Consider the following 72,089-nt stretch of genomic DNA (forward strand, 5'->3'; position numbering starts at 1 on the left):
TGCATTATTTAGATGAGGAAACTAAGTCTCAGGGTCTAGGTAATGATACCAAGCCATACAGCTAGTACGAGTCAGAACAGATTGGAGCACAAGTTCATCTGACTAAAACCTGTGCAGCCAGCACCATGTTCTAATGTCTGTATTGCTTTAGTTTATGGACAGTGGAGTATTACTAGAGGACGGGTAGGCCCATGTTTCTTCCATGGGGGGAGCTGTTGACATTTTGGGTGAGAGAACTTTTCTTCATTGTGCTGAGCTGTGGCAAGTCGGTGTCCTAAGATCATTGCCCAAAAATGCCCATGGCACCCGTCAGTCTACCCCAAACAGCCTATACATTTCCAGATGTCTTCTAAGGGTATGGTAGCATACCTAGTTGAGAACCACTGGGTAGAACAAGAACAAATGTAGCTCAACTTCATATTATCTAGTGTCAATCAACCCCTTCTTTCTGCTAAGCAATCCTTTAACATCAATTCACCCCTTATCAAAAGGTATAAACTAGTGCCTTCATTGAATATTTTTATTTTCTCTTAACTGGTAGTATGTTGGAATGTATTCTGTTTAGTTCTACAACACACTGCATGTGTTGGGAGTTTCACTCCCTGAGTTTCACCCAGGTCTATCAGATCTCCTGTTTTCTTCTCTACTCTTCAACACTTTATTGCCGATAACTTATTGGACATTTCCCTATAGATGTCACGTTTAATTTCAAACTGGTTTAATCTCTCTAAAATTTAGTGTGATGATTTAAGTGTTTGGGTTTTGGAAGCAGACAATCCTGGAATCCAATTCTGGCTCTCTATCCTTTTAAGAATTGTGTGACTTAGGGCAGGGTTACTTAACTCCTCTGAACTGTAGTTATACCCTTTGTAAAAGATACAACATTGCCTGACTCATAGAGTTGTTTTAAATATTAAATGAGATAACATAGGTAAAGCACTTCGCATAGGGCCCAGCACATAGTAAAGGCTGAATGTCTCTCCAGTACTGCCCAACAGAACTTTCTGCAGCGATGGAAATGCAGTGTATCATCTGCACTATTCAGCACATCGGCACTAGCCCCATCTAGGTGGGCATGGAGCGCTTTAAATATGGCGAGTGCAACCGAGGAACTTAATTTTTAATTTTATTTAATTTTCATTAATTACAATGTCAATTTAAATACCCACGTATGGTCAGTAACTGCTGATTTGGACAGCACAGGATGCTAACCTCATGTTTTCCAAAATCAAGTTTCTTATTTTGATTCCAAACCTACTCCTCTTGTGGTATTGTTCATCTCAATCCATGGGAATGTTATTTTTCTAGTTCTCTAGCTAAATGCTTTGGAGTCATCTTTAATTCCTTTCTTTCTTTCCCATTGTATAGCTAATCCATTAGCAAATGATTTCAGCTTTACTTTCAGAAAGTATCTAGAATTCAAGTACTTCTCACCTCTTCCACAGATACCACTGTGATTCAGACTCCACCATTGTCTCTCCCCTGATCTCCCTGTTTGCATTTTTATTCTTCCAGAGATATCATTTTAAGATACACGTTTAAATATGTCACTCCTCTGGTGAGAATCCTCCACGGGCTTCTCATTTCACACAGAGTCGAAGCCAAAGTATTTGCAGAGGTCTTGTATGATCTTACCTGTCTCTCCCAACTTCCCAACATCTCCGCTCCTCCTCATTTTTTCTCCTTTCACTCTCTTACCAAACATTCCCTTCCAGTAGGCCATTGTTGACACAGCTGTGCTCCTGCCTCAGGGCCTTTGCACCTATTGTTGCCACTGTCTGGAACAATCTACCTTCTGAAATCTGCTGCCCAGTCTTTCTCTGCTTTCTCACTTCCTTTAAGTCTCTTCTCCAATGTCACCCTAGCAGTGAGTCATCCCCAGAGTGTATATTTGCTACCACCCCTCCCTCATACTCTGTATTCCCCTATGCTGCCCTTGCCCTTATCACCAATCCTGACTAACTATATGTTTACTTGGTTGTTCGGTTTAAAAAAAGTATTTTTGTGGTTATTATCTGTCTCTCTCTCCCTGGAAAGTAAGCTCCATGAAGAAGGGGCTTTGTTTTTATCGTGTTCTCTATCACTCACCTAGGAAACAACCTAGCACATAGAAGATGCTCAATAAATATCTGTTAAATGAATAAATTCATTAATAAATTAATGACTCTTCTGTGGCTATTTAACATATTTTAATATTATTTAAGACCCTTTATGATTTTGCTTCAATTTATGTTATTTTTTTAAACCATATTTCTTACCTTTGTACAAATCATTCAACTTAATTAGGTCATTTACTTACCCCAGAGGTAGTGTACTTGATGACGGTAGAACATAAATGTTTGAAATAGGAAGTAAGGAACTCAGTCTAATTTTTGAACTGTCATGCTGTGACACTCTGCCTCACCAGGAACTAGGCTGCCTGACTGTGATCAACATTTAAAATTTATTTTACTACAGCTGAGTATGCTGCCAACAGGCAATGTCTGTCAAACAGAACTTGACCTGAGTTGTTTGTGGAATGTGATCCAGATTAGATACAACTTACCAGAAGTCAAATGGTTTAACATAAGTCAAATTCTCACCAAAGAAAAATGTACAGGCAAGAGATGACTTAACTTTCGGATTAGGTCCTTGAGCGCTTGCAAGGGCATTGACTGTTCTCTTCAAGCAGAATGAGTGCCTAAGGAGGCAGGGTTATTGGCGCATCACACCTGTGAGGTCTTTCTAGGCAATATGTGGCTTTGCTCTATGCTAGTATAATTATGTTACATTTATTGCTAATTTAGCGGTTTCTTGAGTCTTAATCTCGTCAACTGTTTTCTCAAAATTCTGGTACTTGAAATTATGCTTGGACCATAAAATGATTGAGAACCATGTTTTTAGCACCTAGATTTTAGTTTTGCTAGCTCAGTTGAGGCTCTTACTCAATTCTTGCTGCTTATTAATTAATGATTATTAATGTTGTATTTAAAATTCACATTTTTTCTATTTTTTAAAAATTGGGTTATAGTTGCTTTACAATGTTGTGTTAGTTTCTGCTTTACAGAGAAGTGAATCAGCTATATGTATACATATATTCCTTCTTTTTTGGATTTCCTTCCCATTTAGGTCACCACAGAGCACTGAGTAGAGTTCTCTGTGCTATACAACAGGTTCTCATTACTTATCTATTTTAGGCATAATAGTGTATATATGTCAATCCCAATCTCCCACTTCATCTCACCTCCCCCCCCACCCTTGGTGTTTATACGTTTGTTCTCTACGTCTGTGTCTCTATTAAAATGGTACAGATGAACCTATTAGCAAAGTAAAATTCACTTTTAAGTTTATGAGAATAATTATAGATTTTCCCTGGGTTCCATGTACTCACAGTTCTTCTTTTTTCTTGTTGCCCTCTTAGAATTCACTGCTGTTTGGTGGGTCACATGTGATGTGGGTTAGTAGGAAGAACTGATGAAGATGGTGAAGTGTTTTAAAAAGCTGAGTGACACATGTTTTGAAATATTGTGAAAGGCAGGGTGGGATGACACATCGCTGGTCCCACAGCAACTGGAAAATAACTTGTCTCTATGACATCTGGTCTGTCAGGCTCTTGTCACCAGATTATACGTGGACATTTACTTAGGAACAAGTCCATCTCCTCCCAGGCTCCTCCTCCCACACTGCACGCTTTGAAAATGTATGAAAAGGAAATAATGATACTTTTTACAGAGCACTTTTTAAAAGTGCTTGTGACTCATGATATGAGGAACAAGATAGAGCAGGGCCAGGGTCCTTTTCATGGAACTGACATCCTGGTGAGAAAAGATAGAATACACACAGTTAAGACAAGTGGAATAGAGTGATAAATGCAGCAAGAAAAAAATGAAACCAAGTAGTATGAGAAAGAGTGAGTAGGGTTGAAGACACTTTATATGGGATGGCCATGAAGGCTTCTCAGGGGAGGTATTGTTTGAACCCAAACCTGAATCAGGAGCAGGAGGTAGGCAAGTAACGTCTGGTGGTATAGTGTTCCAGGCAGAGGAGGTCAACTGCAAAAACCCTTTGTGGAGCAGACAGGGGCAGAGTGAGAGAAGCAGATGGACAGAGAAGCAATGAGGGACAAGATGCAGTCTGGTATCTGAGTAGGAAGCAGAGCCTGTGGGACCTGGTACTTCTAGGTAGGGATTTGGGTTTGTCTGAGGGTCAAGGGAAACCATGGAGGGTCTCAAGTAGGAAATGCCAGAGCACTTTAAAAAATACCCTAGTTTCACTCTCGGTAATGGAAAACTTGATATTTGGGAATTCTTCTTACTAAAAACAACTGAAAATATTGGACAAAAGAAAAAAAAAATATATATATATATATTTAAATTTCCTTAAAGTGACAAAGAGCTAATAAAATACTGAGAAATTACTTGGCGTAGATCTGGGAATCCAGAGATACAAGTTCAGCTAATAGGGCTGGTTTTGCCCTGAAGTATTTATTTGTGGATCCGGAAGAAGTGGCTGAGAGGCTGAGCTGTACTTTTGGCAACAAAGAGAACAATTGACCTTTGTCTGATGGTAGAGGGGCTGATTTCATCTTCCATTGTCTTAGAAAAAGAGTTCCTAATAGTTGAAAATTTTGTTATAAGGATGTTCATCAAAGTGTTATTTATATTAGCAGAAAATTGGAAGGCACATAACTTTCTAGAAATGGAGGACTGGTTAAATAATCATGATGTGTCGATACAATAAAACACTAACAGGCTTTTTAAAAAGTAAAAAGACTAACAAGAGCTTGGAAGAAGCCTCATAATATGCTCTAAGGTGAAAAAAAATCCTGACTATAAAATATTATGTATGGGAGTTTGGGATAGACATATACATACTACTATTTTTAAAATAGACAACCAACACAGACTTACTGTATAGCACAGGGAACTCTGCTCAATATTCTGTAATAACCTAAACGGGAAAGAGTCTGAAAAAGAATAGATATATGTATATGTATAACTGAATCACTTTGCCGTACACCTGAAACTAACACAACATTGTTAATCAACTATAGTCTAATATAAAATAAAAAATTTTAAAATTATGTACACATTCCATTTGTTTAACATTATGTGCGTACATGTAGGAAAATATAGAAAAATGTTAACAGTGGTTATCTCTTGGGATTGGGGTGATGTTTAATTTCTTATTTACTTGCTTATATTTCTGTAATAAGAAAAATGCAAAAACCTAATGCAAATTGCTCTGTATTTTTAATGATAAATAAATAGTACAATAGAAAATACTGCAGGGCTTCCCTGGTGGCACAGTGGTTGAGAATCTGCCTGCCAATGCAGGGACACGGGTTCCGGCCCTGGTCTGGGAAGATCCCACATGCCGCAGAACAACTAAGCCCGTGAGCCACAACTACTGAGCCTGTGCGTCTGGAGCTTGTGCTCCACAACAAGAGAGGCCGGGACAGTGAGAAGCCCGCACACCGCGATGAAGAGTGGCCCCCCGCTCACCGCAACTAGAGAAAGCCCTCGCGCAGCAACGAAGACCCAACACAGCCAAAAATTAAATAAATAAAAATTTATAAAAAACAAAAGGAGATATACTATTAAAAAAAAAAGAAAATACTGCAGAAAAGTACAAATAAGAAAATACATAGTCCTGGAAGCCTCACTTCCATAGAAAATCAATATTAGTATTTGGTTATGAGGCATTGAAATAATTCTTTAGAAATTTATGTGCATATAGACCCCAAACATTTTATACATGGGATCATAAAACGTAGTATTCTGTTGGCTTACTTGTTTTTTCTAAAAACTCAAATATAGATTCACATTTTTTAAACCTCACAGTATTTAACTTTACTTCAACTCATTTATTTTATCAATTTCCTATTGATAAATGTTTAAGTTTTTGAAAGTTTCAGTTATTAACAATGGTTCAATGAACATTCATATACATTAATGTAATAAAATCATTAAAAAACATTTACAATAGTATTTACCCTTTAGATAGGTCCCCACAGCATTTACTCAGCCTTCCTTAAAACATAGGCCAAACAGTTGCCAGGCTGCAAACAAAGCTAGCCTCACAAAGTGGTAGAGTGCTGTAGCACATGATTAAGGAAATTTCTACCCTACAAAATATTTTGCCCCCAATATGCAATTTAACTGTTTTAGCAAGGAGCACATCTTTTCTTTTATAAAGTTAAAGATCTAGAGTGAGGGAAATGTTGGTTCTAAAGTCATCCTTATGGAAAAGTTAAAGTTATTTATGATGGGCAGTTTTTCTCTTTCTCATTTGCTGGGCTTTACACAAGGCCATGATGTTCACTTGGGCACAATTCCAAGGGCCTCCATCCTCATTCTCATCTGAGTGGATGGCTCTAGGTTGTGTGAAAATTATGGGGCATGCCACCGAGACCCTAGTATTCAGTTTAGTTTGTTTCCTGCTTGGTTATTTTGTTGGTTTATTGATTCACCAACCAGACCATTACCAAAAGAAATACATGAGAAAAAATCCCAGGAATATGTTTCAGGGTTTCAGAACAGTAGCAATGAAAATAGTGTTTACATAGAAGTTCAGAAAAATTACATATAAGAGAATAAAGACTTCTTTCATAATTTAGACGGAGTTGGTTTGACAAAGGTTTTCAGCAAATCACATAACCAAATATAGAAATGAAGGTTGCTGATTCAGGCTATTGCACTAACCACTAAACTCAGCTTCCTCTCTTAGCTGCACGGGGCAGGAAGAAGAAAAAATGCCACTCTTTCTGGAACAAGCAGACTTTTGGAAAATGGCTAGTTCTGGAGCTTGACCTATACGATGCATCCTCCTACAAGGTGTGCACCACACCCAGAAACCTTGGAGAAATCATCATGACACAGATGAGATAATCTCAAAACCTTCTGATTTCATGTTGAAGTGATTAATGATGAGTTCTGATGAGAACTGAAATCCTTTACTCTGGAAATAGGTGGTAATTCTAGGATCCCAGAAAATTTAAATCTGTCAATTCTGTTTGTTTGGGCAGTTGATGGGAAAATGGTGTTGTTTCAAGTCCACATATCACGGGCACAAATACACATATTAAAATAAGAAAAAAGGCACCAGATTAGAATGAGGCAACACAATGTTAATGAAGGCAGTTATGTCCAGGAGATAATTTTATTAAAGTGTCATCAGAGTATTTGCCAAGTAGAGAATCACATCTTCTCTATCATGTCTCTTATTTCACTACACATAGATTTGTATACCTGCAGTCATTCTTTTTGGACCTAAGAGAAATATTTTCTTTATACCAAGAACAAATTCACATACAAGTCATTTCTTCTTTATTGTATTAGTTTTGCTTAATTAGCAGATGAGGTCTTTGAGTCCCATCCCAAGGTTAGCATGTCTGAACGGACTGATTGTTTGATTGATTCATTCATTCAATTCAGCAAAGGTACGTTGAGCCCCTACAATGTGCCAGATATCGTGCTAAGAGCTGGACATACAAAATTGAATAAAGGTGAAAAGTCCCTGACTTCATGAAGTTTAGAGTCTGGAGGGAGAGATAGACAATAAACAAAACACTAAGGTAATAATTATAGATTGACAAAATTGCTGTGAAGGACTAAACAGGGTGCTTGATAGGGAATAACAGCATGAACCAATAATGCATCTCTGGGGAGGAGAAATTTAAGTCAAAACCTGAAGGAAGAAAAGGATCCAGGCAGGAAAGGAATGGAAAGAGTATTTCTAGCAGAAGGAATAGCAAGTGCAAGTGGCACAAGGTAAAGTCATAGCAAAATGTCGACACTCATATCCCAGTCCCTTGGGCCAGACATATCTCTGAATTCAGAATTTGATTTGCATTTTAGAAAGTTAATATAGTGTGTATACGATATCCATATATTTATCCATGTATTATACGTCTCCCATAGACACCTGGGGACAGTACCCTGTAATCAAACACATTAATATATCTGCAGTGGGACATGTAAATATTAACACAAAATGGGTTAAATAAAGACTATATATTATTTGACATGGCCTTCTGTCAGTTTGCTTCAGGCTTTGCTGCCAAATGCGTTCAGGTCCAATTAGGTTCGCCACCAACTAAATTATGAAAAAAATCATTTTTCAGAGCATTTTGGATTTGGATTTGTGGATTAGAGATTATAGATCTGTAATTTCCCCCACTTTCCCCAATTACTATGACTAACATTCAGTCATTCATTTATTTATTCAACACATTCTTTTTTGAAGGATTTTCTATACATCAGGTAGTGTTTTGAATGTCTAGAAATGTATTCAACATGACAGTATTTATGTATTTTAAAATAGAAAGCCGACTTTCTGAAATATAGCTACAAAGTTTGAATGTTAATTTTATACCAATATAGTAAAATATTACTAACAACAACTTAAGAGAAACAACAACAAACCCCATAAGCCAGCACAAAGCATCTTGGTGTATAGGCTAACTCAGAGAATCTAGAATAAGTTCTCGTAAGAGGGTAGTGAGGGGCTAGAATCTACAACTGGCGTCCCTAAAAATCCTTTAATGTGATACTCTTCGAATCCGTTCAGAAGTTCCCGATACTCACATTTGCTTTTGATAGTTAAGGGAGCAATTGTATCTTTTGGATAATTCCTGCTCCAAATAAATGAGTTTCAATTCTGTTCTTGCATAGTACCAGATACTAAAGCAAGAAATCGGTAGACATGATTTCATGTAGTCCTAAAAAATAAGATAGATATGAATATTATTTCCTTTTTACAAATCAAGAAAGAGTTTTAAAAGCAATCTGAAGGGGGCGCTGGATCTGCATCAGTAGAGCCAGCCATGCCTGGGGGCTTACCCCCTGCTGTCCAGGGTGGTAAATGACCAGTGACTGACAGCTGTGGAATGAGAATGCTCAGGGCCCTTGCATCAGGTTAGGACAACTCTGAGATGTAACGGACACTCCAGAGGTGTACAGTGGATCAGGTGCAGCCAGCCTTCTGCAGAACTGACCAGATCACACCCTGCCTTGGCTTCCTCCTCTTCCTGCTCCTGCTTTCCCTCCTCCCTTGCCTTCCAGATCCCTCCCGACTTCCTTTAGCAAGTTGCTTGCTCAAAATGTCTTGCCTCAGGATCTGCTTCTGCTTCTGGAGAACTCGGAACAGCCCTGCTGAGCCCTGGGGAATTCCTGACCCATGGAAACCATGAGAGATAATGATTGTTGTTAGTGACGGTTGCTTGAACCATGATTTGGGGCACTTTGATAGGCAGTAATAGGTAATCAGAACTCTCTGCAATGTTTCAGTAAGTGTATGCAGCACGGAGTTCCTAGCTCTTCCTCAGCAGGATCTGTGGCTCAGTCCCATCCCGATCCGACAGACACACACACATTCCAGGTACAGGGTTTCTGTTCTCACTGTAGTCTATCAGCTAACACCACTATCTCAGGGCCCACAGAGTGTCTGATCTGCTGAAACAACATTGCCTTGGATTAAGGGACCCACTTTAGAGTAAATAAGGTGTGACAAAGTGTACATGACATGGGATCTACTTGTCCTACTATGAAGCACCTCGCTTGGAAGATGCTAGCCTGACAGAGCATGGAACAGTCCTTTGAAGGCAAAGCAAAGATGAGGTGTGGTCCTTCAGGGTGTGCTGTGTACCACAGAGTAACAGCCATTACATACCACTGGGTACCCAATAGGAGGAGTATAGAGGCCCCAGAAACAGAGGCACGAATAGGAGTGGCTCTGCTCATCATCACCTCCAGTCACCTACTTCTTCTTTTTCCTTTGGATCTGCTTCTATAGTTCCTTCTCGCTCCCCCAGCTTCGGTGTACTTCCAGCAGCCACAGCTATGGCTCTTCACGGGCAGACTGTCCTCTTCGGACTACTGGAGACATTTTATTTGCAAGTGAGGAGGGCTGGAGATGCCCTCCTTTCCCCACAGGGATGCCGGTGTGGGTGTGGGGAACAAAAGCCCTTGCTCTGAAGCTGAACTTGCCCTCTGACTATCCCCGCGGAACCAGGATGAGCTGAGGTCTCATCCTCTCCTTTCTTCTGCTTCGAGGAATCTGACCTAACTCACTCTCCAGGGTCACAAACTAAATCAATGGTGGGATCAGGAACTAGGGTTGCCATACTGAGCAGATAAAAATACAAGATACCCAGTTAGATTTGAATTTCGAATAAACAGCAATTTTTGGGGGGGGGGGAGGTACGCGGGCCTCTCGCTGTTGTGGCCTCTCCAGTTGCGGAGCACAGGCTCCGGACGTGCAGGCTCAGCGGCCATGGCTCACAGGCCCAGCCGCTTCGCGGCATGTGGGATCCTCCCGGACCGGGGCACGAACCCGCGTCGCCTGCATCGGCAGGCGGATTCTCAACCACTGCTCCATCAGGGAAGCCCAACAGCAATTTTTTTGGTATGAGTATGTCCCATGAAATATTTGGGACATACTTGTCTTTAATTTTAAACATTGTTTATCTGAATTTCAAATTTAACTGGGTGTCCTATATTTTATTTGGCAACTGTATCAGAACACTAGCCAAAGTCTATTTCCGGTACCTATGAGTTTTTAAATTAATAAATCATTTAAAATCTGTAAATAAATTCAATGCACATATTACAATATTCAAAAGGTAATATTGTAACCAAGCAGGGGCTTTTGGGCAGAGAGCCAAACTTTGACAGTGAGTTTGTAGCAAAGTAAGTGTTCATTGCAGGACACCAAGCAAGGGAGTGGGAGACAAGCCTCAGATCCACTCCAGCTTGGTCTTTGAGTTGGGAGTGTTTTAAAGGGGAAGAACAAAGAAGCTGGGGTTAATCATCGTTTTGTGACATTTCTTAATCGGAGGTTTGGAAGTCAGGACGTCTCTGGTTTACGATTCTCTGGCCAGGTGGTCCATGGCTAGGGGTCTGTTAGCTCATCTTGCTCTGGAGAAACAACCTGAGTTTATATGTTAATAATGGTTCTATAATAGCAATTTTAGTACAGTAACATGTTATCAACAACAGCAATTTTAGTCATCTGACTCTGGTTGATTAGTGTTCAATTAGCACAGGATTGAGGTCAGAAGGGACAAGAAAGGGAATAAAGGTTTGGATACAGAGAGTAATCATAAACTCGTCAGGGGAACTTGGTTTTAGGGGGACTCTGTTTCAATAGAGTAAACAATAAGTCTCCCTACACCCCTGTGCCCAGCCACTCAGGTCTCCCATTTAGAGGCTATCATGGTAGCCTGTTTCTTATTTATCTTTCTAGCAATATTCTCTGTAAATGCAGGCACAATTATATACGCATCTCTGTACTTTTCTTTATTAGTTTAGCAGCAAATCTTGGAGAAAGGTCTTATCAGCCCCTCTGGAGTTGCCTTGTTCTTTTTAATAATTACACAGTTACTTTAAAAAGGCTCTATTAATAGTCACGTGGATTGTTTTCAGTCTTTTGCTTTTATAGATAACCAAAGTCAGGGCTATCTTGCTTTATTTAATTTAAAGAGACTCCAGAGTCTAAGTACCAAAACGCAGATCAACAGCTTGAAATGATAAACGCTCCTAATAGAATTGAGGAGAGATGTAGGTTACTTGATAATAAGGTAGAGGAAGTTCAATAGATGCTACCTATGTTCTCTGACATTTAAAATTGTTCTGCCCTCCAATAAGTATGCTGGAATTCTTTGAGTGGATATAAACACATTTTGCATGTAATCCTTTATAATAACTCCCCAAGAAAACTAATAACCATTTACCACTACAAATACGGTTATCATTTGCCATAAGAGTGAGAATTCATGGCATTGTACTTAATGTCACCTGGGAGTCAGTGCAGTTTCTAAAGGGAATTACTTGACAGTGGAGTGTCTACTGCTCAAATGCGCAAAGACAAGAGTGTGTTTTAAAAAGACTGTTTCTGGGATAAGCAGAAGGGCCTACAAGTCAGTAGCATTCCTTTCTAGAAAGGCAGCCTTAGGGAAGGAAGAACAGATGAGAGGTAGGCTTCTGGAAGTTGGTTAATATGTAACAGAAGGGAAGATTCATTACAGGCAAGGAAGACACAGAGCCCAATTTGCTCAGAGTTGAGATATATGCTGGGTTTGGGGGTTACGGGAGATTGACAAGAGCGTGTAGTCTAGTATATCATCAAATAGGGAAGTTCTTGCTGGCTGCTAAAATAATGGGGGAAATGGAATGACGGGGTGGCATGCATGAAATTCTTGTTATAGACTGATATGTTTTGAGGCAGCTGTGGGGTTAGAAATGTCCCCTGCCCTCAGCAGATTTATAGAATAATAGGCTGACGTGGAAACAAAGATGCTATCTAAACAAACACAGAATCATTTTGAACAGAATTCATATACTACAGTGTAATACATAAGTAATATACATGGTGTAGATTTCTTTAAACTCCGTAATCCTCTGCTAGTCAAGCGTATTGAGCTAGACCCTGAAATAAGCCTCAACAAAAGCAGGCTAATGCAGTAAGAATTTAGTTTAAAAGGGAAAATACAGGTTCTTTAATTCCTCTGTCTCCTGGGTTCATCCCTTTCCACAATTAATCTCTTCACTGCCTTTCAGAACTCTTCTGGTGGATTTAAAAAATCTAGTTCTATGGTAAATTTATTATTTGGAAAAGGAACACTAGCCGAGCAGGCCCTATAGCTTTGGCTTTTTATAACACATGTCCACTGGGACAGGGTAGCAGGTATTCTCTGAGTTGTGTGCATGGTATGTGTGCTCTCACATGTTAGTTTATATTAAATAAATATCACAGGAACTGAAACAATCTAACACTGTCCTCAGCCACAGAATTTTCTTCAGCACTTCCTTAGAAGTGCTACTATAAATATACGAGCCACATCACCCACTTACAAATCGCACTTGACACCATGTGAATGAGTTTCTTGAACAAACTCATTCCTTTGCGGAGGGGCTAGAGTGCAAAAAATACAGTTTCTTCTAAAAACAAACAAATAAAACACTGATATTTTTCCAGGCATTGCCTGGTAGTACTAGCGTGCTTACACTCCTGTTTCTTATTTCTTACTCTTTCTAGGCTACCTACACTTCATCATTTCCTCACCAGGTAAAAGATGGTAAAAACAGTGAAAATGATCTTTATTCCTAAATCTTCTCACTTTCCTGTCTTCATCAGTCCACTGATGGACTTTCCTGTTCTCGTGCGTTGGTATCGTAGGGGAGGAAAAAGTTTTTCTCACCCTTCTTAGGGTCCTTGCCTGGGTCTGAAAATTAAACTGACAAAGACAGATGAACAGGAGAAAAGCATGCAAATTGTATTGAATTTGTACATGTACATGGAGCCTGCACAGGAGAATGAAGCCTGGAAGAAGTGATTGGAGCAGGAAGCATTTGTATCTTTTAAACAAAGAAACAATAAATTTGCAAAGAATTGACAAGAAAAAGGGGTTTGGGGGATTTCCCTGCTGGCACAGTGGTTAAGAATCCACCTGCCAATGTGGGGGACACAGGTTCGATCCCTGGTCTGGGAAGATCCCACATAACGGGGAGCAACTAAGCCCGTGTGCCACGACTACTGAGCCTGTGCTCTAGAGCCCGCGAGCCACAACTACTGAGCCTGCAAGCCACAACTACTGAAGCCCACGCGTCCCAGAGCCTGCACCACAACTAGTGAGCACAGGCACCACAGCTACTGAAGCCTGCGCGCCTAGAGCCCGTGCTCTGCAACAAGAGAAGCCACTGCAATAAGAGGCCTGCACACCACATGAAGAGTAGACCCTGCTCGCTGCAACTAGAGAAAGCTGGCGCAGCAACGAAGACCCGACACAGCCAAAATAAATAAATAAATAAATAAAAATTTAAAAAATAAATAAAAAATAAAGTGTACAATTCACTGGTTAAAAAAACAAACAAAAACAAAAAGGGGTTTGGGCTAAGGGTGGTAAATGGTGAAGAAGTAACTTGGAAGATAAAAGTTAGTTTAACAAGTTTGGTTTGCAAATTCTTCTGGTGCCTTCTATGGGCTAAGAGTCTGACTCCAGTGAAAGGAGAATTTATTTCCTGTGTTTAGGGAGAAAAGATGGTGACTTTATCTGCATTTACTGCTTCCTAATTGTCTTCAGCTCAAAATAATTTTTATGTCAAAGAGGCATACTTTGGGATGACATTCTGGTTTCCTTCAGCAAATAGGAGTCATGAAATTAAATCACTCTAAGCCCGGAGGGATTTGGAAAGGCCATTTGGTAGAAACATCCAGGAGAAACAAACATAGACTCAGATTTTCAGGGCTGGAAGGAAACTTAGGAGAATTCAACCCCATATCACATATTTGAATCTCTTTGGAAATATGTAGAATTGTTAACAGCAATTTCTAGTTTTTTGAACCCTTAAGTTTTTTAAGCCTACTCCCTTCCTACCTTCGAAACACTAATTACCAATTCCTAACTTTCAAACCAATAGTATCTTAAAATGTCATAATTATTGAACTTAACACAAAACAAATAACATTATATGTCACTGCCTAAATTATGTTCATGATTTATTTATTTTGCTTTAAAACAGTAATTCTTTCTTTCCCAAGATAATCTTCCAGAAAAATAATATTTTCTATTTTCTCGTTTCTCATAGCAGTGATAAAACAGATATTAGCTCTGTTTTCCTCTTCTTCTCTTGGTTCAAATCTCAAAAGGTATTGAACTGGAAACTTGAGGGGCCTAATAAACAGAGAAAATGAGATAAGAAAAAGTAAATACAATAAACTATTTTAAAAATCAATTCTGAAGCGGAGGGGACCTTAGTTAGATATCATCTAGCAAAATATCTCCATATTGTAAGATGAAGAGAGGAAGATACAGAATGTTTGTGTGACTTGTCCAAGGATACACAGAGGCTTAATAGTAGAGCCTCTGCAAGGTCCCATTCACTTGACTTCCAGACAGGGCTCTGTCTGGAAGAAAGATCTCAAGAGAAACTTCAATGCATAAAGAGTATTTTGGTTTCCCTCAGTTTCTGAAAACGTGTTTACTAGGCATTTGGATTCTAAGAACTTATTTTCTTCCTTCTTTCGTTCCTTCCTTCCTTCTTTCCTTCTTCTCTCTCTATTTATTCCTTTCTTTCCTTCTCTATACTAAGCAGCTATCTCCAATTTAAACTCTTTTGGCTTCAAAATTATAGGAAATATTTATCTACTGAAACAATTCAATTCTCAGACAATTCTCAGTGTCTGGAAAGAACTCCAGAGCCTCCCAGTTCTTGGCTATTTACAATAATGAAGGGAAGCAGTAGTATAGGTAATCCAAATTAACAAATAAGTCTTGACAAATTTCAAACTAAATTAAATATGGAAATTAATAACTAGATTGATATATGAATGGGATCATCCTTCTTAAGCAAGGCATATATACCACAATGTTGAGGGCTTTGCTTTCAAAAGGAGGGGACTTACATGACATCATTCAACACTATCCCTACAGCCTGTAAAATAAATTTTCTAAGAGCAACTAATATTTTGGAATATACTTCAGATAGGAGAAGTCTAAGCAATTGGTTATGGTTTGTTTTAAAGTATGGAATATATTCAATATATGAAGGAAAGTGGATAGTAGAGCTGATAGGCCTTCTGTGATAAAGTTCCTAGGGTGGATCTCATTTGGAAATGCCAAAAAGTTGAGAGAGGAACCAAGGAGTGATCAGTTGTAACAATTTCTAGGAATATTATTAACGACACTTTCCCTGTAATACATTGTGCTCATTCCTGCCTGCCCCCCACCCCACTGAATTATTTTTTCAAATTCATTTGAACACTGTGCATCTCCTCTCTTCTGATTATCATTATCTTTCTGATTCTCACTTTTTTAAGAGAGAAGGTAAGCTACTCTTTTTATTAAAAAGAATTCCATATTTCACATCTCTTCTCTTTGAAGATTTTGCAAAGTAGACATCATGAAAAATTTAGACTTTTCTTTTATTGGAAACATTTTTGAAAGATTGCATCAACACATGGGGAATAAAAAGATGTTCTGATACAAAATGAAAAGATGCTGACCCGTCTGTTCACTGTTCTAAAGACCAGTGTGCATCCATGCATCACAGAAGTTCTTGAATGACTGTTTTTCAAACTGCTAGATGGGAAGAATACAAATGGATGAAATTCTTCTTCATTCTCTGAAGATGGCATAGTTCCAGATTCTTTAGACTCTTTTTATTTTTAAGGATCTTGTGACCCTTTGCATTTTCTGTTTTCTTCAAGTTGATTCTTCTTATATAAAGGATTCCATAATCACACACCTTTATGGACAAGTGTTTTGCTAAAAAGCAGTTCTTCCTTTATCAATAGATTTTCCTCTTTCAGGCCATTCCCACTTCCTCTTCCTTAAATATCTCATTTCCCAGTTTTTGACCACTAGGTGTCATAAGTATTCACACAAATGCCTCAAAGATGTAAAAATAAACTTTCTCTTAAAATGAGCCCCTGAATATATGACTTTCCATATGCAATCTTATATGACTTGGGCTCACATATTAGCTCCAATTTACATGTGATTCAAATTCAGATTAGAAAGTTCAGGAAAAGTTACAAAATCAAGGAAAAATGAAATGGAAATCTTTTGGTGTATAAATGGTTTGTCAAAGGGGCAAATCTGTGTAGCTTTGAACTCTGCAGAACTCGTTCCTTCCAGACCCCCTTCCTTACTTGACCTGCAGAGATTCCTTTAGACTCATTGTATGAAATCAATAGGTACCTCCTTTCAGGAATGGGCTTCACAAGAGCACATTGAAATAGCCTTTGGAAATCTCTGCATTACTTTGCAATAGTGATACTCATGAGACACTGGAACCCACTATCATTCTACTTATTTGAGTTTCAGCTGAAGGGGCTGACAGAAAATTATTTTCAAGTCGTGGCTTTTTAAAGCTAGGTTGATCAACTCTAACCTTTTCATTTTGTGTTGGGGAAATGATACCTGCCGTAGTTTGTTCATTGTCCAAAGATAGTAGCAGAACTACACATTGGACACACGTCTTCTGACTCCTAGGCATCCTAGGTCTTCTGTGTAGTTCTTACTGTTCTTAGGATAAATTCATGTATCTGCCTTGGAATTTTGAAAAAAATATAAACCAAAGTATTCCTTAGACTCTGTTCAATATTATAACAAAAATCTTAGCTCAGTAAGCTTCCTCTGTGGAGATTTAATGTTAAAAACAGAAGTAGCCTGTTAGTTGTTGGCACAATGACAGGAAACAAATTTTAATGTTCTCATTTTACAGAATTTGCAGATTTCATTTTAATTCAGACAGATGGAATAACTGTTCCATTTAACTTTTCTTTGTATTGCAAGTCAACCAGACCCATACATATCTTTCAATGAGTTTTTTAAGGAAGATGACCATATTTAATGAAAAGATAATCTTTTGGTATTCTAAGTAAAAAAGAATACTACTGTTGTTCTCACCAAGATAGGCTTAGTTAGTCATTTGACTATAAAAGCATTAAAAATATTGCATTTTAAGTAGCTGTACCATAAAATAATGAATTTTATTTGTGTAAGGTACTTTATTACTTGAGATGAGAAGTGCTGTCCTTGTATGAGCAAAAGACCTGAAGGGTCCATGTCCTTGGTGTTCACTCCATTCCCATGGAGAGGACACTCCATATCCCTCTGGTAAATATGGCCCTTTTGTTTATTCGGACTGAGGTTTCCATGGTAAGTCCAGGCGCAGGATTTCTTTTGGGTAAGAATTTTCCCCTACTTACAATACTAAACAATTGCTTTACCTAAATTCTCTTATACAAATTTTGAAAGACTGAATTAAAAATTAATTCTTTGGCCACAATGACAGTGCATGGAACAGTTAAACTGGTAGTTTTGAGCATTGGTTAAGATGTTTTACCAAAAAGCGTTGTAAGGTCAACACTTTTTTTTTTTTAACCCTTTCTTAGACATTAAAAATGCTGCTTAGCGTATTACAGGCTCTGAAAAATCCTGCAGTAAAGAAACTTGCTCAAATCTATTGAAGCTAACGTTTTCCAAGCATCATTGGTCAGAAACGTTAATTATAAAATACCAAATAACATCTTGTGAAAAACAGGTTGAGAAATCTTGATTGCCCAAATGACATACAATCCTAAATCAACTACTCTGTTTCTTTCAATGTGCAATCCTTCTATTGGATTTTTATCTCATTTATTGTCAGTATCTAAACAGTATTCCTTTTGCCTCCATGGCTACTTTCTGGCCAGTAAGGGTCATAGTTGCAACATGAAAGGCCAAAGCCCTGCTAAGTTTATCCACAGAAATTTCCAAGTATCGATATCCTGTCAACAGATGGACTATTTTAAAATATTACTTTCCTGCATGTTATAAAACAGTTGTTTCAGTTGATTTCCTCTAACCCATTTATTTTCTTTCACTTAATGTAAAACTTTTCCATGTCAGAGTCCATGATTGATTACTAGAGGTAAAATAAGCCTGGACTAAAAATACAATTGTTGTATTTCGTGGGAGTTGACATTATGGCTGTTACCTTATTGTAGGAGTAACTTTCACATTCAAGATAGAATATGAACTCATTAGTGTGGCATAATAGGTTGAGTGCAGTCGTTTCTAAGGTGGCATGGAAGTGGTACACCCAGATCACCACTGGTTATGTGGGATTAGCACAAGAAAGCAAGATAAAGCAAGGTAACCTGGCTACTGTCTCACTTTCTTCTTATCAATTGGCCTTGGGTCCTGATACTTCCATAACTGGCTTATTCCATAAACCTCACAGAGAATTGTTAACAATATTTCTGGAAACAGCCATTGCTTAAGTGATTTGCTTGCCCTGTGAGTATTTTTTATTTCTATATCCTGTGAGAGAGAATTCATTTGGATTATTTTGTCACCATCCCATACAAAGAACTCTTACTAAGCAGTTTTATCCCAAGCTACTGCAAAGACCATTAACTACCTTCAAGTTCAAGTTCAATCCAGAAATTAGCCCAAACTCCATTAGTTATGTGCAGAGTATCAACATTTTCTTCTCTTGACATACATGCCATGAATCCTACAAAAATTTTTCTATAAAGAATTACTTGCTCTTTCTGTCATCAAGGGTGATATAATGATTGTGGTTATGGGAACCCAGAGTTTCATAGAATTTGTTTTGGTCCAAGACATATTATGATCTGGTTCCCCCCTGCTACTTCAACTGATATCCCATTACTCTTCTTCTTTCTTTATTAATAATGAATGGATTACTAGTCTCCAAATATTCCATGATTTTTCTTGCTGTCCTTTTTTGCATATGTGCTTCTCTTCCACTGGAATGCGATTCCCTTCCTTTATCACACAATTAAATTCTTCTCATGTTTCCAGATTCAGTTCAAGTGATACCTCTTCTAGGATATCTTTCATGTTAATTCCTAAGCTCAAAGAAAATTTTAATTGCCATGAAAAAATTGAGATGAAAGACTTCACTAGTTAGTGAATTACTTGGAATAGGAGTAGTTGCTGTATCACAGAATCCTCAAAATATATAATTTTTCAAATATGTATGATAGAAGTTTACTTCTCAATCACATCAACTCCCAAAGGGATTAGTGGGAAACTTTCATCCAACTAGTGATTTAGGATTTCAGCCTCGTTCTGTCTTGTAGGTTCATCATTTGACGCTGTGCTTATCTGTATTCAGCTAGTGGAAGAAAGAGAAGGAGTGAAGAAGATATAACCACTTTTTAACAATCTTGATCTGGAATTAATACACGCTTGTTTCCATTACTAAGAACAAGTCACATGGCCCCACCTAGGTGTATTGAAGTTGGAAAGTGTGTTGCCTGACTGGGTTGCAGTTCCTGGTAACAACTCCAGGAAGGAAATGCATACATTTTGGGCATAAGAGTTAGCTATCTCTGCTACAGTTAATATTCTTATGTTTACAATGACATAAACTCCAACTTAAGAAAGTTTAAGCACCAAAGTTGTTTTAATGAAGTCATCAGGGGGGTTGTTCAGAGAAGCCAAGGAAGAGCTGCAGGGATCGGGCAAACTGGGGAACTTCAGATATAGGACCTGGAGACACAATGCCATCATGGTTGTCTTTTGTCTCTGTTTTTCCTGCTTATTGATTTTTGTCCTCTTCTTTTGCAGAGAGATGGATTCATATACATGGTGTGGGTGTGGGAAGGTGGCCAATTCCAGGCTTAGAGTCTCCAAATTTTGTGATTCCAGAGAAAGGTAAGAATACGTTTTTTCCCCATTTTGCTATATAAAAATTCCATAGACAGATGCAGGACAATTTGGCTCACGTGTTCACCCACTGAACCAATCACTGTGGCTACTGCTAAGAAGTGATATATATATAGGGCATTTGTAGACCCAGTCCCTACATGACTTGGGACATTATAATCTTATTTCAAAAAGTCCTAGAGTAAGTGGAAGAATTTTATTGTCAAGGTGCATACAAACTTGAGATATAAACTATATTAGAAGAAGGGCTTCAACACATTGGAGAAGTGTATGCAGCAAATAAGGAGTACGGGAGCAGGTCAGCTTCTGCTGTTTTAGCTGAAGTCCAGGCTTTGTTGTTCCAGTTATAGAACACAGGCAGAGCAGACTGAGCATAAATCTGAAGGGCTCTAGGATTTTGGAACAGTAAATGAGCATCAGCTTCACCATAAAATCACCAGCTGCATCGGCCCCAAACAAGAGAGTCAGCCTGTCCTTTGAAGATATGAAGTCAGGCATTGACATCTCCTCTCTAGCTATGAAAGTCTAGGTGGCATCTTCTTCCAATATAGGGTGGTTTCATATACACTGAAAGTCTGTTGTTTCATGTAGCCACCTTCATTAATCATCTTAGCCAGATCTTCTGGATAACTTGCTGCAGCTTGTATATCAGCACTTGCTGCTTCACCTTGCACTTCTATGTTATGGAGATGGCTTCTTTCCTTAAACCTCATAACCAACCTCAGCTCGCTTCAAACCTTTCTTCTGTAGTGCCTTCATCTCTCTCAGACTTCATGGAATTGAAGAGAATTAGACCCTTGGTCTGTATTAGGCTTTTGGCTTAAGGGGATGTTGTGGTCGGTTTGATCTCCTATCCAAATCACTAAAACTTTCTCCATATCAACAATAAGGCTGTTACAGTTATTTTTATTATTCATGTGTTCACTGGAGTAGCAATTTTAATTTCTTTCAGGAACTCTTCCTTTGCATTCCCAACTTGGCTAATTGTTCGGTGCAAGAGTCCTAGCTTTCATCCTATCTTGAATTTCACCATGCCTTCCTCACTCACATTAATCATTTATAATTTTTGATTTGAAGTGAGAGACGTGTGACTCTTCCTTTCACTTGAACACTTAGAGGCCATTGTATGATTATTAACTGGCCTAATTTCAATAGTGTTGTGTCTCAGGGAATAGGGAGGCCAGAAGATATGGAGAGAGAGGGAAAGGCTGGTGGGTTCAGCAGTCAGAACAAAGGATTTGAATAAGTATTTTTCCAAGGAAGACATACAAATGGCCAATAGGTACATGAAAAGGTGCTCAACATCACTAATCATCAGGGGAATGAAAATAAAAAGCACAGTGAGATATAACCTAACATCTGTTAGAATGGCTATTTTAAAAAAGAGATAAAACATGCTGGCGGGGATGTGGAGAAAAGGGAACCCTCGGGCACTGTTGGTGGGAATGTAAATTGCTGTAGCCACTATGAAAAACAGTATGGAGGTTCTTAAAAAAAAATCAGTAATAGAACTACCGTACGACGCAGCAATCCCACTTCTGACATACAAAGGAAACAAAACCATTATCTAGAGAGATTTCTGTACTCCTATGATCGCTGCAGCATTATTCACAACAGCCAAGGTATGGAAAAAACCTGTGTCTGTATATATATGTCGGCCTTAAAAATAAGGAAATCCTATCATTTTTGACAATACGGGTGAGCCTGGAGTACATCGTGTTAAGTGAAATAAGCCAGACAGAGAAATGGTATCATTTTTATGTAGAATTTTTAAAAAGTCAAACTCATAGAAAGTAGAAAAGTGGTTGTCAGCAGCTGTGTCATGGGGGAAATAGGGAGAGATAGGTAAAAGGGTATGAACTTTCAGCCTTAAGATGAATAGGGTCTGAGGATCTAATGTCTAACACAGTGATTGTAGTTGATAACACTGTATTGCACAATTAAAATTTACTAAGAGAGTAGAGCATAATTGTTCTCACCAAAGAAAAAGGGGGTAATATGGGAGATGAAGGATGTGTGAATTCACTCTATGAGGGGAATTCTTTCCCAAAGTACAACGTATATCAAATCATCACATTGTCCACTTTAGATATCTTTCAATTTTATGTTCTTTATACCTTAATAAAACTGAAAACAAAAAGAAAAAGTTAAGTCAGTGTTTCTCAACATTCTCTTTATTATTACCCTCCTAAAGAGCCATTATTTTCCTAGTAACCATTATTTCCTATGAAATTTTAATACCAGTATTCTGTATGTCTGCTTATGTTCCTTGGCCCTTTTGAAAGACATAAACTATTGTAATATCTAAAAAAAATTTCACTCCCCCAAGGACCAATAGTTGCTGGTGGGGCATGTTGCCGCCACTTAACCCAGGGGTGAAGTCAATGGCACTGCTTTCAATATCATCATAATTAGTTGAATAGTAAAAAGAACGCTCAATTTGTAGTCAGTTGTCTATGGGGGAGTAAAAAACCAATTCTAACTTGTACTATCTCTCTCTCTTATTTTAGAAAAATCATTCAATTTCCTTATTTCTCACATATTAAATAGGGTAAGGTTAAAATAATAGCAAACAAAGAAGCATGATGGAAAATACCATATCTTATCTTGTCTTATCTTATCTTCCTACATCACAGGGTTGCTGTGAGAGTAACTTCTCCCCAAATCAGTTGATTCACCAAGATGGGACTCACCACAAGACTGATTGTGAGCTCCTTCTTCACAAAACCAGAGTCTTGATGTAATTAACATAGAAAGCGTCTCAGGGTGTTTGCACAGTAGTAATGGGAACTGTGGTAATGATCCTTGCATTTCAGTTGAGCAAACAGATAACACGCTTCTTTAGTGGAGACTTTGTCTAAACATAAAAGGGAACTCATGCCCTAATGGAGGAAAAAGTCACAAAGGGAAATCTTAGAATATTTTCCTCTTAGAAACCTCGAAAACAATATCAAACATTGCTTGATTTCAGTGAATTATTTGCAATCAAAGACTGGAGTAGGTGAGTGCAAATCATTCCTTCTAATATTTTATCCATTGCTTTTTATAATGGGCATAACTTATCTTTAGTTAAGCAAGGTTTCAATGTAAACTTTCATTTTTTTTTTTTTTTTTTTTTTTTTTTTTTTTTTTTTTTTGTTATACGCCGGCCTCTCACTGTTGTGGCCTCTCCCGTTGCGAAGCACAGGCTCCGGACGCGCAGGCTCAGCGGCCATGGCTCACGGGCCCAGCCGCTCCGCGGCATGTGGGATCTTCCCGGACCGGGGCACGAACCCGTGTCCCCTGCATCGGCAGGCGGATTCTCAACCACTGCGCCACCAGGGAAGCCCTAAACTTTCATTTTTAACCTCAATTTATGACGTATAACATCTGCAAGCTGGTCTTATGAAATGCATTTAACTTTGAACTCTTGAACTTTCACAAAATCTGAAATACACAATTTGTTGAAAAATAATAATACATCTAACATTTATTAAGCACATAGCATATGCCAGGCCCTGGATTAGGTGTGTTACAGCCATGGTTTCCAATCCCTATAGCAACATGTAGAGTTAATATTACATACTGTATCAGTTGTCTGTTGTAGCAACGGTCATTTTATTTACTCCCGAGTCTGTGGGTCAGCAATTTGGGAATCTGCCGATCTTTCTTGGGGTCACTCATGCAGCTGCAATTCGTGGACAGCGAGGCTGGGAGCTAGTTGGTCTAGGGAGCCTCATCTAGGACAGCTTGTCTCTGCTCCACGTGATCTCTCTTTCTCCAGCAAGTCAGCCTGGGCTGGATCTCACAGCTATGGCATCCCAAGAGGGAAAGAATGGAAGCTGCATAGCTTCCTGAGAACCAGACTCAAGTCGCAGAACATTACAGTACTTCCATTGCAATTGCATTCTACTAGTCAAAGCAAGTCACAAGGCCAGCCCATATTCAAGAAATGGGGAAACAGACTCCACCTCTTGATGGAAGGAGCTGCCAAGTAATCGTGGCCATTTTTAATCTAATTTATTGCACATTTTCTTATAGGTGAATTGTTATTTATTATTATTTATTTTGAGAAATCTCCCAGTAAACTTTTTTTTTAAAAAAATCCACCATCTTCAATGTAGTACAATAAAGAGATAGGGTAAGGAAATAAAAACTTGTAACAGTTTTATGCATGTAGTGACCCAAATTGAAGAAAAAATTCTTATTGTTAAAATCGACATGAGTTGTGAGTTTTAGAGATAAGTCAAACAAATATACTTGGGATATAGACACTTCACCCAAATGTTGTCTGTGTTATGGATTATTTTATCATGGAGTGGTGAGTAAGGCTTGTCCCAGAGGTTTAGGCAATGCTTTGTGCTCTGGAGCCTTGCCCTTGAGCTAAGGCTGTGAGGTGGGCCCACTCATAAACTGGAAACTGGTGGGGGTGGGACCTTCATGGGGACTTTAGCTTGGGTACAGCCCCCTTACCTGATCTTTGTTTCCAGAGCTGGTAAAGAGATGCTTTCTCTGCAGCTTGAGGCAGAGGGTGGGAGTCATCTGTCAAATGAGCTTGGTGTTGTGAGGGTTAGTGGTTTCTTTTCCCTTTGTAAAAAGAGGCAGGTGAGCACCCTGGACCTTGGGATTGCACAGATCTGTTTTTTTGCAGTACGCGGGCCTCTCACCGTCGCGGCCTCTCCCGTTGCGGAGCACAGGCTCCGGACGCGCAGGCCCAGCGGCCATGGCTCACGGGCCCAGCCACTCCGCGGCACGCGGGATCCTTCCGGACCGGGGCACGAACCCGCGACCCCTGCATCGGCAGGCGGACTCTCAACCACTGCGCCACCAGGGAAGCCCTGCACAGATCTGTTTTGCTCTCTGTTCTATCATTTTCTTTTCTTTTATTTTTTTGGGTTCCAATAAAACTTTATTTTTTAACTTATTTTTTATTGAAGTATAGTTGATTTACAATGTTATCTCAACAAAATAAAACATATAACCCAGTTATCTCTCCATTCAAATTACATACTAAGCTTTCAGTACAAAAGACTGGTACAAAATGAAGCAACTAACTTTTAGATCCAAGGTAAATCATCTACAATCTGGGAAGGAATTTCTTTTACTTCTTTCTTACAAAATCCCTTGTTTTTTTTTTTTTTTTTTGCAGTTTGCGGGCCTCTCACTGTTGCGGCCTCTCCCGTTGCGGAGCACAGACTCCGGACGCGCAGGCCCAGCGGCCATGGCTCACGGGCTTAGTTGCTCCGCGGCATGTGGGATCTTCCCGGACCAGGGCACGAACCCGTGTCTCCCGCATCGGCAGGCGGATTCTCAACCACTGCACCACCAGGGAAGCCCCCAAATCCCTATCTTTTAAATTACTTTTAAAAATATGATGTATCTTGCAACCAGAGATGATCATACTAAGTGAAGTAAGCCAGAAAGAGAAAGACAAATATCGTATGATATCACTTATATGTGGAATTTTAAATATGGCATAAATGAACTTGTCTAAGAAACAGAAACAGACCCACAGACATAGAGAACAGACTTGTAGTTGCCAAGGCAGGGGGCAGGGGGGGCGTTTGGGGAGCGATGGAGTGGGAGTTTGGGGTTAGTACATGCAAACTATTACATATAGAGTGGATAAACAGCACTGTATAGCACAGGGAACTATTTTCAATATCCTGTGATAAACCATAATGGGCAAGAATATAAAAAAGAATGTATATATGTGTATAACTGAGTCACTTCACTGTACAGCAGAAATTCACACATTGTAAGCCAGATATACTGCTCTATCATTTAAAATTTTTATTTTCTAGTTTCTGAACTCTAGGCAAACTTATCTTTCCGATCTTTAGTTTCCCCATTTTCAATATGGAAATAATACGTAACTCATAGGATTGTTGTAAACACTAAATAATGAATGGCATTAAAGTATCAGTATAGTTCATGGCATGAGGTAGATGCTTATTACATGAGTAATTATGAGTAGAAGTAAATTAAGTTGAATTTTACCTTGCATAGATAGCTTATGGGGCCATATTTATATTATTTATTCACTTATTCAAAAAAAATTATGGTACCGCTTCTGTGTGCTACGCACACTGTTGGGTTTTGGGAATACGGGTACATCACAGACAGGGTCTGTGGTCACATAGAGCGTGGAGCCTAATCTCCCCATTACTCAGAGTGTGGTCTAAGGACCAGCAGCATTGCCATCACCAAGGAGGTTGTTAGAAAGGCAGAATCTCAGGCTCCCTCCCAGACCTACTGACTCAGACTCTGAACTTTAACAATTTCTTCCACCTGATTTGTGCACATTGACATTTGAGAAGCACTGCTCTACTTAAGTGGATGGAGTCTATGACATTTACTCCATTTGGTACCTAAAGGTGTCCTGGCCTGTAAATCTGAGATACAGAACTAAAAATTGTAGCGATAACAAGCTAGAAAGAGTTTGGTTTTAACCACCTTACTTTAGCAGAAAGAAATCAGCCAAGACCTACATGTCAAAGTATTAAAGAGAAAATAATGACAATAAAAGCAAAGGCATGCATATTCTAGGGCCCGTTCTCTCATCCTCGGTTGTACAAACTTTGACATTAGCAACCCCACCCTGTCCTACACACCCCACCCTCAGCTTTGCTATATTTAGGGGTTTCTTGTTGAATGAATGATATGGTTAAGGCACTTTTCACTGCTGGACATGGGAGATTTCACTTGCTGAATGTGTCCATGTCTGGGTCCCCTTAAGGATTTTTATCAATGATGTGAATAAAGTCATAGAAAGGAGTCTTTCATCTTTACCAAAGACGCAAATCTGAGAAGGTGTGGAAGAAACTATTAGTTGCCTCCCAGTACCTGTTCTCACCCTCTTACTTCATAGAATTATTCTTTTTAGCCGGAAACATAGCTGTCCAGAACAGATATTTCATTTTTCAGCCTCTCTTGCAGGTAGGTGTGGCCTCGTGGCTACATTCTAACTAAGGGTCTATAAACCAAAGTGCTACATGGAATGACACTTTCGGGTGGTCATCTTAAATAGGCTGATGAACTTCTTGGCTCTTTCCTCCTTCTTGTTGGCTGGAGAGTAGATGTGACAGCTGAAGCTCTAGCCTTCATGTTGGACCATGAGGTAAAAGGGGTGTTTAGGATGCTAGAACCCAGTCAAAGGGACCAGGGTCCCTGATGATCACAATCATCACTCCAGTCCCGCGGGCTCTATCTGTGGTCTTTGTTCACATAAGATAGAATACGTTTCTGTTTCGTTTCAGTCGTGGTATCTTAGTGTCATGTAATTCGTAGCCAAACCTAATCCTAGCTAATCCAGAGAACTTGCTTATATAGCGAATAATGAAATCCAGATTAAAAAGCTCTTGGAGGGAGGGAAAAATTAAGAATTTGCGATGAACAGATACACACTACCATATATAAAATAGATAAACAACAAGGACCTACTGTATAGCACAGGGAACTATATTCAATATCTTGTAATAACCTATAAAGAAAAGAATCTGAAAAAGAATATGTGTATATACATATATATGTATAACTGAATCACTCTGCTGTACACCTGAAACATTGCAAATCAATTATATTTCAATAAAAAATACTCTTGAGGGACTGGGATGATAGTCCAAGCTGTTGTGAAATAAAATGGAATAAAATGTAAATACCAACAGTTTAAAAATATTTCCAAAAATAAACTTGTGGAGAACTGGCTAAAGAGTAGTTTGTATACAAAAACTTGAGTGTGGGTTGGGTAGGGAAGTTAGCAGACATAAGTTTCATATGGGTGAACGGTTTCAGGAGGCTGTTTCCTGCAAATGTCAGGTTAAGCTAAGCTGAACTGTACCCAGACCAAGGGAGGTTCAGACTTTCAATTTTCTGCGTTGGCTCAGCACCTCTGGAGTACTGTGTTCACATCTGGGCCCATACTGTTCACAGTGCCACATATGAGAGTTACAAACTAGATTGTCTAAAGGGCAAACAAGATGGCATAGTGTCTGATCACCATATCACAGTCAATGGAAGGGACTGTGAAGTATTAGCCTGGAGAGGAGAAAATGTAGGAAGTACAGGGGAAATGCACCTTCAACTATTTAAAGGGTTGTCATGTGGAGGAGTGTGATGCCTAATTTGCTTTTTTCCCAGAAGGAATACTGAAGACCAATGAATAAAATGTACTAGAGGCAAAAGTCTGCTCTATATAAGAAACCATTTGTCCGTAACCCAGGCTGTCTCAAATGAGAATGCACTGCTTCGTGAAGCGTTAAGTTCGATCATCATAGACTCATCAGGAGCTCTGACCTTCATTTGGTGCTTTCTCTGGGGCAGGTGCTTTGCGTGTATTTTCTCATTCAGTCCTCACAAACCCCGTAAGGCAGACTCAGTTTTTATCTCTGTTTTACAGATTTGGAAGTCGAGGCTTAGAAAAGTCAAGTAACCTACGCAATACGGTCGTGTGGTGAAAGGCAGAGACCCGCTGGGAAGCTGCTTGGCCTCCCCCTCTGGCTGTCCATCTACAGAAGCCGTTGGGCACAGGCTGGCCCCAAGGGCAGGGGTAGCTGGTGGTACTGCAAACCAGGTTCCTGAGTTAAGCCACATCTAGAAAAGCCTCTACTTCTTTATCTTGAAAGTAGTTTCTTAACTCTAGTAGTAGTATTGAGACTGTGTGTGATATGGCAGGAGAAACCCCACTGGGTTGATCTAGGAACCTGAAGGTAAAAAGGGAGAAATCATGAGACAAGTAGGGAAATGGATCAAACCACCTAAATTTAAACGTTGAATTGTCCCCTTCTAGTTGTACAGTTTGGGACAGGACATGTAAACTGTTTGAACGTCCGTCTCCTAATGAGCAAAATCCAGGTAATTATAGCCAACTTGCACAGCTGCTGTGATAGCTAAAAAATAGAATGATTAGTTCAGGCCCGTTGGCAGGGAAGATGCTCCGAACTGGTCATTAATTCTCACTGACACCTGGCATGTGCTGAGGTGTGTATTAGTTGCAGCTCGTGGTTAGAAAAATTCAAATACTAGAGTTCCTCCAGGATTTAAAGCAGAGAATTAAACTCATTTAGACTACATGATTTTTATGATGCCTTATTCACTACTTGTCTAGAAATTTAGAACTTCATTCTTTTGATGAAACATACATTGCAGGGACTGGAAAGCTAAAAATGACATTTCCCAGGCTCACCCAAAATTAGGGTTCTGGGTATGATTTAGGTTTTGCCTACCAAATGCACTCATGCAAGACTTGAACAAGTGGAAAAAATAAACAGGAACAGAGGCACAGAGGCCGTGGCGTGCAAGTGTTGGGGAACTATAAAAACAAGATCCCCTGCCAGCCCAGAAATCCTCCCCACAAAAATAGAAAAGAAAAAAATTTTGTTCTTGAATAAGCCTGAACCAGAGTGTGACGTGAATTACAGGTAATCTGGTAGGAGACAGCAAAGAGAGAAAGGAATCTCACCCTTTTATGCAGCCGAGCAGACACAACCCACTCCATCCGTGTTGTCAAGATAAACAGCACAGGACAGCACAACTTATCACACATAGTTGGTCCTAAATTCCCTTGGTAAATAGGGTAACCATCTGTGCTCATTGTCTTTACCCAAAGGAAAAATACATTTCTTCTATCATTATGACAGGAGGTAAGTTGGCAACTTAGAGCCTGGAGCCAGCTGAAGTTAGGCTTCTACTCTCCCATAAAAACTGAGAGATAGGGGCGTTTTTTTTCCTCGATGCTAACATTTCAGAGTTGGTTTCTAGGTTGAGGAAACATTCCTGGGTTATAAAATTGGCAAGAGGCATATTTAGTTTTTAAAAAGAATTACAAATATGTCAAAGAAACAGGAATTATAAGTTTTCTAAAGTGAATGTTCTAAGAAAAGGAAGAGGGAGAAATGCTTCACTTTTTTTCAGTAGAAAGAATTAAAGTTTTTTTCTTATTTTTAATTTGTTTTTGCCCTTACTCATTATGCGTACTCGGTCCAGAGGTCAACATTTAAGTGGTGGCTTTCCATCCTCTTATTCCGATCAACAATTGTAGGAAATACTCTTTCCTTATATGATGACTAAGATGATGGTCCACTTGAGACTGCAGCTTCCTGACTTGCGAGCTTCCTGACCATGACAGTTAGCAGTCCTTTGCTGGGCTTGTTCTGTGGTGTTGATTTGCAGCATCCTGGATTTTGTACCTCCAACGTTTCCAGTTAGTTTGTATGCACCAAATCCACTGTATTAAATCTCTTTCTTCTTTTTTTTTTTTTTTTTTTTTGTGGTACGCGGGCCTCTCACTGTTGTGGCCTCTCCCATTGCGGAGCGCAGGCTCCGGACGCGCAGGCTCAGCGGCCATGGCTCACGGGCCCAGCCGCTCTGCGGCATGTGGGATCTTCCCGGACCGGGGCACGAACCCGTGTCCCCTGCATCGGCAGGCGGATTCTCAACCACTGCGCCACCAGGGAAGCCCGTAATCTCTTTCTTCTTAAGTCCCCGACGTGGTGTCTGTTTCCTACAATTGAACTCCATCTAATGTAAAATCTAATAAAAATATTTCATCTAGTGAGCCCCAACTCTGCTTTAGACAAAGTTTCTTTAAGATTATTAGTTTAAACAGATGTCTAGAATTCGATCCTTTAGCTGATTTTACTAGTGAAATTAATACCCTAACAGGCATAGGTAAATACCTGTTAACTTTTTTTTTTTTTTTTATTACAAACATTTCTTTTTTAACCCCACATTTGTTTATTTATTTATTTTTGACTGTGTTGGGTGGGTCTTCGTTTCTGTGCGAGGGCTTTCTCTAGTTGCGGCAAGCGGGGGCCACTCTTCATCGCGGTGCGCGGGCCTCTCAGTGTCACGGCCTCTCTTGTTGCGGAGCACAGGCTCCAGACGCGCAGGCTCCGTAGTTGTGGCTCACGGGCTCAGTTGCTCCGCGGCATGTGGGATCTTCCCAGACCAGGGCTCGAACCCGTATCCCCTGCATTAGCAGGCAGATTCTCAACCACTGCGCCACCAGGGAAGCCCCCCTGTTAACTTTTGATTATTTTATGGATAATATAAAATAAATGAGACGAGTGTGCTCTTAATTAGTTTGGGGAACTTCAAAAGTGGATTTCCTTTACAGGGATTTCTTTTTTCTTTTCCTTCTTTTTTTCTCCTTCATGTAATACAAGAAATGCAATTTTTTTTTTTTTTTTGGCGGTACGCGGGCCTCTCACTGCTGTGGCCTCTCCCGTTGCGGAGCACAGGCTCCGGATGTGTTGGCTCAGCGGCCATGGCTCACGGGCCCAGCCGCTCCGCGGCACGTGGGATCCTCCCGGACCGGGGCACGAACCCGTGTCCCCTGCATCGGCAGGCGGACTCTCAACCACTGCGCCGCCAGGGAAGCCCAAGAAATGCAATTTTTGAGTAAGGTAGTCCAAAACATAGTGAAATTTAAAAGTAGAAGGGATGTGGCTAATCTGGGATGTTCTCATTCCCAAATTTCTAGGAACAATCCTGTTTCATATAATAGTATCCAGTTCTCCTCGTCGTTACAGACATATGTCTGTCCTCTCATCAACAGGTAAGGGCTAATTCTCTTCCCCTTGAATCTAGGCTGACCTTGTCACTTGCATTGACCAGCAGAATGTGGCAGAAGTGACTGCAAATTCTGGCCTAGCCCTAAGAGACCTGGCAAATCTCACTTTTGCTCTTTTAGAAGTTAGCCTCTGTTAAAGAAGTTTGACTACCTTGCTGAAGAGAGAGGACATTGCACTAGGGATGTGAGACTGTGAAGGGTGACAGCCAGCCCCCAGCCATTCCAACTAGCCTCTGAGGTGCCAGACGTCTCTATGGCTTTGTACCTGCGGGCCCTTCCCTGGAAAGACCTTCGCTCTCCCCTGGCCTAACTAACACTGTTCATCCTTCCAGACACGGCTCAAGTGTCACAAATTGTAGATCATTCAGAGAAGCACGAAAATGTGATAATTACTGTCCAGTTCTTCTAGCGATCGTAGCCTGGGGGTGAAGTGGGGAGAGAGATGGGAGAGTCTTTGCATACAATTAAAATAATTTTCTATGTATTTATTATTTAGTAAATGGTTACTAATTGCTAGTACTACTAGTACAAAATACTAATAAATGAAATACTAGTCATTATATAGCAATAAATGTTATATATTATCATGCAATGAATAGTGTACAGGAAATTTGAATAGTTATTATTTTAGATACAATAATACAGTTATAAATTCCAGGTGGCCCTTGGCCCCCACCCAGATTCCCCTTCCCAGGGCCTCCTCAGCCCCATGTTTGATATGTATAAATAATGATTTCATTATACTTATTATTACATATAGTATTTTACCTCTTAATGATAGTAATAGATATTTAGTAAATAATATTAATTATTGAGGGATAAAGTGCTAAAAATTGTAAGGCAATGAATAATATTTAGACAGTTAATCTTATGTTGTAATTATATGAAATATTTATTTCCTAGAGCTCCATGCCTAAACCTCATAGATAATTCACTTCAATTCTTAAATACCATGCTTTATTAATAGCGCAGAATTTCAGCCTCCGTTCATTAACCTCTGCAGTTCTGTGCTGACACTCCTGTGCATTAGCTTGAAGAAGCTGCTGTTTACAGTGCCCAGGACTTTTGAAAAATTCTTTTTTTATAGTCAATAAAGGAGCATAATTACGTTGATACAGCATAGCACACCCTACCACGGTATGTCACAGTAAAGAGGTTAAATAACTGTCATATAACTGCTACAACACAGAAATAAAGTCAGGGGAAAAACAGGAATATTGTCTCGTGCAATCTTACTGCACTGTCACGTGGTTCTTAATGCCTTTGTAAACTGTAAACAGATGTCATACACCATATCTTTAAATGAACATGGTATTGAGAGAAATAATGACGTCAATAAAGTATATTCCTACTTCTGATTCTTCCTGTCTGTATCTAGTTGAAAGTTGGTGCTGTCCTCACCATGTCCATTTGCCAACCAGTAAACTCACTGGAAATAAAGAGATGAGTGCAAAGCTCAAGTGAGCTAATGATGCCAAGGGTCAAGTCCCTTCCTTAACTTCCCACAAAAGTGCTCTTTTATTTTTTAGTTATTTTTGATTCTCTAACTCACTAGAAGAAGAGATGCTAATATTACTATGATGTTTTGACTCCCACTAGCCTCCAAGAAAGATTTTCCACTCCAAGTCGACGGAGAAACCCGTAAATTTAGGTCCAAAGGTAATATTTTATTTAGCATCTACTATGCACCAGGCTCTTTGAGTTTTAAGGCACAAAAACCCATTCAAAGTAGGTGATGTAAATTGGGATGGGGCCGAAATCATTTAGGACATCCGAAAAAAAATTTAAAGAGTATACTCCATGATCAGTTGGGAATTATTCCTGGAATGCAAGGATGATTCAACATATAAAGGCATAAAATCCCTTAGTGGCAACCGAGGATGGGGCAGTGGGAGTGGTCCACTCTGAGCACAGGCAATAAGGGGATGTGTTGTCTGTAGAGAGTTGAAAATGATAATAAAATTATCTATAGGTGGTGTGCTTTTGAATATCATCATGGCCCAGCAATTTTAACAAACCTCATGATAAAATAACCCACCCCCCGAAAAACAACCTTTTGTTGGTCTAGATTCTAAATAGTTGTGCTTAAGTTGAATTTTAATAATATATGTAAGTTTCAAATTAGCTTGTGTTTATTACCTATCTATATTTTCATAAACACTTAATTCTGCATGGAAGCTATTTGAAGAACTCCTCAGTTATACATTTGGTCTCCTACACACATGCAGATTCAGGTACATGTATTTGTTTCAAGGACAGGGCTGTAAAGTTTTGAGCTCACTTTGGGTACAGTTTGTCTCTCTGCATGTCCCTCAGTGTAAATAATAAAAGATAACGTAGTTTTCCTTTTTTGTGTGCTTAGAATCAAGGGAATGAAAATTAAAACTACAAGGAGATAGCACTAAACCCCACTAGAATAACTAGAATTTAAAATAACTGATAATGCCAAGTGTTGACAAGGATGCAGAACGCTGCAGAACCTCTTTGGGAAGACTATTTTTTATCTATAAGAGGTAAACATATTCATATTCTATGACCCAGCAATTACATCCCCAGGTAAATATTTAAAAGAAATACATATGTACACGAAAAGATAAAATAGAATGTTGAAAACAATATCATTTGTAACTAGAAACATTTCAAAGAGTTGAATGAATAAACCAATTGTGGCAGATTTATACAATAGAATAACACACGGTAATGAAGGAAACACCGCTACACTCAAAACCTGAATGAATCTCATAAATATATTGTTGATCTATAGAAGCCTTATACAAAATGATACATAGTTTATAATTTCACTTAAATAAAATTCAGAAACAGGAAAAATTGTTCGGTGGTGTTAAAATTAAGGGCAATTCAGGCAGCTAAAGTATGGTCCGGGAGGGGCATGAGGGTACTTTCTGAGGTTCTAGGAATATTCAGTTTTTGACCTAGCAGTCAATTACATAGGTGTGTGCCCTTTGTTCAATAAACTGTACCTTTATGATTTGTATACGCTTCTGAATGTATAATTCAATAAAAACGTTTATTGAAAAAAGATAGCCAACAATTAAGGTATAAACAAAAGATCTAACAGGCATTGCATTTGGGGATATGATATGCAATCTGATATGGGTGGACTCATGAATTTAGCTGTAACACATTCAGATAGAATTCCCCTTAAGAAAATCTGAAACAAAGAAATCCATATTTATAAGAAAAATAAATGAAGAGCAGCATTATTTGCATAGTATTAAATGCATCCTTTAACGAGTGACTCTCTTTTTTGGTCCATTGAAATGTAGTGTGGATTTCAAATATTTTATTCTAACACTCAGAAAGAAATTTATGACATAATTTTTTAAAGTGCTTTAAGTATTCCACCTTCCACCTCACATCTATGTATTTCTTTTTCCTGCATATTTACCTTATGAAACTCTAATAAAGTATCTTTAGTATCATTATCATCATCATCATCATCATCATTATCATTATTCCATTGCTTAACAGTAACAAAGAGCTTTTTTGGATTGCACAGTAAGCTCAGAGTTTAGGAAGGCAGATATCAGACTCACATTCCACATGAGCAAACAGGCTCAGACTGGGTGTAAGATTTTCCTCATATCCCACCGCTTATATGAGATGAAGCTGCACCATAGTCTGGTAGTTTCTGTTCATTAGGCCTTGGATCTGTCAAGAGTCTTGGTTGTAAGCCACTGAGACCAAATGTGGTTGAAAAGAAAGAGAGAGAGAGAGAGAGAGAGAGAGAGAGAGAGAGAGAGAGAGAGAAGGAAGGAAGTTTGGAAGGAAGGAAGGGAGAGACAGAGAGGAAGGAAGGAAGGGAGGGAGGAAGGGAAGGAAAAAGAAAAAGAAATGGAAAAAGAAAGCCAGAATATATATATCAGGTGCACAAGTACTAACAGGAGTCTGGAGCACCTGTCTTGGAAAACTGGCCGTTCCAGGCAGCTCCTCAGGCTGGGCAGCAGGAATTATAATGCAGAAACCATCCGGTCTTTGTGCTGCTGTTGGGATGACTCTGAAAACCAAAAGGATTTGTTACTTGCTCAGGATTCAATGTTCCAGGGAGGAGGCCTGATGGACTGAGTTTTGGTTTTATGCCCACTCTCTGACTCCACAAAGGAGCCAGGAAGGGTTTGAGTCCCTTCATTCCTGGGTGGAGGCAGTCATAGTTGGGGAATTTCCCAAAAGGGTTTTTGGGGGGACTTCCCCTAGTGGGATATTAGGGCAGTGATTCCCAACCTTTTTGGCACCAGGGACTGGTTTCATGGAAGACAGTTTTTCCACGGACCAGGGTAAGGGGGGCCGGTTGATGGTTTGGGGATGATTCAAACACATTACATTTATTATGCATGTTATTTCTATTATTATTGCATTGTAATATATAATGAAATAATTATACAACTCACCATAGTGCAGAATCAGTAGGAGCCCTGTGCTTGTTTTCACTTACTCCTCATGGATAGCATTTTGATATGATTCTACAAGCAATTGATTTATCATAGTCTCTGTGCAGTCAAACCTCTCTGCTAATGATCATCTGTATTTGCAGCCGCTCCCCAGCACTGGCATCACCGTCTCAGCTCCACCTCGGATCATCAGGCATTAGATTCTCATAAGGATCACGCAACCTAGATCCCTCGCATGCGCAGTTCACAGTAGGATTCAGGCTCCTATGAGAATCTAATGCCATGCCGCCGCTGATCTGGCAGGAGGTGGAGCTCAGGTGGTAATGCGAGTGACGGGGAGCGGCTGTAAATACAGATGAAGCTTTGCTCGCTCACCCGGTAACAGTCTGTAGCCTGGGGGTTGGGGACTCCTGCATTAGGGTGTTGATTGGAGTGAGTTGTTGGATGCTGGAGAGCGAAAGAATGGCAAACGTCTTCTGTAATACTCATCTTCTTACTGGAGAAAAGACCAGAGAGATGAGTCACGTTAGCAGCTAAAATCATGATCAAGGTGAAAGGAAGTCTGAGGGATGGTATAGGTAGAACACTAGGTTATAATTAACCTAACTCCACAGACACAGCCAACCCAGTGCTTCTGGGAGACTTTACAGCTCTCGTGGATGCTTGGAGCTAAGTGTGTTGCTTTAAGCTGAGCCCCCCACTTGCTTTCCAGACTGAGTTGACTCTCAGTCTTAAATATTGAAATACAAAATAAGGCTGCATGCCAATCATTTAAAAGACATAACGGGGTGAAAAACAAACAGAAAATGATCACAACAGAAGAGCTAATGGGTGCCTGAGAGAATATGAAATAGCAATCAATAATGCAGTGGCAACAAGAAAGGTTGAGGCTGCTGCCAGTGTAGCAGCTGCAATAGTTTAGGAAAACAAGAGGAATTTTAAGGGCATGTATTTGTTTGTTAGGCCTGGGGAACTGTGATTCTTCAATATAATTTTCAATATGATCTGTGGAATTTTAATATAGTCATGGTTGTGATCATTGTGTTTATGTATTCGTTTTCTAGGGATGCTATGACAAAGTACTACGAACTAAGTGGTTTAAGCAGCTGAAACTTCTTTTCTCACAGTTTTGGAGGCTAGAAAGTCAAGATCAAGGTTTCGGGCAGAGTTAGTTCCTTCTGAGGGCTCAGAGGGCGAATCTGTTACTTGCTTCTTTCTGTCTCAACTTCTGCTGGTTTACTGGCAATCTCTGGCTTTCCTTGGCTTGTAGATGCATCACCTGGATCTCTGCCTTCATTTTCAAGTGGCATTCTCTCTGTGTGCCTGTCTCTTTATCCAAATTTCCTCTTTATATAAGTATACAAATTTTATCGGATTAAGGCTCACCCTAATGACCTTATTTTAATCTGTCTTTGTAAAGACATTATTTCCAAATGAGGCCACATTCTGAGGTACTGGGGGTTAGGGTTTAAACATATCTTTCAGGGGGACACAATTCAGCAGAGAGAATGCTTGTTATTAATCAAGAGTAATACTTCGTAGTTTGTAGTATCTTTTTCTGGAGACAAAAAACCATGTTCAACACTGTTTCATATACAGGAACAGCTTGGTTTGGGAGAAGGTCAATAATTTTACTAGACTCAAGACAATGCCCAGGGAAGCAGATATTTTGTCCAGAGGTCTGACCTTTACTAATTCTACAAAGTTCTTAGTTTCAAGTTTACTACAAAGTATAAAATCCTTTCATAGAGAAGTATTGGCTTTGTCATATACTCCGTAACACATTTATTACATTTAGAGGTTTTATTTCTTCCATTTCAATCTCAGTTTTCCAAAACTTGTTGGGGATTTTGCTACTGTTAATAATTTTTTGGCCTTTATATATGACATCACTGGTAAGGAGGTGTTATAGGTTTGGAATTAACAATAATAGCTAACATTTATTAAACAGATATTATGGGCCAGAAACATAATGCGGTCTTTACATACGTTATCTCATTTAATTCTTGAATTATTCTCATTTTACACGTGAGGAAGCTGAGGCTGTGGAAGTTTTCATGAAAGTCGAGTAATAGTGAGGGAAGAATTTGGACTCAGGCTGATTGTAAAGTCCAGATGTCACCACCACACAGTACTGCTGACTAAAATTACAGTTATCCCCCAATTTGCCTTTCAGCTCCAGCCATTACCTTTTTTATTCATAACTAGAAATTATCTAAAATACTTGCGGGGTAGTAACAGAAACATTGCAGTCAACAGTTCCGCATATCTTTGGGGGAAGCTGCCAGTGAAGGGAAGGGTTAGAGAAGGAGGAAGAGGGGAGAAAGTGGGGGACAGGAAAGGAGGAAGGGGTGTTATCAGGTCATCACCTGTGAAGGTTTCAGTGTACACAGGACTGCACGGCTGCTCTTCTCCTCCCCGCCACACCCAGAAACTCAGATAAGATGGCAGGAATTGACCTCTTAGAGGAGGGTCCAGAGGTCTGGGCCCAGTGCCTGAAGCTGACCAGCTGACAACTGTCTAGAGAGTCATGTCGGCTGAATAAAAAAGGACAACCCCAAAGTTGAGAATTATGTTTTATTCAGCAGACTTTCTGAGGTCTTATGCCCGGAGGACAGCCTCTCCGATAGCTCTGAGGGACGGCTCTGAAGGGGTAAGGGAAGAGCCAGCATATAGAAGAGGTTTTGCAGTTGGAACATCAAAAGATGACTGTTAATTAAAGAAAAAACAGACACCTCAAGTTCATGAATTTAGCACTTTTCTCGTATGGGAAGATGCAAGAGTCTGGGCTCTTTGGAATCAGGCCTTTAGCTGTATGCACCTTCCCTAGGGCCAGGATCCTGTTTCTCTCCATCCTGAATCTCCTCCACAGTCAGAGCAAATAGGATTTGAGGTAGCATTGAAATATTATATTGGAATAACACTCTTTAGATATAATCATTTTATTATAAAAAAGATTATTTTTTTCTTTGGGTCCAGGTGAGCACTCCTCTGGCTTATTTCAGACAGACATTCAGCACTGAGAGATGAACTTGTCTCTACCCTGTGTCTGCACTGGATTAGACGTCTATGGATTTAAAGTGGGGACGACATGATTGTCCCAAATAAACTATTATTCTTCTGTGAGGCTGGTAATGGATGAAAAAAAGCTGCATTCTTTTCTTTCCGAAGTCTGGAGAGAATGGGAAACGGTAAGGCAGGATATACTGATGTATCCTTTGGCAAGCTTCAGCTTCTGAGTTTGCCCTATGCCTTTCCCAGGATATAAGCCACATCAAGAATGCACAGGTGGCGCAGTGGTTGCGAGTCCGCCTGCCGATGCAGGGGACATGGGTTTGTGCCTCGGTCCGGGAAGATCCCACATGCCGCAGAGCGGCTGGGCCCGTGAGCCATGGCCGCTGAGCCTGCGCGTCCGGAGCCTGTGCTCCGCAACGGGAGAGGCCACAACGGTGAGAGGCCTGCGTACCGCAAAAAAAAAAAAAAAAAAAAAAAAAAAAGAATGCACAGGGGCACAAGAAGAAATTAATCTTGCCATCAGGAACACGTTGCATTTGGAAATTCAAGAACACGTTGCATTTGGAAATTCTCTATTTCAGAAAGCATCAGCTTCCAAGAGGTCTGGCTGCTTTCTTAATCATCTTAGAACAGCAAATACTCCTAAAGGGAAGTGATTTGCTCTTTAACTCTCTTTCTCCCTGACTGCTGAGTGTAAATACTATGGCTTTTAGCAGGTTTTATCTTTCTTTCTTTTTTTTTTTTTTTGTGATGGGCTTGAGAGCTATACAAATAAATCCTTCATGATCTTTTACATTTATTCATTTTTTCCAGGAATGTGCTGAGGTGTCCAGATTGTAAAAGTGGTGTGATGATGACTGAATTGGATGGCAAATGGAAGCAACATCAGGTACCCACCAGCCAGCAGGACACGGGCTTGGCCCATGGCAGCAGAAAGTTGCTCTCTGGGCCAATAGCAAGGCTGAGAAATGGCCTGATCGGGACAAGAGCCAGTGCTGACTGCACCCCAGCGCTGCCAGCCCAGCCAGGGCCCAGGCAGAGCCCCGCCCCGCCTGCTGACAGCGCAGAGCCGCCCTGACAAAGGCTCTCTGTAGTCTCTGGGCATAGACCTCCCACAACTACAGATAAAACAGAAGGAGATTAACACGTGTTCGAAGCTAAACAAATAACTTAGGGGATAATATTTTTAAATGTTTATATATCTAGATTCCGACCGTTTAAAATTCAATTTCAAGGTATGCAGATATGACGGCAGGAGATACTCTCAGTCTTGTGCAGCAGCATCTGCTAAGACAGCCCCTGCCTTCTGTGGGTGTCAGGGTCTAAATCTTCCTTAGCTATCAGTTTGTTTCTCAGGAAGTGTGCCAGAGAATTTGTATATGCAGAGGAATGGGGGGCCCCAGAGCTTCACTGATTGGGGAGGACGTACTGGATGAGAGTTCAGAAACTGAAACCATGGTTTCTTCCTCTACTCCTGGTCTTCCTCTCCTCTTGGTGACCTTCTGCCAGTCTGAAGCAGGAAGTTTCCTCATAACAACAAAGAGATAGAGTGGGACCTAACATTGTTTCTTATGAGTTGTCATCTTTACACCTTTGAATTGGAAATGCCTGTGTAATCTATTAGGCTAACAGAAAATATATGTTGTGGGCTTCCCTGGTGGCGCAGTGGTTGAGAATCCGCCTGCCGATGCAGGAGACACGGGTTCGTGCCCCGGTCCGGGAAGATCCCACATGCCGCGAAGCGGCTGGGCCCGTGAGCCATGGCCGCTGGGCCTGCGCGTCCGGAGCCAGTGCTCCACAACGGGAGAGGCCACAGCAGTGAGAGGCCCGCATACCGCAAAAAAAAAAAAAAAAAAAAAAAAAGAAAATATATGTTGTGATAGCTAAAAGCAAGCGTTTTGGGGTTATTAGATAAGAAGTGTTAAATACCTGTAGAATATCATTAATATTCAAGATGTGCTTTTATTATCTTTACATTATTACAAATACATAATTACGAGATTATTATCTTTACCTCTGAACTCAAAAAAAAAAAAAAAAAGAAAGAAAGAAAAGAGGAAAGGGGGCTTCCCTGGTGACGCAGTGGTTGAGAATTCCCCTGCCAATGCAGGGGACACGGGTTCAGGCCCTGGTCCGGGAAGATCCCACGTGCCGCGGAGCGGCTGGGTCCATGAGCCATGGTTGCTGAGCCTGCGCGTCCGGAGCCTGTGCCCCGCAACGGGAGAGGCCACAACAGTGAGAGGCCCGTGTACCACAAAAAAAAAAAAAAAAAAAAAAAAAAAAAGAGGAAAGGAAAAAGACTCCAGTTACTATCATCTCATATCTCTGAACTTGAACTATTGGAATGATTGCCTTTGCTATATAAGCAAAGTTAACCTGAATGTATCTGCATTTTCCCTTGGGAGAATGGTATTTAGACCATCCCACGATAACCAACTAGTTCAAATCTGTTCTGGAAACCAGTTAAATAGAAAAAAAAATCTCAAAAAATGAATATTTGGAAAATGACGTTCCCTTTGCTCTGGAAAAGGAGTGCTTTGAGCAGCTAGGAGAGTGGCTCTTTCACGGTTCCTCTCCCTCTGCACGGGTTCGTGTTCAGCTTGAAGAACCACGTTACTTCACCGAAGATGACGCAGCAAACAACACGAAGAAGAGCTGCGACAGAGAAACGGGGCAAAGAAGTAAGAATGGGAAAACGCTGGTCCCGTGCTGCCGTCCTCTCTGCCCCGCTTTCTAGCCCTCCTCTAAACTTCTTGCTCACTGGTGGGAAAGCTCTTTCTCTGTTTCTCTCTGTGTCTGTTTGTCTGCCTGTCTCTCTCTCTTTCTCTGTGTCTCTGTGTCTCTCTCTCTCCTGACTTTTCTTTTTCATTCTGTCCCAGGAAAATGCTTCTCCCTTAACAGTTTACACATGGCATCTCAAACAACCATTTCTACGTTCTTAGTATTCTGAAAGACTAAGAATTCTGACTCCTTCATTCTCTAAGCAGATGTTCGTGTGGATGAAAAATGTCACTTGCCCTATCAGTAAACAAATGATGTTGCAGCCATCAAGCCATCGGCCATTATAACCGCTCCAACAGGTGAGCTCTGAAGAAACCCAGGGTGGAGACAAATAGGCTGCCAGCCACCAAGTCAGCCACTGCCTCAACAGTGCACCCTGAGGGCATTCAGGATGGGAAAGAACAAGATACTGGCCCTAGATAGTTCAAGTGCCAAAGGAATGATTTCAATGAGCCCAGGCTCTTGCATCTTCCTGTACATAGAAAAGCTCTAAATTCATTAACTTGAGTTGTCTGTTTTTTCTTTAATTAACAGTAATCATCTGATGTTCCAACTACATGGTTTTTGTTGTAAAAACTCCTGTATATCCTGGCTCCTCCCTTCCCTCTTTGGAACAGTCCCTCGGAACTACCTGAGAGGCTGTCTTCTGGGCTTAAGTCCTCAGAAAATCTTCCAAATAAAACATAATTCTCAACTTTTAGGTTATGCATTTTTTTTCAGTTGATATCCCCAGTAATTTTAATAGCTTCTAGACTCACTCCATGGAAGTGCTAAATATTGGAAAATCTCTTGCAATAGTGTATATAAACCCTTACAGAGAAGTCCATGACCACAGCCTTTGGGACACATCACTCAACACAGCTTGCCTTGGGCATGTCAGGGACTGGGATATTGATACCGCCCTGTGAAATACTGTAAAGATGTAGTAAGGACCAATGAGCTTTCTCAAGGAGTCCCCTATTTCTAGGCTAGAGATCATAACTCAGTGCTAATTAAAAGGCTGAAAAGACACAGGGGAAGTAATTCCAGAAAATTTTCAGAGAATAATTCTTTAGAAACTCCTATGAGACTAGTTACTAAATTCATAATGGTTTCACCAAAAGATCTGATCGTTGGCACTGTATGTTTCAGAAATGCAATTGCCTTAGCAGAATTGGCTGGCTGGGCACGTGGCAGCTATTCTTTTTTTTTTTTTTTTTAACGTGCTGCCACTATAAGCGTTTGCTATTGTATTATACCTCATAAAATGTCAGTAAAATGGGAGCAACTATGAAAAATACCCATGAGCCAGTTTTTATGAAGTTATAATAAGGAAGGGATTTTTTTTTTTTCTACTGAATATAACAAGTTTAATCTGTGTGCCAGTAAGAAAGTTGGTGGGGAAGTATGGAAGGACAAATGACTCAGATAAGCAGCCAACCACAAGCATTCAATCACGTACAACCGTGTGTCACTCAACCCCAGGGTTTCACTTCTTTCTTTGAAGAGATAGGTTTCTTGAATGAAGTGTGATCAGGCCAGATACATCAAGAGTAAGAAGGAAAGTCATCTCAGGGGGGAATTTTTATAGGCAAGGGGGTTACTGTCACTATTATTAAGCACCTACTATTTATCAAGCACTGTTCTTAGCACTTTGCATATTTGATCTCATGTGTTCTCAGCAACTCTATGAAGTTGGTATACTGATCTCTGTATTTCAGATGCCTGCCACCGGGAAGTTAGGTAAATTTTGCAGTCTCACAGACAGTGGCTTTGGAGAGTCCCAGGCCGTTTCTCCTCTAGGTGAGCTCCAGGGGCACTCAATAAAGGACAAGTGAAATCCGACGAGGGCTGCCTGGCAGATGCCTGAATGAATGAAGGGAAAATCTCACTGCTGGGCCACAGAAAGGAGCCTGTGAATTCTACTCTCCTATCTTTAAACCAACCAAATCCCCAGCAACAAACCCAAACCACAGTGGTATTAGCGCATCACCCCAGTCCCTGGAAGTCATGCAGGCAAGCTCCAATTGCATCCTGTTTCTCTGATCTTGTTTAGCGTCTCATCTTGGCTTCCAGTCATTGCCTTTCACCTGCTTACATCCTTGGCTCATTATGTCCACACCTCCTCCATATGCTCCATTGGACGGGATTCTGTGATTCTGATTTGTGTGTTTCAGCTTCCGCCTTTCACTCATGTGAGTAAAACCTGTGGGCCAGGCCTCTTGCCACACAGATCTTGGCCAGCAAGGATACTGCACCATGTTCAGAGATGAATGTTTAATCACTAGTAACTATATTTGGACATTTTCCTAAACGTTGTTAAGCTATTGCTTTTCAAGCTGGTAAAACCATTTTGTGTTTCATTTCATTTTATTTTCAATCCGTAAGGTTGGTTCGTTGTCAGGTTAATCATTTGGTAACTTAATTCTTTCTTCATTTCCCACTGGGGAGCCCAGGAGGGACGGCTCAACAATGCTCAGCCCCGTGGTTCCTTCCTTCAGTTGGGCTTCTACTTCCTGCAAGTAGAGGTGGAATTCCTGAGTCAGACCCTAGAGACGATGTGACGGGGACATGGGACAAAAAGAGGTATTCTATTCGGGTGGCTGGGGAGGAGTGGGTAGAACTTCCTATGGTCGGGCTGGGTCCGGACCGTCTTGTTCCTTTACCAGGGCTCCCCCACGATGCTTACCTGGGATGAGGCTGCAGCGCCTCTCTCTCCCAGTCATGCAGAAGGAAGCAGAATCTAGAGGCATTTAACATCACTTATTTTCCTTCCCTTACAGAGGTCCGAGATGAATATGCTGAGAATTAATAGCTTTAAAGAAATGGCTTAACAACTTTTAGAAAAATGTCCAAATATAGTCATGATGATTAAATACATTTTTCTGATCACAGTTAATATTTACCAATTCAAGTAGAAACTTTTCAGTTTATATCTATTTTTGTTTCAAAATCTTAAACATCATTTTCAGTTTGTCAACACTCTAGCATCTAAATTTAATGTTTTTTTGGATTTTTAACTAGATTCCTTAGCTTCCCTTACAGTTTTACATAGATCATGACTAAATATCAAATGAATTTGAGGAACAAATCGCCCAATCCATTAAAATGTTCCCTGCAAAATATCCTTACTACCTTTCTGTTGATTTGAGCAGTTTTCTGTTTTTAAGTTGAAACTTTCCACAAGCTGTTACTTATTTTTCTGTTTCTGAAATTCTTGATAGAAACCAAAATAACAGCATTTTATCTCTGATAGGACTCTTAGGACTCTTGACTACTTCTGATTTATTTCTGATGCTCTTCCATTTTAAATTTAATTTAATGAAAATTCAATTTAATTCTAACTATAAATGAATTTTAATTAAAAAATTAATTTTCTGTGTTTTACAATGTAAATTAGTTAAACTAAAAATCACTTGCTAAAAATGTAATTTAAGGCTGACATGCCATTCGGGGAATTGGTAAAATGATTCTAAATGTGCTTACATTTTGGAAATAATAATTTCATTACAAAACATCTGCAAAAATCAAAAGTCACATGCTGAATGCCAAAAATTTGGATGGAAAAAGTGGTTCATATTGGCACATCCAGTAAATTTATGATTTGCCACCATTTTAGCATTCCATTAGGATTATTTGATCAGGTAGCCAATCAACCTCAATTTAGCCAATATGCAGAAGAATACATTCGATTACATGTAATCAAAAATATTTTTATTCAAACTACAGTTTGTGGAATTTTGTCATTCTGCAAAGTAATTAGTTCAAGAATTGATTTTTAGTGAATTGGCCTGCCTCCCTATCCAGGACTCTGTAGTTAAAAATACAAACAAGAACATCAATAATAATGGCAACATTTATCGTCAATAGACAGTGAACCAGCACTGGGCTTGGTACTCTGCCGTAATCGTCTTCATTGAATACAAACAACTTTTCAAGTAAGGTATTATTATTATAATTTTACAGAGAAGGGATTTGGGGTTCAAAGAAGTTAATAATATAAATTGGCCTGGGGGGGAAGAATCAACACTTCTTGTCGCGATAGCCAGGCTCCCTAATATAGCTCCCAAGCTGTGAAATGCAAGATAGAAATGACCCATCTCTGCCCTCGATCTATAAAGATTGAGATGAAGAAAGAGGTTGCTCCTGTTTCACCATCTAAATAGAAAGAGCTCAGCAGTTCCACAGATTGTAGCACCTGGGGCAAATTGCAGGTGGGCTGGGAAGGTCTCCAGCCCATTAATTGCTGAGAGTGTGGGAGTGGCAGGAGGTGGCACAGCCGATAGGTCAGGTCTGGGCATCCAGCTTGCAGGGGGTTAGAGACTGGCCTCTCCTGGTCATGGCTGCAGCTCCACATTCAGCATAGTCAGCTGCCTGCTGGTCCCAGCGCCTCAGCACAGTTCTCCATTCTTCCCCTCTAAGGCCGTTAGGTCTGTTAGATACAAAGGGATGGGCTGTGGCTCCTAAGAGCAGCCTGGAACTGATTATTCTCTGGAGTGATGTCAGTCAACCCTGCATGGCTGCGAGGAAAGTGAGGTCTCTTGTCTTCTAACCTCAAGGCATAGGACTGAAGCGCACGTGCTCAAATCTCGTTCAAGGGATCCAGCTGTCAAGGTCCACAGAACAAGAGGGATGCATATGGAATGCTTTTGACCGGCATCTGGCAAGCTTTTGTTTGGATGGCTTGGGATGAGATGTTTATGGGCTGAAATGTCGTATGAGTCTTAGCTCTTTATTAATACCAGCCAGCCAATAACCCCTCCTCCCTTTCCTGTCCCTTTCTGTGACTGTCACTGACTAGCCTGGTGTGATTATCCTGAATTTTCTACTCCAGTGACAGGTCTGGGTGTAACTGGTGATTGCTATGTGCTCTGTCATTCTTGCCTCTATGCTGCTTTCCCTCTCCTGCTGCAGCTTCAGGAAGAACAGAGCTCGAGAATGAAGGGAAAGGGACCTGGGAAGATTTCCTTTTCCTTCTTATTTACTTATTTATTTATACAGCAGCTTCTTATTCGTTATCTATCTTATACATATTAGTGTATATATATCAATCCCAACCTCCCAATTCATCCTGCCACCGCCGCCCCCCCTTTGTCCTTTTCCTTCGGCTCGAGATGACATGCTACAATATCTGTCCGATTATTTTTCCCTTCTAATGCCTCATCTCATACCCTTCTCAGAACGAATGTTTCTAGTTAGTGAGATGACAAGTTTTGATATACAATTTTTTAGTGTATTTTTTTTGAAATTGACAAATCAGTGTTCTTTTAATATATTCACAAAGTTGTACAACCATCACAAAGTTGTATAACAGAAAATTATCACGATCCTCCAGAGAAACCCTCTTCCCGTTAGTCTCCTTTCTCCTCCCTTCCCAAGCCCCTGGCAACCACTAAGCCACTTTCTGTGTCTATTGATTTGCCTTTTCTGAAAATTTCAGAAAAATAGAATCACAATATATGACTTTTTGTTTCTGGCCTCTTTCCGTTAGCATGATGTTTTCTGTTTTCGTCTATGATACAGGCTACACCCTGTATCAGGACTTCATTCCTTCCTATGGCTGAATACTATTCCAGTGTGTGAATATATCCCATTTGTTTATCTGTTCATCAGCTGATGGAAATTTCACTTGTTTCCATTTTTTAGCTATCATGAATAATGCTGTTATAAATATTCATATACAAGTTTATGTGGACATACGTTTTCATTTCTCTTGGGTAATACTAAGGAGTAGACATATTGGGGCATATTGTACTCTATATTTAAATTCCTGAGGAACTAACTGCCACATGATTTTCCCCAGTGGCTGCCCCATTTTTTTTTGTTTTTGTTTTTGTTTTTTGTTTGTTTGGTTTTTTTTGTTTTTTTGTGATAACGCGGGCCTCTCACTGTCGTGGCCTCTCCCGTTGAGGAGCACAGGCTCCGGACGCGCAGGCTCAGCGGCCATGGCTCACGGGCCCAGCCGTTCTGCGGCACGTGGGATCTTCCCGGACCGGGGCACGAACCCGTGTTCCCTGCATCGGCAGGCGGGCTCTCAACCACTGCGCCACCAGGGAAGCCCTGGCTGCCCCATTTTACATTCCCACCGACAACGATACATAGTGAAGCAAGATAATAAATTAGTGCTAAGTAAGGCAAGTAAATTACTGAAACTAGAAATGGACAATGTCATTAGTGTGTGAGATTAAAATGAAAAAAACATACTACAGTGAGTGACTGCAAGGCGAGATGGGAGATGGTGTTGCTTAAAAGAAGAAATGAAAAACGATTTTGATTTACTGATGTCAGTGAACAAACTGGGATTTGTACACATAACAAGCACTAAAGCTAGGAAGCTGCCTTCCACGTGCAAGAACAAGAAACTAGGAGAAGAAAGGATATCCTGAAATATTCAAGGAAGCTTTCCTTTTTCTGCCAACCTGAGAGATAACAATAGGGGATTTGGACGAAGACAGTTTTTAAATGTTTGTAGACTATTTTTGGTTTTGTCGAAATTCCTCAGGTGAACAGAGGAAATCAATATAAATGATAGAGATCTCTGATACACTTAGGAAATGCAAAACAATGACAACGGTAAGAGCTGGACAGATCCAAACTGAAACAGAAGTGGTGGAAATTTCCATTACCTTCTGAATATTTATCCCTGAGACTATAGTAGAACATCTACTGCTAACATTCATTCAGTCAGTGCAATGCTGAGTTAGAATGGTTTAATCAAACACATTAGTCAAATTTTTACCCCCATATCCAGGAGACGCAGTCTTTCACAGATGTTTTATACATATAGGATCACCTGGAAAAGAGACATGTTCTCAGCTAAGTATGGAGAAGACTTGATTAGAATCACTTACAAATATTTTGGGGCATTAGTCTTAGGTATTAGGATGTTCTGCATAAAGCCCCCAGAAGTTAATAGGAATTAATACTGTAAATCAGATCTATGATCAGCCAGAACAGGATTAGGCCCCAGTTAAGACCACAGGGATGGTTTTTGAGATGACACCTGAGATTCTGGCTCTCAACTGGCACATAAGGAACATACTAGAACTCTTTCTCATACTTTCAGAGCCCATGTTTGGATCTGTCACACACATAAATCTTTTACAAAATTTCATTATAGTATACTTTTTTCTTTTTTCTTTCTCTTTTTGGCTGCACCGTGCGGCTTGTGGGATCTTAGTTCCCCAACCAGGGATCGAACCTGTGCCCTGTGCAGTGAAAGCATGGAATCCTAACCACTGGACAGCCAGGGAATTCCCAAAATTTCATTATATTTTGACTTGCCATACATATTTGTTGAGATTGGGCTTCACTACATGTTGCAGAGTCCCAGAATACCAATGGCTTAAACAAGATAAAATTTTATACCTTTCATGTAAAGTCCAGAGGTGCACAATGCAGGGTTGATATGGCAGCACTAATCCATGGTGACCCACTCTTTGCCTTCTCACCAGGCTACTTCTGTCGTGTGTGCCTGTATCTTCATGGTACAGCCATCACAGCTGCATTCCAGGCAGTAGGAAGGAGGAAGAGACAAGCAGCGGCAGGTGTGCCCCAAGCTTATTTATAAGGAGGATTAGAGAAGCTGCCAGAGCAAACTTCCACTCCCATCTCACCTAAGAACATAATCACATGACCACACCAAACAGCAAGGAAGGTTGGGAAACACAGTTTTAATGTCCAAAACGATTTGCCCGACAGAAAGAAAAGGTAGGTTTCCATTTTGGTAATTTATTTCAATTACCATGAAAGAAAGGGAGAACAAATACAGGGGGACAGACTACAATACTTGCCATGTTTTGCAAGTAAAGTACTAGTCTAGGTTGGGTATTGTCATTCTTCCTTTTAGTTTCCCTACATTTACTTTTTTGAGTTTCAGTGTTGGCTTCGACTTCTACTGTAACTGCCTTGATCCCTGGGAGCTCCAGCCATGGAGATGAAAACTAGATAAGGGTGCACTTCATGGAGTAACAGTGAAAATGTTTCCTCTCAGTATCACACTATTATTACTGAATGGTTATACTTATCTCTTGTGCCCTCTTCCTGTGATTATCGACTTCAGTTTTTTAATTTTTAACAAGTTATCAAATTTAACGACTTAGCAAATCATCTTTCCAGACTGATTCCTAAACGTTGTTGTCTGTTTTCATGACAGCCATCTCCACATCACTATGAACACTTTGGATGCTCTCTGGACCTTCTGAAGCACGGATGTCTCTCCTGTGACAAATGTCAGAAGTGAGTAAATGAACTTTACCTCAATGGAGAGAGAGACACACTTCGGATAAATGATCAAAATTCATCAGTGGTTTGCCAACTTATGGATCATCAAAAGGAAATATGCTCTATGTCCAAAGAGATGGGAATAGATAGTGTCCTTTAAAATCTGGGACTACAGGTAATAATAAGCATTGTGTATTTGTAAGTTGCTAAGAGAGCAGATCTTAAAAGTTTTTATCACAGGAAAAAAAATTATAGCTGTGTGCCGATGGATGTTAGCTAAACTTATTGTGGTGATCATTTTTCAATAAACACATACATCAAATCATTATGTTGTATACCTGCAACTAATATAAACTTATATGTCAATTATATCACAATTTAAAAAAATAAAATAAATGTGGGAATATAATTACAGAAAAAGTTGATAGTGAAACATCCTAAACATTGAAAGAAAATCTTGCTTCAGGTCCCAATTCAAGTGGGCTACCAAGTTAAAGAAGGAAAAAACAGTCTATTTAAACTACATAAATATAGAAAGATATTTTAGGAACAGAATTATCCCTCAAAATTATTCATCTAAATCTTTTTATTTTGTAGATGAGGTTATTGAGATGCAGGGAACTAAGCTGAAAACACTCCTGAAATGAATTATAAACCTCTTGAGAATATCATTTCTATTTTTGTCATTATTGAATAATAGTCACCTGTAAGTATAAGACTTTGTGAGATTCTCACAGAGATACAAATGATTAAAAATGATGTAAATCATTAATTAATGTAAAGCCCTTATTAATAGAAATTTTGGAGCAAATTCCTAAACTTCTAAAAATGAGGGGAAAGAATTATTCATAAAAAGACATAGTTCAGAGGATGAGATTGACATTTAAGTATAATACTGTCCTTCTTGTGCATGTAAAAGAACCAGTCAATATTTAAGTGTAATTATCTAACTACTAACATTTAAAAGGAAAAAAAAAAGAAAATGGAAAACAAACCATTGGGTTTTTTTCATCATTTATTTCCTACACTCTCATCTCTTCATAGCAGGTAAGATATAAATTTTTTTTGGTGAAATCTAATGAAGAAACTCACCAACCTGGCCATCAGGGCTGAAGCCAGGGCATCTATCAGCTAACAATTACAAGTTGTATTTAGTCCCATTTATTTGTAAATTAGCTTCTTCTTTTCGGTATATTCTTCCAAAAGAAGGTTTGGAAAATATTTTATCTGCTTCTATTGGTTAAGGAACATTTTCTTTCTTGCTTTGATTGCCTAATGATGAAAACCATCACTATGATCAACTTAAAAAAGACCACAGATAATCTAACCGTGAAGCTAAAATAATTGCTAACCTTCCATCATTTCTGCATCTTCCACAGAATGCCCTTCAGCCTGAAAAGTTCACTGAGAAAGTCGGTAACAATTCCTGTCATTGCTTTGTATCCCTGATCATTGTGCGCAGAAAAGAGCTGACGTGACCAGTGCACTGAAGATGTCATTCCTGGTTCTTTTAAAGGGCACCTCTGTCAATTTTGCTGCTGTGGACATCTATCCTTCCTTAAGAGTCCTAAGTTAAAATTGAAGAATTTATGAAAAGTTGTTATTGAGGTGATATTAAGATATAGTAGCCTTTAATGTATTATCACATTCTTAACAAATGTTACTGGGATGGCAAAATAAGGCAAGAAACAATAAAAAAATGTGAACAGAAGGGATTTCATAGGATTTATCCTTGGTTTGTCTTTCTCATTCTCCCTCTTTCTTTTTCTCCCTTCCCTTCTTTCTCCCTTCTTAGAAACTGGTTGTTGAAAACCTGTTACTGAATGATTTTGTAATGGCAGAACATGCTCTGGCAACATATCAAATGCTTGAAAAAATTAACGTGAGAAACAGGCTGGCAGAATGCTGAATTCATTTAAAAGACAGCAACTGTTATGGAATAAACAATCAAAAGCGAACACTAGCTGGAATTTAAAGTAAAATTTCTTACCTAATTGAAGACTGGTATTAATTGAACTAATTCTTCAATGCATAAGGGCCATTTTCATACTGTCAAAGTGTTGTTTATAGCATGAGTTATGCCTTCTTATGCACTCTCTGGAGGGATTGTAAAGAGCTTGTGACCGTTTTTGAACGGTTAAAATACTCAGTACATCATCACCAAGATGTCCTTCTAGGAAAGAATTTCACTTAAATCCAGTTAAAGTACACTTTAATAGTCACAAGAGGATAGAATTGTCATCAGAATAAATCTATCATGCAGATAGATAGATAGATTCTTGTGGCAAGAATTATATAAAGCCCAGAAGCTTAACATTTTACTGGAAATTTTTCTTTCAAAAACTGGAAATAAAAATAGAAATAATTTAATTTTTCAGTTCATGGAAATGAGCTTATAAAACTTTCAGACCACAATGGTAAGGTAGATTCACAGAAAAAGGGGAAATTTTAAAAATTATGAGGTTTGGGGGGTTTTGTTTGTTTGTTTGTTTAATTCTATGCAAATAACTTTGAAAACCTGAATAACATAAAAATATTTTGAAAAATATAACTTACCAAAACTTAACCAAAAGATTTAAAAAAAAATCTAGGCAGATAGATTTCCAAAAAAGAAATAAAGTAGTCCAAAATTTGCTTTTGTTTCTTCAAACGTTTTCCTGGGAGAATTCTATAAAATCTTTAGAGAACATATAATTCCAATGTTATTTAAATTGTTTCAGATCATAGAGAAAGAGGAAAGTCCCTAAGTGCATTTAATAAAGCAAATAAAACATTTATACCAAAGGAATGACAAAGATCACAAACAAGGAAATCTATAAACCAATCTCATTTATTAATAAAGTTCAAAATCCAAAACAAAATATTAGCAAATAAAACTCAGTAGTTCCTGAGAGGAGACCAAGATGGCAGAGTAGAAGGATGTAGAACTCACCTCCCCCCATGAATGTATCAATCATACATCTACCCGTGGAACAAAAATTGACCGGAGACTGCAAGAAAGATTCCTATACAACCAGGGCTATAAGAAAGGAACACATGGATCAAGTAGAAAGGGAGGAAAAGGAATCAAGTTGCGAACTGTGCCTCTGGGAGGGGACTCAGAAGAAGAGGAACATTGCTTGGGTGGAGATTCTCCCTGGGGAGTGAGCAGTTCAAGCCACATCCTGGGCACCACAGCCCTGGGGTCAGACACAGATAAGACAAGTCCCTTGCTTTGTTGGAGGGGCAGTGACTAACAGACAGGCTGAGAGAAGCCTGGTCTCCACTCATGAGGAGCACGCACATGTTTGCTTATTCCTGTAACAGGGTCGGGGGAGGATTGAAACTGCAGGTTTCCTGCAACCTCTCTGGAGAAGGCTCCAGCCTGAGCTAAGCATCTGCTCTGGCCCCCACCTGTTTCATGACACAGATCTACACCAGGACAAGAGTGGCAGTGGCTGAGGGGAGAGCTCAGCTGTGAGGGATAAAGGCAGCTCAGACCTGGAGTGCCATCTGAGCAGGGCAGGGGACAGTCACTACTGGTGTTTAAACAGGCAGAACATCAGAAGCCATCCAGGTCACTGAATGTGATCAGGGAAGCCACTGTCCATGTCCAGATCCATGCTGAGCACTTGCACCAGCCCCTCTTGCTCCAATATTACTCCCCTCTGGGTTGAAGATGCCAGTTCTGGGAGAGGGGAGAGCACACACTTAAAGGGAACAGAGCCAGCTCAAACCCAACAATCAGGGCTTCTACTCCAGCAACTTGGGACCCACTCCCACCCTGGATAGGGTGCTGATGGCCATTGAGCAGAGGTGAAGCCTAAGCACAGAAATCAGACAACAAAAATAAATAAAAGGCATCCAAATGGAAAAGGAAGAAGTAAAATTGGAAGGAAGTATATTGTATGATATAATACAATATATGGAAAACCCTACAATCTCCACCCAAAACTATTAGGACTAATAAATGAATTCAGCAAAGTTTTGTGATATAAAATTAATACACAGAAATCTGTTGCATTTCTTTACACTAACAATAAAATATCAGAAAGAGAAAGCAAGAAAACAATCCTGTTTAAACATCACATCATATAGAATAAAATACCTAGCAAAAATTTTACCCAAGGAGGTGAAAAATCAATACTCTGAAAATCATAAAGCACTGACGAAGGAAACCAAAGGTGATTTAAAAATTGAAAGATAGAGACTCCACTGGTGGTCCAGTGGTAAAGATTGCACCTTCCAATGCAGGGGGTGCAGGTTCGATCCCTGGTCGGGGAACTAAGATCCCACATGCCGTGGAGGAGCTAAGTCTGTGCTCTGCAACTATTGAGCTCATGTGTCTCAATGAGAGATCCCCTGTGCTGCAAACTAAGATATCCTTTGTTCTTGGATTGGAAGAATTAGTATTGTTAAAATTCTACCCAAAGGATCTACAGATTGATTACAACCCCTATTAAATATGACATTTTTCACAGAACTAGAACAAATAACCCTAAAATTTATATGCAATCATAAAAGACCCCAAATTGCCAAAGCAATCTTGAGAAGAAAGAACAAAGCTGGAGGTATCATGCTCCTGGACTTCAGACTATACCACAAAGCTACAGCAATTAAAACAGCATAATACTGGAACAGAAACAGACACATAGATCAATGCATCAGAATGGAGAACTCAGAAATACAGCCACACACTTATGGTTAATTAATCTGTGGCAAAAGTGACAAGAATATACAATGGAGAAAAGATAGTCTCTTCAATAAATGATGCTGGGAAAACTAGATAGCTACATGTAAAATAATGAGATTAGAATATTTTCTCACATCATATACAAAAATAAACTCAAAATGTATTAAATATCTAAATGTAGGACTGGAAACCATAAAACTCTTAGAAGAGAACAGAGGCAGAACAGTCTTTGACATAAATCATGGCAATACTTTTTTTGGATAGGACCTCATTAAACTTAAAAGCTTTGAACAGCAAAGGAAACCATTGACAAAATGTAAAGACAACCTACTGAATGGGAGAAAATATTTGCAAATGATATGACCAATAAGAGGTTAATATCCAAAATATATAAACAGCTCATACAACTCAATACCAAAAAAACCAAACAACTCAATTTAAAAACGGACAGAAGACCTGAATAGAAATTTTTCCAAAGAAGATGTACAGATGACCAACAAACACATGAAAGAATGCTCAATATCACTAATTATCAGAGAACTGCAAATCAAAACCACAATGAGATAGCACTTCACACCTGCCAGAATGTGTGAATGTCTACAAATAACAAATGTTAGCAAGGATGTGGAGAAAAGGGAACACTTGTACACTGTTGGTGGGAATGTAAATTAGTGCAACCACTATGGAAAAGGTGGTTCCACAAAACACTAAAAATAGAACTACCAGCAATTTCACTGCTGGGGATATATCTGAAGAAAATGAACCCAGTAATTCTAAAAGATACATGCACTCCAATGTTCTTAGCAGCATTATGTACAATAACCAAGATATGGAAGCAACCTAAGTGTCCATCAACAGATGAATAGCTAAAGATATGCTCTCTTTATATATACAATGAAATATTACTCAGCCATAAAAAAGAATGAAATAATGCCATTTGCAACAACATGGTTGGATCTAGAGGGTAGTATGCTTAGTGAAACCAGTCAGACAGAGAAAGACAAATACTCTGTGTTATCACTTATATGTGGAATCTTAAAAATAAAACAAATGAATGTATATAACAAAACAGACACAGACTTACAGATGTAAAGAACAAACCAGTGGTTACCAGTGGGGAGAGGGAAGGGAGGAGGGTCAAGATTGGGGCATAGTATTAAGACCTACAAAGTACTATGTATAAAATAAATAAGCAACAGGATATATTGGGCAGCACAGGGAAATATACCCATTATTTTCTGATAACTTTAAAGTGTAATCTATATAAATATTGAATCACTATGTTGTATACTTGAAACTAATATAATATTGTAAATCAACTATTCTTCAATAAAAGAAAACCTCAGTAGTTCCTTAAAAAATAGTAGATCATTACCAAGTGGCTTTATTCTAGAAATGTAAGTTAAGTTAATATTATGACCTGTATCATCATATTCTAGAAAAAAGGAGAAAATGCATATGATCATCACCAACAATGCTAAAACAAAAACAAAACCAAAACACGGAGCCAGCATATTTTATGAGAGCAGTCAAGAAATATTCTGTTGATATCCAGAAAAAATTAAACAATGTCTATTGTCACATTTCAATTTAAATTGGACTAAGACATTAACAAATGCATTTAAGAAAAGAAAAAGGAATTAGAGGTTCAGAAGTTAACAGGAAAAGTTAAAATTATCTTACCTGAAAATATTATTTCATTCTTAAAAACTGCAAGATAATTAAACTAAAATTACTTCAAACAATAAAGAAATTTATTAATATAATGATGCACAAATTAAATAATGGTAAATCAATGGGCTTTATGCATATGGTAATAGGACATAGAAGAACAAATTCCATTTGTAGTATCAATAAATATAATAAATAAGAAAACATTTAAAACTAATATGAAAACCTATACGAGAAAACAGTTTTGAACACTTCTGAAGGCACAAAATAATACTTGAAGAAATGAGAAAGTGTACCATGTTCTTTGATAGGCACATTCATTGTATACATGTCAGTTCTTTCTAAGTCAATTTGTTAATTTAGCGTGATCCCAATAAAAATGCCAACTATTTATCATTGTTGTTGTTATTGTTCTTTTTTTTTTGATTGAGGGATTATATCTAGTAGAAGTGATTCTCAAATTCATTTTGAAAAACGAACATACCTCATGCATATATCCTGATAAATAACTCTGAATGAATCAATGTTTTAAATGTAAAAAATAAAACAATAAAAATATAATATAAAAATACAAGTAAACTCTTATAAAGGAGGACTTTTTAAAATTATAGACTCAAATCTATACGCCATAAAACAAAAGACTGTAAAATTCAACTACATTAAAAAAACTAACGCATGGGGTAAAAATATTATAAGCAAATTAAAAAGAGAAGTGAAAAAGTGGGAAAATTATCTGTGACTCATATCACAAAGGAAAGACTAGCCTTCCTCATATTAAACTGTCTTTGAAATAAATAAGAAAATGTCTACTAAACAAATAGGGAAAATATAAGAAAAGGATATGAAAAGACAGTAAAGCAAAGGCAATATAAACAAGCTCGGGCTTCCCTGGTGGCGCAGTGGTTGAGAATCCGCCTGCCGATGCAGGGGACACGGGTTCGTGCCCTGGTCCGGGAAGATCCCACATGCCGCTGAGAGGCTGGGCCCGTGAGCCATGGCCGCTGAGCCTGCGCGTCCGGAGCCTGTGCTCCGCAATGGGAGAGGCCACAACAGTGAGAGGCCCGCAAAAAAAAAAAACAAGCTCTAGATTTGTAAAAAGCTGTTCATCTGCACTCATAATAAAGAACTACTAATTCAAATATTAACATACTTGTGGTCTCAAAACATGGCCCCAGAATAATTTGGCATTCCTCCCATCAGGCGGTGTCACTTTCCCTTATATCTGCGGTCTGTAATGTTCTGACAAACTTGCAAGGAGACTGTCCAGTTTCAGTTGAGCTGTCCTAGCTAACACTGCATGGAGCAGAGATGAGCTGTCCTCACTATGTTCTGCTGAAATTGAAGATTTTTGAGTAAATTAAATGATTGTCTTGTTTTAAGCCATTAAGGGCTGACTTAGCATGGTTTTTGAAATATAACCAATAGGTAACCAGAGCAGCCATGGTTATTGTTTTTCACCTCTTTTAGAAGGGCAAATATCCAGAAACTTGACAACCCAAGGCTACGTGAAAATAGTTACTCGTACACATTCCTAGGAGATAATAACACGGATTGAGACAGCTGTGGAAGCAATTCTTTTCCTGTTTTGTTCTTTTTTACTCTTTTGATTTTGGAATCATATATCTTTTCCACAAGTCTAATTTGAAAAGAAAAGAAGTTTAAATTATATGCAAGTTACTTTATTATGTAGGAAATTTATACTTAATATGTGTATTAAACTATATAGTTTATAAGAAAGACAATTTCACATATATTGTCTCATTTTATCAGTCGTAGCAATTCTGTGATGAATACATAAGTAGGGTGATTATTATCCTACAATAATCCAATTACAGTTGCAGAAACCAAAACTCTAGTTGTTACTCATCAAGTAAATGGCATGGCCAGAATTTAAATTGAGCTGTCCTTGAAAAAGGCAGCTTGGCTTAGTGGAAAGCAAACTAGAAATTAGAAGACCCAGGTCCTACTTTCAATTTTGTCTTTGATTCCTTGAATATTTTTGAGTGAGATACTTAACTTATTTTGCATTTAATTTTATCATCCGGAGACCAGACATGAAAATACCTACTGTTCTAACTTCCCCTGGAGAGCATTATATGGATAAAATAACATAACAAATGTGAAAGTGCTTTGAAAATAAGTAAATACAGAGCATTATCACCAGCAATTGTAAATATAAAGCTAAAATAGATCATGGCTCTGCTTAAATATAACAGAATATATACTGCATTTACAGTAAAAATGAAGGAGTAAGAATACCTGTCAACATGAGATGTAGACAGATTTCAAGGAATTAGGAAACAGGTGGAGAAAAGGAAACTGATGAAGTAGGAGAGAGGCAGAACTGTGTAGCATAGACTCAGGAAAAAATACAGTCAAAAGGTTGCTGATCATCCCCAAAGATCTCTGGACCGTCTCAGGATTTGGATATACCATGTTCATTACTTCCACCACAAGCCATAAGTAAAAGGCTTTTCTATAAAGATATCAATGTCCACCCCATTCAGGCATTTAGGTGTCTCCAGTGAGATGAGTGATTCTTGTCCAGTCATCTCAGAGTTAACTGACAAGTACCACCCACATACCCAGGACTCTCAATCAGCTTTCTGTTGCCTCATTCCTAAAAATAACAATTGAGGAAACTGGAAAAAAAAAAAATTAAAAACAGAGAATAGAAAAAAATATTTTTTAAACTCCCATTGGTATCTTTAGAAAGTTTCACCAAAATTTTCCATCAGTTGTTATGATGAAGGAAAGAAAGAATGAGAGAGAGAGGAAGGAAAGAAGGAAGGAAGGAAAGAAGGAAGGAAGGAAGGAAGGAAGGAAGGAAGGGAGGGAGGGAGGAAGGGAGGGAGGAAGGAAGGAAGGAAAGGATATACTAAGTAATAATCAGAAAACAGAAAGATCTCTTTGACATTCTTTCCACCCACACAAAAATCAATGAATAAGTAGAAATTTAAATTGCAAAAATATTCTAGAAAGTAATACAAAAGGATTAAGAGTTGTAAGATAGAGGGGAGAAATTCAGAGTTATGGGATATCAGTATATTAGATCCAACATATAACTATGAAATTTCAGAAAGAGAGGATAGTAAAATTGAAAGGATGAATTATCAAAGAACTAAAGAAGCAGTTCTCAAGGTGTGATCCAAGGACCTCTCAGGTCCTCTCTTTTCTTCTTATTAACCAAAACAACATAACTCAACAGATAGAGAAGGATGTCAATAGATAATATGAAAAACTGGAAAATCTAGAACTAGCTGTGTGAGGCTTTCATCTAGAGATTATAACCATTTAAAGACATAACTACTACAAGAAACAGGTAAACAATTAAAGAGATTGTCTGTGGGGATAGGAATGGGGACAGAATAAATTAGTTAAGGATCCTTTCTTTTAAATATCAGTATTTACGTATCTAACTATTATAGATAGCTCAGTTAATAGAGGGTTCACTATTATGAAGGAATTTCCCAGAGTTTCACATTAGGAGGCTGAGAGTTGGTCCTTCCTGAGGTTTGGAGGTGAGAATTATTGACACTAGTCTGCAGGTGGGTCCTCCTGATGACCTCATGCACTCCCTTCCATGTAACTGTGAAATTTTGTGTGTGTTTGAGGAACATTGTGAGTGCTATCTTCCTCAGTCTTGAACTACGATGTAAATTAAATCCCTGCTAAATTTTCTAGCTCTTCTATTTTCCATTCCTTGTTCCCTCTCCAATTCCTTGTTGGGTTGTCCCTTTATAATTCCTTATTACAAACTTGAAACTAATGAGCTGGAGTTTTTGTTAAAGAGTTTTATGTTCTTTTGAAGAAAAACAATGGGGCAATTTATACTGAAGCAAATTCTTAGAATCTCTTACCCTAGTTTTTAGTGGAATATTTGGGGAAATCCAGGGACATCTCTGGAACAGCAAAGCTCTTTAGATTGGATCCTGTCTCCTGAAAGGGGATATTAAGTGATGACCTTGAGTAATTGACACTCTGGAATGGAATGATGGAAATGGAGTAGAGACACCTAAGAGCCTTGTGCCCCTGTACAGACACGTGGGTCTACTGTTTCCTGGAACTATGGAAGTCAGCCATTAGCTTGATATATTTCACATGCCACTCAAGGGGGGAGAAAGGACATAAATACATTTTGTAGCATAGTAGTTGCAGTGTGACCAACCATCCTGGTTTGCCTGGGGTTATCCCAGTTTTAGCACTGAAAGTCCTGCATCCCAGGAAACCCCTCAGTCCCAGAAACACTGGGACAGTGGTTATCTTATGGTTGTATGCCTAGTGTGAAGTCAACTGCCTAGAATAAAATCCCAGCTCTGTCACTTATTAGCTGTGTGACTTTGTTGAAATTATTATTTTTTTTCACATCTTTATTGGAGTATAAATGCTTTACAATGTTGTGTTAGTTTTTGCTGCGTTGTTTTTGTTAGTTCTTGCATCTCCCTCCCACCCTCCCTATCCCACCCCTCTAGGTGGTCACAAAGCACCGAGTTGATCTCCCTGTGCTATGCTGCTGCTTCCCGCTAGCTATCCATTTTATATTTGGTAGAGTATATACGTCAATGCTACTCTCTCACTTCATCCCAGCGTCCCCTTCCCCCCATGCCCTCTAGTCTGTTCTCTACGTCTGTATCTTTATTCCTGTCCCGCCACTATGTTCATCAGTACCGCTTTTAAAAATTCCATATATATGCGTTAGCATACAGTATTTGTTTTTCTCTTTCAGACTTACTTCACTCTGTATGACAGACTCTATGTCCATCCACCTCACTGCAAATAGCTCAATTTCATTCCTTTTAAAAAAAAAAAAATCATTCGTTTTTATGGCTGAGTAATATTTCCATTGTATATATGTGCCATACCTTCTTTATCCATTCATCTGTCGATGGACATTTAAGTTGTTTCCATGTCCTGGCTATTGTAAATAGTGCTGCAATGAACATTGTGGTATAAGTCTTGTTTTGAATATGGTTTTCTCAGGGTATATGCCCAGTAGTGGGATTGCTGGGTCATGTGGTATCTCTATTTTTAGTTTTTTTAAGGAACCTCCATACTGTTCTCCATAGTGACTGTATCAATTTACATTCCCACCAACAGTGCAAGAGGGTTCCCTTTTCTCCACACCCTCTTCATCATTTATTGTTTGTAGATTTTTTGATGATGTCCATTCTGACCAGTGTGAGGTGATACCTCATTGTGTGTTGAAATCATTTAATCTCACTTTTTCTCAATTGCCTTAATGAAAGTGGGGATAAACTAGTATGTATGTGGTGGGGTTTTGATAATAAATGACCGAATATGTGTAAAGTCAAAGCAGTGCCTAGTAGGTAGCAAGCACTCAATAAATATTACCTAACAAAACCAATAGTAGTGTTACTATTTTCAAGTAGAAAGATGATTTATTGCACACCAAAGTAAATAGAGCTGTGTACATAACATCATTTTGGTTTGGAGACTGATGAGGTCAAATAGGACCAACCAATGGGTATTTGGGGATGTCAGTTAGCCGAATCAAAATCAAGTATTTATTTGGTTAATCCTATAAACTCTGCAGATACAGCTGTCAGGAAAGGCAGCACCTCATATTCATCTGAGCTGTAGACAAAGCTTCAAACAATAGGTGATATTAAAACAAGCCAATAATCAAAGCTACTTTCATATGTAAGATGTGAGATCATGTTCATCTTGCATCAAATATTTACTGTTGAAATGGACATCAGGTATTTACTGTTGAAAGCAGAGGTAGTAGAATAGGGAATGTAGTGAAGTAGGGCCATGTGTAATTGAGCTCGAATTGTTCTAGTTTTTTTTTTTTTTTTTTTGGAAAGCAGCTATGCTCACCACTATACCACCAATGCTATTTTTTTTATATTAAGTAAATTCTAAGTCTTCCTGAAATTGATGGTTGTCAAAAATGTACAGTAGACATAGACTTTTTTCTTTTCTTTTTTTTTTTTTGCTATTCAACATCTGAACATCTTTTTTGTTAATTCCCCATCATGTGAGCATTGGTCCCACTCTGGAACCAAAAAGGCCAAATTCTGCTTCCTCCTCCCCTATTGCGTCTGTAACAGTAGTTTTCAAACCTTTGTGTGTGTCAGGATCACATGGAAAACTTTATAAAACATGGATTGCTGGGCCCCATACCTCGGAGGGATTGAGAACCTACATTTCTAAAAAGTCCCCAGGTGATCTTGATACCGCCGGTATCAAGGGATCGCTTTTTAAGGACTAATAAGTTAGTACAGGAGCACAGGACTTAGGTCGAACAAAGAGATGCATCTGTCTGGGACTTGAGACAATAATGCAAACACCAGGACGGCTGAGAAATTATCTGTAAATAGAGCAAGCATATCAGGAATCCAGCTCTGTCAACAAAAGTGTTCAACAGCAGGTTTCAAATCAGGTTTGTATATGTGTCCTTTGACACAGCCTAATATGTAGGGCATAGAGATGCTAGGAGTCTGTCCTTTGTAGTAACAGTGCGGTCAGGGAAAAGGGGTGAGAGGTGTGGTAGCAGAGAAAAGCTCAGATGAGGGAGGAAGATGCTGCTGTGAGCAGCGAGCAGCTCAGAACAGTGATGAGTAGGTTGCTGAAGGCACTGCTAAGAGACGGGCCTGATCAAGTGACCCCCCCCCAACTTAGTTCTCACCTTGTGACTTATTACGTGACACAGGGTGAGTCATCTGACTTTCAGTTCCTACCCTACTAGGAGGAGTAATAAAGCAGACAGAGATTTTATTGTAATAAATAAATCAGATGAAAGGAATTTGCATGCACTATAAAACAGAGCATTCTTGTGGAAAGGGCAACAAGACTGACATCTTTAACATTAAAAAAAGACTCTTTTCTTGTATGAGTATTTCTACTGAATTTAAGACCCCCTTTCTTTTTTTTTTTTGCGGTACGTGGGCCTCTCACTGCTGCAGCCTCTCCCGTTGCGGAGCACAGGCTCCGGACGCGCAGGCTCCGCGGCATGTGGGATTTTCCCGGACCGGGGCACGAACCCGTGTCCCCTGCATCTGCAGGCAGACGCTAAACCACTGCGCCACCAGGGAAGCCCAAGACCCCCTTTCTAAATATCACTCTTTATTTCATCTTGTTTTAGCCACAGTGCTGATTTGGAGCTGTTGCATGTTCATTATTTTTTCTTAAAAATTCTTATAATTCAAGAGATTCAAAGTTCTTTCTAAAATCCAAACCATAAAAGTAGATAATTCGATGTTAATTTAGTCTTCCTATGTTATCTATAGGAAGTCTACCCTATATATTACATTAATTTGATTCGTAATTAAAATTATTTCCACAAAGAAAATTCCAAGCCCAGATAGCTTCATTGATGAAGTCTATCAAATATTTAAAAAAGAAGAACTACCAATTTTGCACAAACTCTTTCAGAAAATGGAAAAAGAATATTTTTTCTCATAGAAAATTTTTTTATTGAAGCATAGTTGATGTATAATATTGTATGTTACAGGTGTACAACATGGTGATTTACAATTTTTCAAGGTTATACTCCATTTAGAGTTATTATAAAATATTGGCTGTATTCCCTGTGTTGTACACTATATCCTCGTAATTTATTTCTTTTATACATAATAGTTTGTACCTATTAATCCTCTACCTCTATCTTGCCCCTCCCCCCTTTTCCTCTCCCCACTGGTAACCACTAGTTTGTTCTCTATGTCTGTGAGTCTGTTTCTTTTTTGTTCCTCTCAAAAAAGAAATTAGGCATTAATTAGTTCCTGTCACATCCTAAGGACTCAAACAATAATAACCCTCATTATTTTCTCATTTGAAATCACTTCTCTGGTCTCCTATTTGACCCCATCTTGAAATACTGTTATTTTTATCCATGGTTATCCTTCTCAGTACCACCCTCACTTTTCCCGATCTCTTGTGTTCAGCGAAATTGTGTCTACAGCAAAGAAACCTCAAGGGTGGGCCGAAATGCAGTTGGAAGGTTGACCGAGCACCTAGTGTCTGGATTTCTTGGAGGCCTTAACTGGGACGACGTTGGTCAGGACGTGTAGCATCGCTATTCGTCTTGCTCAGAGGGGATCTGACCACACGAAGGGACCATGGAGTCCAGGAAAGGAGAGAAAAGAGGTGCGCGAGATCACCACAGACTTGGGGAAACCTCAGCATATGCATGACCGAGATGACCTCTATGCTGAGCAGTTGGAATGAGAAATGAGGCCCAAACTGAAAACAGCCTTTAAACATTTCATTGAGCAAATAGAGGCTCTAACTAAGGAGGGACTGGACTTTGAACTGCCTTTGGGGGACTTGGGATTTCACAGAGCTCCCATAGGAGTACCTGTCTCCTTCAGCCCACTACTATTGTGCTGGTAAATGCTACAGAATGGCCACCTTCTGTGGTGACCTTGGATGAAGTGGAGCTGATTCACTTGGAGCGAGTCCAGTTTCACCGGGAGAACTTTGACACGGTAATCGTCTACAAGGACTACAGCAAGAAAGTGACAACGATCAACGCCATTCGTGTTGCCTCTCTTGACCCCATCAAGGAATGGTTGAATTCTTGTGACCTAAAGTACACAGAAGGAGTACAGTCCCTCAACTGGGCTACAGTTATGAAGACCGATGTTGATGACCCCGAGGGCTTCTTCGAACAAGGTGGCTGGTCTTTCCTGGAACCTGAGGGTGAGGGGAGTGATACTGAGGAAGGGGATTCTGAGTCTTAAATTGAAGATGAGACTTTTAATCCTTCCGAGGATGACTAGGAAAAAGAGGAGGAGGACAGTGAGGAAGATTATTCATCAGAAGCTGAAGAATCAGATTATTCCAAGGAATCACTGGGCAGTGAAGAAGAGATTGGACAGGATTGGGATGAACTGGAGGAAGAAGCCCAAAAAGCTGACCGTGAAAGTCGCCAGGAGGAGGAAGAGGAACAGAGTTGCAGTATGAGCTGGAAGAGGAAGGCATCTGTGCACAGGTCAGGCCGGGGCTCTAACTGAGGTTCCAGACACAGCTCTGTGCCTCCCAAGAAAAAGAGGAAGTAACTTCGGAACTTTGACCCTCAGCTGCATTCTTCCTTCAGCTAATCCCTGGAAATTTTACATGACATAGAAACTTTAAAAAAAGAAAAGAAAATGGAGGCTGGTCCTCCATTCAACCTTTGTACCAGTATGGTTTTAGTAATAACATTGCATGTTTTTAGGTGAGATAAATGGTAAGAGTAAATTCCTCCTTGAAATTAAAAAACACACATTATAAAGATCAGCATTGCCAAGCAGTTTATAATGTATCTTGTTCCTAAGGGAAAATCCTGTGGACATTTTTATAGCCAATTACAATGAATCCAAAGTAGCACTAAGAATTGCCTCACTCTTCCCTTTTTCTAAATTCACTGCATGAAATGCTGTTCTCATTTTTGATAGAACGGAAAGACCGCCTTGTGTTCAGCTTGCCTAACAAAGCAATGGCAGACCTAACAGTTCCTGGAAGAATCCAGCCACCTGCTAGAAAACTCAGTCATGTTATAGAATAGTGATCACAAAACATGTGATTTCTGGAACCAACAGGGCAATCACCCAAAAATGTAACAGCAGATTGTGGCTTAAGCTACTACTCAGCACCCTGTATTTTTCAGCACTGTGCCTCTCCAGCCTCTCTTAATATAGTTCTCTTTCTCCCTTCACTTATATCCTTCCAACTGCCCCAGAAAAACAGACTTACACATGCACCTTGCTATTTACACAGTTACTGTATTTCTCTATCCTTTCTTCAGTCCTCCTCTTTTGTATATATATAAAAAAAGGTAAGCTTTAGGCATCAGATCACTATGCTAATTTTCCTCTTGATATCTAAACTTATTACTGGATAATTATGCATTCATTAGCAGTTTAGGGAAACTAGCAACTTCATATATAAGAAGTTACTCTCTGGGGTTAATAAAGATCATACAAGGCGCAAGAAATGCAGTGAAGCTAAGGAAATCCCTGGTGTTCCATTAGAGTGTTTATCTATTATGATTCTCCTTAAGCTGTAAGCCCTGTGAAGGTGGATATTGCGTCTGCCTTTTCCATCATTGTATTGTCAACACTTAAAAATAATGCTCACTATGTGGCAAGGAATCAATAAATATTTGCAAAGTAAGTGATCTCATGGAACACCGACAATGTATCAAGAACTGAGTTAGGTCCTGAGTAAGAAGAAGCCTCAGTGCTGAAGGAGTTCACAATCTATAAAGCGCTATGGGAACACAGATGAGGAGCCATGGCCTTTGCTCAGGGATTATTGTGAAGAGGATTTGAAATTTAAGCTGGACCTGTACCCATAAGTGGGAGTTCCCCAGATAAAATGGGAGAGTGAGGAGAACATTCTAGACAAAGAGAATAAGATTACAAATGGCACAGAGGCTTGATAGTGCATTTGGGAAGCATAAGTGAAAAGGGTAGCCAGAGTGTAGGCTCTATGTGAAGGTATGAGGTCAATGAGGTTTGAAAGGGGGCCAAAGAGGTTGGACTTTATCCAGTAGAGGGAGCCATTTAGGATGATTGCCCTAGAGTGATAGATAACTTGGCTCAAAGTGAGAGAATGGATGAGAGAAACTGGAGAAAGCGCCCGGTTTGGCAGACATGGCAAATGTGCCTGAGGGAGCAGAGGAGGGCCTGGATGAGAAGACAGTCGGTGGGAAAGGATGGAGTGGATAATTGTGGGCAACAATGTGGAGGCAGAGCGAACAGGATTTAACTACTAATTGAAGGATAGGAGGGCAGGAACTCCTTTACTCAAAGTTTTCTCTAAGAAGTGATAATGCATACTCAGGTGACATTTACCAAGACAGTAAATGGGAGAGTAGAAACAGCTTCTGGGAAAATGATGAGTTCTGTTTAGAAGATGTTTATTAATGGTTCCAGCTTTGATAGTTTCACAATAATGAACCGTGAGTAATTGGAATAGGAGTTCAGATCTCAGACGAAATGTCAGTGCAAGGGACAAAGTTAAGAGTGATTTGCTTTAGAGATGATGGTTGAAACATTTGATGAAATCGCCAAGGTAGAGCATGCCAGATAAAGGACAAGAAGACTACAGAGTGAGTCTTGGGAAATGTTTCCATTTAAGGGGGAATATAGAAAAGAGAATGAATGAAGGGCTAAAGAAGAAATTACCAGGAAATACACACCATAGAGAAGAAGAAACCAATAGGGGGAAATTTCACAAGGGAGGAGGAAGGTTGAAGAAGACTAATAACAGTAGAGTGCTTTTGGTATTTAAAACTTCATTGGTGGCTTTGGAAACAATAGTTAATTGGTGACTGTGGGATTCAAATTACAGGGAGTTAAGAAGCAACTATAAAGTGAGGGATGAAGGCATTGAACATTTTGACTATTCTATGAAGATTTTAGCAATGAAAGGAAAGAAGGATCCATTGAGAGCTTGATGAGGTAGCAATATCAGAGAAGGTTTTATTAAGATGATAGTTTAAGCTGTCTAGGAAAAATAATCATCAGAGAGGAAAGGATGGAAGATTCCAGAGAGAAAACCTTATTCATCAAACCATCCAGAAGAATGAAAGAAGGAAGTAGAGTCTACTGCTTGGGCCTTAAAATGATTAAATTCATTCTCTCACTGTCTTCAGATGATAGAAATTGAGTGTTCTCTGAGGTCCAGAAACAATAAAGCTTTTCTAGGGAATATGTATTAAGTTACAATGATAAAACAACCTTGCTGTTTTGAGGATTTGGGGCGGGGGTGTTGAAACCTTAGGATACATGGGGATACAAACTCAATCTATCCTGAACTGAGAAGTCAGCAGCCAGGACTCTGCCCTGAGGGTTGGCACTTCTGCTTTGCTTACATTTCCTTAACCTTCACTATGGCCACTCCATTTCTTAGACTAAGGAAAGTAATTATTTATAATACAGTCCATTCAACTTGGATCTGCAATAGAAGAAACCTAATTCCTGGTTATAATGTGGTTGTAAAAAAAAAATTTGCTCATGTGTAATGGGCAGATTGTGGGCTGAGAGATTAAAAAATCCTGGACACATTTCTTCAGGGTTTGTGAACTGAGCTTGGAAGGTGATACTGGAACATGAATGAAAACTGTGATTGAGAAATTAACCATTGGACCAATAAGTGCACTCGTATAGCTTGCAGGTGATGTCGAAGCACAGGATATTTTCCCCTCTCAACCTCCTTCCTAGGAAAAGAGAGTGAAGAGAAGTTGATGACATTTGTATTCAATTAATGTGCTTGGTTGTAGAGGGCTTGTGAACACAAGACACTAGTAGCATTAACAATAACCAGATACCAGATAAAGAATGGGCTTGGACACTTATCTGATGGGCTGTTACATGACCTTCACATTGGATTAGGCTCTGTGTTTCAGAGCAACCACTGGTTTCTCATGAAGTAGAGTATATCTCATGAAGCTTCTCTAAGTGAAGCTCTTTGTAGAAAGTAATGACTTTCAGTAGTTAAAATACCTGATGAATATCAAAACCATCAGGAAGTAACTTGTACAAACAAAACTGGGGAGCCTAAGAAAGAACAAGTCTGTCCACTTCTAAGTCAAAGGGGGAGTTTCAGATTTATGAGTTAAATCCTTGGCTGTTTGAACAAGCTTGGCATTGTCTAAGCTGCTAAGTGAAGAATGTCCTGAAGGAGAAGAGGAAGGAAAGAGTGGTTTGCTAAGTAAAATATATTTAATTTGTTTGTTTTTTTAAAAAGCCGTCAGTATTTATGAAAATAACTGACAGAAAAAAATCAGCAAGTAGAAAATCAACAAAACAGGGTACTGAGGTGTTCTTATGTTTTTTTTTGCCGTATTCATTATACAGGGCTGGCCTCCAATTTCAAACTCTAGGAGGTATGGTTTGTTAGTTAACAGTGGAATGGGCCACACCCAAAGACTTTGGACCTGAAACTAGACCCTCATCTTTAAATATGAACAGAGCTGTTCAGGAAGAACTAAAGATCTAAGCTGAAAGACAAAAGAGGGTATTAAGGCAGTAAGGGCACCCAGATATCTGAGGCTTCTGTCCTCGTCATCTTTTGGTCCCTGGGATATGCGTAATTCTCAGTCCATATATGATGCTGAAAAATGATTTTTTTTTTTTTTTTTGCATTACGCGGGCTTCTCACTGCCGTGGTCTCTCCCATTGCGGAGCGCAGGCTCCGCGGCCCCGGCTCACAGGCCCAGCCACTCCGCGGCACGCGGGATCCTCCCGGACCGGGTCACGAAGCCGTGTCCCCTGCATCGGCAGGCGGGCTCCCAACCACTGCGCCACCAGGGAAGCCCGAAAAATGATTTTTTTGACTAAATGAAAACCAGATAATCAATGATCCTCTGGACAGGGACACTACTTTGATGGGGAAATTCAGGAATAGAAATGCTCAGAAACTCAGGATGTAGGAATTAGGGAAAATTCAGTTAGGAAACAGCAAAAGACAAACCTAGGTAGGAGCTCAGGGTCAGGACCCAAATCTTAAGAAAACAGGTTCTGATAGTGAAGGGAAGTTGCCAAAGCAAGATCTAGGCCTGAGCAATAAGGCAGAAGCCAATTCATCAGGCCTGCATAACTAAATCATGCATTCATTCAGCAACTGATCATTGAGTGCTTTTTGTATAACAGGCATACTACTAGAGGCCGGGAATAAAGCCAAAAGAGACAAAGGTTCCTGTTTGCAGATAGTAAGAAGAGACAAGAAATAAAGAAAAAATGGAAAGTAAAATACATATCATGCTACATGAGGTTAAATGTTTTAAAGAAAACACTGGAAGGGGTTGTGATTTTACATAGGGTGGTCTGGGAAGATATCACTAAGGTTACACCTGGATAAAGACAAAGAAAAAAAGATAGATGGAGCAATTCACACAAATATCTTGGCGAGGAGTAGCCCAGGGGAAGGAGGCAGAGTGAACAGCAAATGCAAAGTCTCTGAGGCTCTGAGGCTAGAAAGGATCTGCAATTTTCTAGAAAGAAGGGAGGCTTGTGTGGTTTGAGGGAGCGATCAAGCGGCAAACTATCAATAGATCGGAGAGGTAAGGGGAGGGCCAGAACGGGGGCAGATCACACAGGACTTTGTAGAATTGGACTGAAGGTGCTGAAATCTTTCTTCTCCAAGATCAGAACTGTTCGAGACCAAGGTCAGGTTGAACCTACCAGGATCCATCAAATAAAAGCACTTCTGTCGGGGGTAAAGAGATTGAGAACCAGATAAGTCCTATCAGCTAATCCTCAGGGGGAAAAAATTACATAGGAAACAAAATGTGTCATCAGCCGCCCCCTTCCCCTTCCTCTGGGGTCCTCTCCTGCTACCCTCTGCCCAGTAGCCAAAGGAACACATTTCTGTCCTCTTTTCTGTAGAAAACTAAAGCATTCACTTTGCTGGCTTAATGTGGAGCTAAGGTTATTTAAATTATAATGAGGGCAGACTAAGAAGTCCTCAGTATGTAACGGAACATAATGATGGAATAAGAGACATTGGAGCTGAGAGGCTTGGGCAGGGATCTGGTACCTTTAGCTGGTTCACTATTGGCAACTCCCTGTGTGAGTAGTAACTGACATGCAAATAAAGCTCCCAGTTTTAGAGTCTTTCTCTCTCTTTATGTCTATGTGAGTATATGTGGTTTATTATACACATATTTATAGTTAACTGCATTTGTTGAAGTAAAATTCCAAGTGCAATTAAACTTTTAAAGAAAGATAATAAAAACAAAATGAAGTCTAAATTTAAGTGAAACGTAAGTGATCTCCTACATTCTAATTCTGGGTTGTCCACTCCTTTCCCTTATCCATCTTGTAAACCAGTTTTCAGGCAAGATCTGACACCTACATAAGTGCTAGAGGAAGGGAACTTCTGGAACTGGACGGAGTTCAGTGGAGACATTCATAGACCAGCTTCCATTTGCCTAAAGTGACTCGGCTTACTCAGTTTTAATTATTTCAAAATCCTCAGCACCGTCTCTTCTAACTAGGGTGCATTCGTGGTTCTTTACATACATGAGAGGCAGCAAAGGTGGGATAGATGACACGAGTTTCTTTGTTTTTTTCCCCCCGGAAAACATTACCTCTTGAGTGGGGGGGAGTCAGAACTCTCTAGGAATTAAGTGATATCTTATTTCATATTCATTATAAGCCCAATCCAGGCTTCCACGAGTCTAAATTCAGTTGTTCAGCAACTGCTTAGCACAGCTAGTTTATCAAACAGGGTATTGTGCAGTCTAAATAGAAACAAAAAGCTTTTTGATTTGGGCAGTTCTCATGAGAGCTCATTGAATTTATTGTGATATTTCTCTTTACACAGAAAGGAACCAGATTAGTATCCGATAACACATCAGCACATTTATAAATGCTGAATGCTGAGCTGTGGGCACCATGTGACTGGATACAGAATTTGTAATTCTTTTTGCTTTATCGTGTTTGCTGCAAGGACAGGGTGAGTTTTCGAGGCACTGATCTCATCTGCAGGGATCTGGGAGAGCAGCCAGTCGCTGTGGACGCACACCAGCCCCACACGGAGCTGGATGCAAGCAGCTCCCGAGAGGCTGTGCAGGCAGGTGTCAGCACTAAACGTGCAGATTCAGAGCAGAAGACGGGGTATGGAGGATGCGTGTGCCTTACCGGGTTAATCTGTACTTGAGCTGAC

At 39.5% G+C, this 72,089-nt stretch overlaps 1 long non-coding RNA gene and 1 pseudogene across 1 annotated transcript; both read left to right on the plus strand.

Annotated features, from left to right (window-relative positions):
* Nucleotides 1-44,312: 44,312 nt before the first annotated feature.
* Nucleotides 44,313-51,744, plus strand: LOC136792928 (uncharacterized). The gene is made up of 3 exons (XR_010837549.1): nucleotides 44,313-44,488; nucleotides 50,058-50,140; nucleotides 51,505-51,744. It is a non-coding gene; the product is annotated as an uncharacterized lncRNA (long non-coding RNA).
* A 13,009-nt stretch (nucleotides 51,745-64,753) lies between these two features.
* Nucleotides 64,754-65,491, plus strand: LOC131744238 (FACT complex subunit SPT16 pseudogene; annotated as a pseudogene).
* The last annotated feature ends 6,598 nt before the right edge of the window (nucleotides 65,492-72,089 follow it).

Source organism: Kogia breviceps, chromosome 17 (assembly GCF_026419965.1).
Source record: "Kogia breviceps isolate mKogBre1 chromosome 17, mKogBre1 haplotype 1, whole genome shotgun sequence".
NCBI classification, from domain to species: Eukaryota; Metazoa; Chordata; class Mammalia; order Artiodactyla; family Physeteridae; genus Kogia; species Kogia breviceps.